Source organism: Neoarius graeffei, chromosome 21 (assembly GCF_027579695.1).
Source record: "Neoarius graeffei isolate fNeoGra1 chromosome 21, fNeoGra1.pri, whole genome shotgun sequence".
NCBI classification, from domain to species: domain Eukaryota; kingdom Metazoa; phylum Chordata; class Actinopteri; order Siluriformes; family Ariidae; genus Neoarius; species Neoarius graeffei.
Window position 1 is genome coordinate 25,537,322 of NC_083589.1, and position 60,948 is coordinate 25,598,269.

Below are 60,948 nucleotides of genomic sequence, written 5' to 3' on the forward strand. Positions count from 1 at the left end.
GCACAGGAGCGCAATGAAGACGGGTGGCGGGCCGGGAGTCGAGGCCCTCTCCCCTTTCGACCAGAGGGTGACCGCGGTCCTCGGTGACCATGCATTAGTCGGCGTGGGTCCGCCCGAAGAGGGGGACTCCGACTTGGCCCAGCAGGATCTCACAGGTGCTGTAATCATTTTCATACAGGGTGTCCCGAAAAATGTAGCCTATACTCTAAATCGCCATAAAGTATGTGTGAACTGAAATCCCTGCCTTTAGCACAGCGTAATAGAATTCACATACATCACTTAATTGTTCTGTCACCTCCAATTAAAGTGATGTTCAAAGTGTATGCTATGAGACATGCAACGGTCACTGATTGTATGCCACTGAATGTGAATGTAGCCTATACCAAGATAACGGTATGATTCGCATCGTCCGCAGTGCCTGCGCCACAATGAGTGTCTATTTGAGTTACATGGGTTTTGAAAACAAAAAAACACCTTTAGTGCTCTAATGTGTACATTTTTTCAGGGACACCCTGTATTTGAGGAAATGTCTTCCTCTCTTAGTAGGCCCAATATTCCTAGCCGCATGTAACCAGAAATAAAACATGTGCACATATTTTCCACCATAGGATTTTAATGACAAATGTATTCTAGCAGGGTGCCAGGGAACAACAGGAGGCCCCCAGTCCATCCCACCCGAGCAGGAAGAGGACCCCCAGCTGAGCGGATCCAGCGTCACTGTCACCTGCCCCCCTTCTCCACCGCCTGCCCCTGTCGCCGAGTCCACAGGCCGGGTGCTGACGCACGCGGTCCTTGAGTCGCAGGGGGAAATTTTAAAGGGGATAGAGGCGATTAACGACAACCTCGAGGGAATCCGCGAGGAATTGAAGGAACTGAATAACACATTAAAAGAATATCTTAAAAAATGAATGGTGTCCCATGTCCCGTCTGTCCTTACCTTTTCACATTGTGGCTATTAAGCACTGCCGGGTTTGTATGCCATGTCGCTGTGGCACCTCGTTGTGAGGCCCAGGGTCTGGGTCCTCCGGCAGGTCTCGCTCCATTATTGGCACGCCGTGCCACTGCGCCACATTGTGTAACACGCCACACACCGCGGTTGTGTCTGATTTGTACGCACTTGGAAATCGTTTCATATATTGATCTTGGTAATTATGTGATAAGGCTACCCCACGCAACATCAACTAATAATATTTCAGTCTGACACCTCGCAGCAAATGCGCGAGGAAGATCTATTAAGCTAGCTGCAATGCATGGTCCTGCATGTGCATTCTTTAAGTTAATTAATTAACCAATAGTCAATGGGAATAATATCGAAATGATATTGCTGGGGTTTCTCATTTCCTGTAATTACAATATGGAAGGGATGGTTGATGGATCTGTTGGCATTTACCCAACAGTCTCGCATTATGTGTCTCGACAATGTCGTATGACTGACATACATTTCAATTCACGCATCCTGATGTTCCGATGCATTTTGGATGCCTCTTATCGCCATGTCATGACTCTTGACCGAGTAGGCCTAAATGTAGTTGCGTTGCTCTGCCTCTAAGTGTCGCCAAGTACCAAGATGCACCAGAAATGTGTGTACGCCAGCCATGAGGTTTGCGTAGAGTACCGCACTTTTCCATGCCAAGTCAATCTTTGTACATACGAATGTTTGCGCAGAAAGTGACGTACGTAGCTTTTTTGTGCATACGCAAGCTTTGTACATGAGGCCCCAGGTGAGGCAAAAGCACATGAAAACAAAGGCTGTCAAAACAAACACAAAACACAGAAAACAGTGGCAGCCAAAAAATGTGATAAATCCATCCATCCATCCATCCATTATCTGTAGCCGCGTATCCTGTTCTACAGGGTCGCAGGCAAATTGGAGCGTATCCCAGCTGACTATGGGCGAAAGGTGGGATACACCCTGGACAAGTCACCAGGTCATCGCAGGGCTGACACAGAGACAAACAACCATTCACACTCACATTCACACCTACGGTCAATTTAGAGTCACCAGTTAACCTAACCTGCATGTCTTTGGACTGTGGGGGAAACCGGAGCACCCGGAGGAAACCCACGCGGACACGGGGAGAACATGCAAACTCCACACAGAAACCCAGAACCTTCTTGCTGTGAGGCAACAGTATTAACCGCTACACCATCATGTTGCCTGGAGCCAAACTCTTCATTTGTAATTTCCACAGTGGCATTTCTGTCTGTCTGTATTGGACACTTTGTGCTAATGCTCTGGTAAAGTCGTCTTTTGTTAGAACAATGGGAATTTTAATGACAATCGTTGCTTATTATAATTAAATATATGAGTACATCTGGAAAAGAACTGTGCAGAGAACACCTGGTGCTATGGGTCCGTTTGCATCTGCAATGATGTTCTTATAGATTGACAGTAAAATGCCCGTCAGCTGATTGGACACTCCATTGTCCTGCAGTGTTTTCAGTGAATGAGGCTCGTATAAATCATGGCATCTGCTGCATCCTATGCTGCTGTCACATACTGTATTCCTCTGATATAGTTTTCACAAACATGGACATTTTTACAGGTGTCTGCCTCAAGACAGTTCCCAAACTCACCACTGCCCTCATTATATGCCAAAAACACCTGTGTGCACAATTTGTCAGTGGAAATTAAAGTCAAATAGAACAAGTGCTTCAAGTAGAACAGCACTGTATCGGTACCTCAAAAGGAAAAGCCAGCCAAATATTACACACTGTATACATCTATACCCATACCTACAAGTAGATACAGTTGTGGTCAGAAGTTTACATACAGTGACATGAATGCCATCTTGGATATGAATGTCATGGCAATATTTGGGCTTTCAGTAATTTCTTTGAACTGTTTTTTTTCTGTGGCAGAATGATTGTACAGCACACATCTTTAATTTAAAAAAGACACTAGAATTTGGTGCACAAGTTTTAATTTTCTTTGGGTTTTCTGAAATCAACACAGGTCAAAATTATACATACAGAGTCAAAAATTTACATATGCTCACTTAGATTATTAATTCAGAGGTGCTGAAACTTCCAAAATGTCTCTTATCTTGCCAAGGCTGAGGTCTCTTAACTTCCTGTTAGTGATTATGATTGACTCCAGCTGGTAGCTTCTCTGTGCCTTCATAAAAAGGGTTTGTTTACAGCGCTCATTGGATTGACCAACACACAATACAATGGGAACATCCAAGGAGCTCAGTGCAGATCTGAGAAAGAGGATCGCAGATATACACAACTCTGGAATGTCTCTTGGAGCCATTTCTAAACAACTGCAAATTCCAAGATCAGTTCAAACAATTGTATCCAAGTTATTGTGAGGTGTAGTCACTTTGCCAAGCCACTTTGCTTCAGGAAAACCCAAACTGTCACCCTCAGCTGAAAGAAAATTGGTTTGGATGGCCAGGAACAACCTGGGAACCACCATGGCACAGCCCTGCCATGAACTGGAAGCTGCTGGATCACTGTCTAAAGTTCAGATCACCATGGCCTAAGAGACTGCTCTCCAAGAAATAACCCCCGCTCCAAAACTGACACCTTCGAGCCTAACTAAAGTTTGACGCTGACCACATGGACAAAGAAAAAAGCCTAGGAAAGCTGTATGGTTAGATGAGACAAAGATTGAGTTGTTTGGCCACAGTGACCACCATGTACAGAGGGACACTGTACCAGCTGGTGGTGGTGGCAGGATCATCATGCTCTGGGGCTGTTTTGCTGCCAGTGGAACTGGTTCATTGCACAAAGTGGATGGAATAATGAAGAAGGAGGACTACCTCAGAATTCTTCAGCATAAACCATCAGAAACTTGAACAAAACTTGGGAGTTACAACAGAACAATGAACCCAAACACGCATCAGAGCTGGTTGTGGAGGATAAAGCAGGCTAACATTAAGCTTAAAACAAGTCCTGACCCTATTGAAAATCTATGGACTGTGCTTATAAGTCGAGTCCATGCCAAGAAAACAAACAAACAAACAAACAAACAAAAAATTAATTGAACTCTACCAATTCTACCATGAAGAGTCATGAAATATCCAACCAGAATTCTGCCAGAAGCTTGTTCATGGTAAACAAAAATGTTTGGTCAAGGTGACTCTTGTGAAGAGACATTTTACCCAAATATTAGGTGTGCTGTATGTATATTTTTGACCCTGTGTTGATTTCAGAAAACCCAAAGAAAATTAAAACTTGTGCACCAAATTCTAGACTTTTTTTAATTAAAGATGTATGCTGTGCAATCATTCTGCCACAGAAAAAGAACAGTTCAAAGAAATTACTGAAAGCCCAAATATTGCCATGACATTCATATCCAAGATAACATTCATATCACTGTATGTAAACTTCTGACTGCAACTGTAGGTAATTACTCACTATAATATGAATACCTGCACGGCTGTTTATTCATTTACTTAAGAATGAATCTTGACTATGGTCTTTTTTCCAGTTGTTGACTGTCGAGTTTTGTTAAGATTGCACCCACAATAGCATCCTTATAGCTGACAGGAGTGGAACCTGATGTGCTGTTGTAGTAAATCCACCTCAGGATTTGATGTCTTGTGCATACTGAGATGCTTTTCTGCTCACCACGGTTGTTAAGAGTGACTATTTAAGTTACCATAGACTTCTGGACAGCTCAGACCAGTCTGACCATTCTCCTCTGATCTCTCTTATTAACAAAGTGTGACTATATAATATATGCAGTGTATGATTTCCTGTCTTTTATAGAGCAACACAGATTATCTTTCTCTGTAAATGTTAGCCATTCACCAGTATCTTATTTGACTCTCAGTATCAGGCCCTGTTATAAACACAGTGTACACAGTCTTTCTGACTAACAGGAAAATGAAATGTTCTGTAATCATGTTGAAAATGAATATAAAATAAATAAATGAAACAGTATATCCATTACTCGGTTATAACCATATGTATAAAACTGAAGGAGACCTGGAGGATAAAACTGATCAGGGCATTTTTCTGAAATTTGACTGTTGTTAATCATAAATGGAATTCGTTTTTCATGAAGGTCTGGAACTCTAATGAAAACTTAAATTCAAAGATTGTATGTATTCATAATACCATCTTTAATCATATATCCTATAATACCATATAATACTGATGGCAATATGACTGAAGCGTTTGGTTTTCTCTTGCTGTTTCTGAGGCTTACTGAAGGCAATAAGGTGGTGTCGTTTTGCAAAAGTGTAATGCGCAGCTCATTGAAGTCCAGTTCAAGCAGTCTGCATTGGCACAGCACACCAAAGTTGTGCTCTGAATCGAGGTCCTGGCTGAACTGGCACTTCTCTCTGTTCAGGAGAATACTGAATTGAAACATAAGTACTTAACATCGTTATTATTATTATTAGTAGTAGTAGTAGTCATAGATTCAGAAATACAGTGATGCTTGAAAGTTTGTTAACCCTTTAGAATTTTCTATATTTCTGCATAAACATGAACTAAAACATCAGATTTTCACACAAGTCCTAAAAGTAGATAAAGAGAACCCAGTTAAACAAATGAGACAAAAATATTATACTTGGTCATTTATTTATTGAGGAATATGATCTAATATAGCCCTGCGATGACCTGGCGACTTGTCCAGGGTGTACCCCGCCTTTCGCCCGTAGTCAGCTGGGATAGGCTCCAGCTTGCCTGCGACCCTGTAGAAGGATAAAGCGGCTAGAGATAATGAGATGAGATGAGATGATCTAATATAGCCCTGCGATGACCTGGCGACTTGTCCAGGGTGTACCCCGCCTTTCGCCTGTAGTCGGCTGGGATAGACTCCAGCTTGCCTGCGACCCTGTAGAAGGATAAAGCGGCTAAAGATAATGAGATGAGATGATCTAATATAGCCCTGCGATGACCCGGCGACTTGTCCAGGGTGTACCCCGCCTTTCGCCCGTAGTCAGCTGGGATAGGCTCCAGCTTGCCTGCGACCCTGTAGAACAGGATAAAGCGGCTAGAGATAATGAGATGATATGAGATGATCTAATATTACATATCTGTGAGTGGCAAAAGTATGTGAACCTTTGCTTTCAGTATCTGGTGTGACCCCCTTGTGCAGCAATAACTGCAACTAAACGTTTCCGGTAACTGTTGATCAGTCCTGCACACCGGCTTGGAGGAATTTTAGCCCATTCCTCCATACAGAACAGCTTCAACTCTGGGATGTTGGTGGGTTTCCTCACATGAACTGCTCGCTTCAGGTCCTTCCACAACATTTCGATTGGATTAAGATCAGGACTTTGACTTGGCCATTCCAAAACATTAACTTTATTCTTCTTTAACCATTCTTTGGTAGAACGACTTGTGTGCTTAGGGTCATTGTCTTGCTGCATGACCCACCTTCTCTTGAGATTCAGTTCATGGAGAGATGTCCTGACATTTTCCTTTAGAATTCACTGGTATAATTCAGAATTCATTGTTCCATCAATGATGGCAAGCCGTCCTGGCCCAGATGCAGCAAAACAGGCCCAAGCCATGATACTACCACCACCATGTTTCACAGATGGGATAAGGTTCTTATGCTGGAATGCAGTGTTTTCCTTTCTCCAAACATAATGCTTCTCATTTAAACCAAAAAGTTCTATTTTGGTCTCATCCATCCACAAAACATTTTTCCAATAGCCTTCTGGCTTGTCCATGTGATCTTTAGTAAACTGCAGACGAGCAGCAATGTTCTTTTTGGAGAGCAGTGGCTTTCTCCTTGCAATCCTGCCATGCACACCATTGTTGTTCAGTGTTCTCCTGATGGTGGACTCATGAACATTAACATTAGCCAATGTGAGAGAGGCCTTCAGTTGTTTAGAAGTTACCTTGGAGCCCTTTGTGACCTTGCTGACTATTACACGCCTTGCTCTTGGAATGATCTTTGTTGGTCGACCACTTCTGGGGAGGGAAACAATGGTCTTGAATTTCCTCCATTTGTACACAATCTGTCTGACTGTGGATTGGTGGAGTCCAAACTCTTTAGGGATGGTTTTGTAACCTTTTCCAGCCTGATGAGCATCAACAACACTTTTTCTGAGGTCCTCAGAAATCTCCTTTGTTCGTGCCATGATACATTTCCACAAACGTGTTGTGAAGATCAGACTTTGATAGATCCCTGTTCTTTAAATAAAACAGGGTGCCCACTCACACCTGATTGTCATCCCATTGACTGAAAACATCTGACACTAATTTCACCTTCAAATTAACTGCTAATCCTAGAGGTTCACATACTTTTTCCACTCACAGGTATGTAATATTGGATCATTTTCCTCAATAAATAAATGACCAAGTATAATATTTTTTTTCTCATTTATTTAACTGGGTTCTCTTTATCTACTTTTAGGACTTGTGTGAAAATCTGATGATGTTTTAGATCATGTTTATGCAGAAATATAGAAAATTCTAAAGGTTTAACAAACTTTCAAGCACCACTGTAAGAGTACAGGAGGAATCCATTTCTGTCCCCCAAGGTCCGATCTACCAGTATATTAATGTACCCCCGAGGGCTCATTATTGGACCTCAAGGTAACTATGTGTACAACCCCGATTCCAAAAAAGTTGGGACAAAGTACAAATTGTAAATAAAAACGGAATGCAATAATTTACAAATCTCAAAAACTGATATTGTATTCACAATAGAACATAGACAACATATCAAATGTCGAAAGTGAGATATTTTGAAATTTCATGCCAAATATTGGCTCATTTGAAATTTCATGACAGCAACACATCTCAAAAAAGTTGGGACGGGGAAATAAGAGGCTGGAAAAGTTAAAGGTACAAAAAAGGAACAGCTGGAGGACCAAATTGCAACTCATTAGGTCAATCGGCAATAGGTCATTAACATGACTGGGTATAAAAAGAACATCTCGGAGTGGCAGCGGCTCTCAGAAGTAAAGATGGGAAGAGGATCACCAATCCCCCTAATTCTGCGCCGACAAATAGTGGAGCAATATCAGAAAAGAGTTCGACAGTGTAAAATTGCAAAGAGTTTGAACATTATCATCATCTACAGTGCATAATATCATCAAAAGATTCAGAGAATCTGGAAGAATCTCTGTGCGTAAGGGTCAAGGCCCGAAAACCACACTGGGTGCCCGTGATCTTCAGGCCCTTAGACGGCACTGCATCACATACAGGCATGCTTCTGTATTGGAAATCACAAAATGGGCTCAGGAATATTTCCAGAGAACATTATCTGTGAACACAATTCACCGTGCCATCTGCCGTTCCCAGCTAAAACTCTATAGTTCAAAGAAGAAGACGTATCTAAACATGATCCAGAAGCGCACACGTCTTCTCTGGGCCAAGGCTCATTTAAAATGGACTGTGGCAAAGTGGAAAACTGTTCTGTGGTCAGACGAATCAAAATTTGAAGTTCTTTATGGAAATCAGGGACGCCATGTCATTCGGACTAAAGAGGAGAAGGACGACCCAAGTTGTTATCAGCGCTCAGTTCAGAAGCCTGCATCTCTGATGGTATGGGGTTGCATTACTAGTGCATCTCAAAAAATTAGAATACCATGAAAAAGTTCCTTTTTTTCATAATTTAATTCAAAAAGGTAAACTTTCATATATTCTATATTCATTACATGGAAAGTGAAATATTTAAAGCCTTTTTTTGTTTTAATTTTGATGATTATGGCTTATAGCTCATGAACATCAGAAATACAATATCTCAAATTATTAGAATATTCCCTAAGATCAATCAAAAAAAGGATTTACAATACAGAAATGTCCAATTTCTGAAAAGTATATTCATTTATACACTCAATACTTGGTTGGGGCTCCTTTACCATGAATTACTGTATCAATGCGGTGTGGCATGGAGGTGATCAGTCTGCGGCACTGCTGAGGTGTTATTGAAGCCCAGGTTGCTTTGATAGTGGCCTTCAGCGTATCTGTATTTTTGGGTCGGGTGTTTCTCATCTTCCTCTTGACAATACCCCATAGATTCTCTATGGGGTTCAGGTCAGGCAAGTTGGCTGGCCAATCAAACACAGTATGGTCAGCAAACCATTTGGTAGTAGTTTTGGCACTGTGGGTAGGTGCTAAGTCCTGCTGGAAAAGGAAATCAGCATCTCCAAAAAGCTTGTCAGCAGATGGAAGCATGAAGTGCTCTAAAAATGTCCTGGTAGATGGCTGTGTTGACTTTGGACTTGATAAAATACAGTGGACCAACACCAGCAGATGACATGGCACCCCAAATCATCACAGACTGTGGAAACTTCACACTGGGCTTCAAACACCTTGGATTCTGTGCCTCTCCACTCTTCCTCCAGACTCTAGAACCGTGATTTCCAAATTAAATGCAAAATGTACTTTCATCTGAAAAGAGGACTTTGGACCACTAAGCAACAGTCCATTTCTTTCTTTCCTTAGCCCAGATAAGACACTTCTGACATTGTTTCTGGCTCAGGACTAGCTTGATATTAGGAATGTGAAAGTTGTATCCCCTTTCTTGAAGATGTCTGTTCGTGATGGGTCTTGATACACTGACACCAGCCTCAGTCCACTCCTTATGAAGCTCTCCCAAGTTCTTGAATCAACTTTTCTTGACAATCCTCTCAAGACTGCGGCCATCCCTGTTGCTTGTGTACCTTTTCCAGCCACCCTTTTCAGCAATGACCTTTTGTGGCTTACCCTCTTTGTGGAGGGCATCAGTGATCATCTTCTGGGCAACAATCAAGTCAGCAGTCTTCCCCATGATTGTGGTTGTGTGTACTGAACTAGACCGAGAGATACAATGTGTTCATACTGTTTTACTCAAACTCGAAATGAAATATTCTAATATTTTGAGATTTTTTTTATGTTTTTGTACTGTATGCCATACTGATTAAAATTAAAATAGAAAAATGCTTGAAACATTTTAGTTTATGTGTAATGAGTCTATAATATACAACCCCTGGCAAAAAGTATGGAATCAGCAGTCTTGAATGAGCACTCATTCACACGTTTTATTCTGTAGAACAAACTCAGATCACAAACATGATACAATAATAAAGTCATTCCAAAGTGCACCTTCTTGGCCTTCAGAAACACTAAAAGAAATGAAGAAAAAGCATTGTGGAAGTCAGTAAATGTTACTTTTATAGACCAAGCACAGGGAAAAAAATATGGAATCACTCAATTCTGAGGAAAAAAATATGGAATCATGAAAAACAGACAAACAAAAGAACATTCAAAACACATCACTAGTACTTAGTTGCACCACCTCTGGCTTTTATAACGGCTTGCAGTCTCTTAGGCATGGACTTGATGAGTGACAAACAGTATTCTTCATCAATCTGGTGCCAACTCTCTTTGATTGCAGTTGCCAGATCAGCTTTGCAGGCCGGAGCCTTGTCGTGGACCATTTTTTTCAATTTCCACCACAAGTTTTCTATTGGGTTGAGATCTGGACTATTTGCAGGCCATGACATTGACTGGATGTGTCTTTCACCAAGGAATGCTTTCACAGTTTTTGCTCTATGGCACGATGCATTGTCATCTTGGAAAATTATTTCATCATCCCCAAACATCTTTTCAATTGAAGGGATAAGAAAACTGTCCAAAATGTCAATGTAAACCTGTGCATTTATTGAAGAAGTAACCACAGCCATCTCCCCAGTGCCTTTGCCTGACATGCAGCCCCATATCATCAAGGATTGTGGAAATTTGGATGTTTTCTTCAGGCAGTCCTCTTCATAAATCTCACTGGAATGGCACCAAACAAAAGTTCCAGCATCATCACCTTGTCCAATGCAAATTCGTGATTCATCACTGAAGATAACTTTCATCCAGTCATCCACAATCCATGATTGCTTCTCCTTAGCCCATTGTAGTCTTGTTCTTTTCTGTTTAGGTATCAATGATGGTTTTCTTTTAGCTTTCCTATATGAAAATCCCATTTCCTTTAGGCGATTTCTCACGGGGCGGCACAGTGGTGTAGTGGTTAGCGCTGTCGCCTCACAGCAAGAAGGTCCTGGGTTTGAGCCCCGGGGCCGGCGAGGGCCTTTCTGTGTGGAGTTTGCATGTTCTCCCCGTGTCCGCGTGGGTTTCCTCCGGGTGCTCCGGTTTCCCCCACAGTCCAAAGACATGCAGGTTAGGTTAACTGGTGACTCTAAATTGACCGTAGGTGTGAGTGTGAATGGTTGTCTGTGTCTATGTGTCAGCCCTGTGATGACCTGGCGACTTGTCCAGGGTGTACCCCGCCTTTCGCCCGTAGTCAGCTGGGATAGGCTCCAGCTTGCCTGCGACCCTGTAGAAGGATAAAGCGGCTAGAGATAATGAGATGAGATGAGATTTCTCACGGTTCGGTCACATACTTGTACATCGACTCCAGCTTCCTCCCATTTATGCTTCATTTGTTTTGTTGCACTTTTTCGGTTTTGAAGACATATGGCCTTAAGTTTTTTGTCTTGACGCTTTGATGTCTTCCTTGGTCTACGAGTACGCTTGGCTTTAAAAACCTTCCCATGCTGTTTGTACTTAGTCCATATCTTAGATACAGCTGACTGTGAACAGCCCACATCTTTGGCAACCATGCGTGAAGAGTTACCTTCTTTAATAAGTTTGACAATCCTCTCTTTTGTTTCAAGAGACATCTCTCTTGTTGGAGCCATGATTCTTGGCAATCCACTTGGTCCAGCAGCCCTCCAAGGTGTGATAACTGCGCTGTTTCTAACTGCAGACTAACGAGCAGATCTAATCTGAAGCAGGTGTCAATTTAGGGAAAGGAAATTGACTGGGTGAGTCCTTATTGTCTACCTGAAAATTGAGTGATTCCATATTTTTTTCCTCAGAATTGAGTGATTCCATATTTTTTTCCCTGTGCTTGGTCTATAAAAGTAACATTTGCTGACTATCACAATGTATTTTCTTCGTTTATTTTAGTGTTTCTGAAGGCCAAGAAGTTGCACTTTGGAATGACTTTATTATTGTATCATGTTTGTGATCTCAGTTTGTTCTACAGAATAAAACGTCTGAATGAGTGCTCATCCAAGACTGGTGATTCCATACTTTTTGCCAGGGGTTGTATAACATTTTCATTTTCTTAAATAATTGATGGAAAATATTGAACTTTTTCACAATATTCTAATTTTTTGAGATGCACTCGTAGTGCGTGTGGCATGGGCAGCTTACACATCTGGAAAGACACCATCAATGCTGAAAGGTATATCCAGGTTCTAGAGCAACATATGCTCCCATCCAGACGACGTCTCTTTCAGGGAAGACCTTGCATTTTCCAACATGACAATGCCAAACCACATACTGCATCAATTACAGCATCATGGCTGCGTAGAAGAAGGGTCCGGGTACTGAACTGGCCAGCCTGCAGTCCAGATCTTTCACCCATAGAAAACATTTGGCGCATCATAAAACGGAAGATACGACAAAAAAGACCTAAGACAGTTGAGCAACTAGAATCCTACATTAGACAAGAATGGGTTAACATTCCTATCCCTAAACTTGAGCAACTTGTCTCCTCAGTCCCCAGACGTTTACAGACTGTTGTAAAGAGAAAAGGGGATGTCTCACAGTGGGAAACATGGCCTTGTCCCAACTTTTTTGAGATGTGTTGTTGTCATGAAATTTAAAATCACCTAATTTTTCTCTTTAAATGATGCATTTTCTCAGTTTAAACATTTGATATGTCATCTATGTTCTATTCTGAATAAAATATGGAATTTTGAAACTTCCACATCATTGCATTCTGTTTTTATTTACAATTTGTACTTTGTCCCAACTTTTTTGGAATCGGGGTTGTACCTTTTTAGGGCCAAAAAGGTTCACACGTTCCCAAGTAGTGTATAAAGGTTACAAACAAGTATCTTAGAAGGTATTGTCCCAGTGACAAGCCATTGTACCCCTAAAGGTACAATAATGCACTTTATTTTCTGAGAGTGCACAGTATGGTAAATTAGCAAATGAGAAATTGTATTCATTTTTTACAGTTCTATAGAAAATCATACAGAAAAATCACAAGGCAATGCAAACACAAAAACAAGATATCAAAAAAGGAATAGAATCACATCTCAGAAAGGTATAATTTTTTAGTTGTTAAAAGGTGCAAGTTAAATGACCATTATTATTATTACAGCAGCTAAATATGTGGTTTTACCTTTCGTCATTGTATTGGCACTACCTTGCAGTATATATTTGTTTTTATATAAAAGTAACCACATAACTGTTTGCATATAAAATGTGAATTTACTGATTAAAGGGTTTTATAGGGGTTATATCATTGTAATCTTTCAAACGTATAAAATACTTTTTTCAGGATATTAAATGTCCTCTTGATGTTGAGGGACAGAAGGGTTTGTGTAGTTGTACTATGTGGATGTTGTGGAATTAGTTTCGTGGCTGGAACGTCACATCCTGTAATAAATACTGAAAGGCAGTCTGATGGTGTGATATGACAGTTTTCCCCATAATATTGCAAATGTTTATTTCCAGTAAGTAGAAGATGAAGAAAACATACAACACCGCAGTTGTTGAGCAATTAAAAGAACATAAAGTCTGTAGCTTCACTGCTGACTAAACTAATACACTTTGGTTTATTTGTACTGAAATTTGACAGGAGGATCTTTCCAGCATGAAGAAAAGACAGGCTTTCTTTCTTTCTTTCTTTCTTTCTGCATTCCTCCCTTGTTTCTTTGTTTCATTCCTTCCTTTCTTTCTACATTCCTCCCTTTTCTTTGTTTCCTTCCCTCCCTCCTTCCTCCCTTCTTTCTTTTTCTTTCTTTCATTCTTTCCCTCCTACCTTCTTTCTTTCCTTTCCCTTCCTTCCCACTTCTTTCTTTTGACATTCCTGCCTTCTTTTTCTTTCCTTTCCTCTTCTTTCCCATGCTTTCTTTCTTTCCCTTCCTACTTTCTTCCTTCCCGCTTCTTTCTTTCTTTCTTTCTTTCTTTCACAGAGACTGAGTTCAGCAAAACCCTTGTTTCTCTGGCCTGGTTCAAACCTGTAGTTAAAACTGCTGAATGTGTTAATGTTTCTTTTTGATATAATATACACAGGGCGAGAGTGCATACCATCCGTTCCACGCCGAGAGCACGGCCAATTTTTGCCCTTGCTTGGCTCCAGGCTACGGCTGGCTGTGTTGAGCCACTCAGAAGCCTAAAAGGCTATTTATTTATGTCTCTCCAGCAAAAGCTGCCAGGAAAAATCAGGTTTCACTGCAGCAAAAAGCTTTAGTAAAATAAAGGTATACAAATCATTGGAGAATTTCAATTGCTTGAACCATCAACTGCCCATGAGCAGTGTCCTATATGTGAAGATGCCATCCAATTACAACTCAGTCTTTTCAAACACAAGTCGTAAAGGCCAATTAACAAAAAAGAGCCTGCTGAATGGATGAAAAAGGTTGGAAAATGACCACATACCGGTATACAAATAAAGAACACAGAACCAAACAAATGTCCTGAGTGGACATCAGAGACAAGAACAGAAAGTTCAGGAATGTTCAGAAGAGTTAACTGAAATACATGGGTGGCATGGTGGTGTAGTGGTTAGCACTGTCACCTTACAGCAAGAAGGTTCTAGGTTTGAGCCCAGCAGCTGGCAGGGGCCTTTCTGTGTGGAGTTTGCATGTTCACCTTGTGTCATCGTGGGTTTCCCCCACAGTTCAAGTCCATGCAGTTAGGTTAACGTGGGGCGACTTTGGGCTGAAATGCCCTTGAGCAAGGTACTTAACCTCTGACTCAACCCCGGGTGCTGTAGTGTAGTGTGGCTGCCCACTGCTCTGGGTGTGCGTGTTCACTGCTTCAGATGGGTTAAATGCAGAGGATGAATCTCACTGTGTTTGAAGTGTGCATGTGACAAATAAAGGTTTCTTCTTCTTCTTAAAAGTGGCTGCCAACTTGTTTGGTTCTACAGAGAGCTTGATAAGAGGCTATTCATGTTTTCATACATTGCATTTATAAGACATATGGAACAGCAATTATGGTAGATTACATACGATGAATAGCACAGTCTGAAATCAATGTTTGTAGCCACTGCAACAAATTATCACTTCAATCAAATATTACAGTTGAACTATTCATTGAGTAATAAATACGGCACCCAAACACATTTTAACACAAGCAATTAAATTAAATCACTGCACCACACATCCTTTTTTCTGCACGCGCTGAGCTTCTAAGACGTTCTTCGTTACTTGATGTGATGCTTGTTGAGGGCTTGGGCTTTTTGGATGAGTTTGTGTGCTGAAGAGAGCAGAGGGCTGCATTTCATAAAAGGAAACTGAAGAATTTGACAAGGAGCCATCAGAGTGAGACTGCTTATCAGCTGAAGAGGAACTGGTTTTGTACATCACTGAGATTTTTTTTTCTATTGCCGAATGACTGCTGGCAGAAGAGGCTTCGGAGTTGGGATTTCTCACCCCGGCTGTAGAACTTGGTGTAGTCATAAGCGGATTTGAAAAGTTGGTCACCACTCCTTTGTGAGCTATAGGTTTTTGTGAGCCATGAGATGTTTGTGTCGTGATTAAGTCTGGGTCTGGTCTAAGCTTTGAGTTTGTACTTCTATCTATTAAGCTCGGCTTACCTGAGATCGGCAGCTGATTACCTGAATGGGAGGAAACTGGAATTTTCACAGATGTAAGCTGAGCTGAGGTTTTTGGCAACCCAGTGTAGCTCAGCGAAGTTAAACCCTGAGCTGGCTTTGAAGTAAGGACTTCCTCTCCTATTGAACCAGAAGTGATGTATGCCTTATGAGGTGAACTTGTACTAATTACGCTTGCTGTTTGGCTTACATTAAATGTGTCATCAAAGGCATCAACATTTTGACAAAATTTTTCAGAAGACCAAGACTCATCAAAGGAGACTAAGGATCTTGACAAGGAACCATCAGAGGGACACTGCTTATGAGCTGAAGAGCAAGCCGTTTTGGATGGCATTGAGGTTTTGCTGTCCATCTCCGAGGCATCAGATGAAGCATCAAAAATCTTGGCCTTGTCTGAAGAACATGAACATTCTGGTACAGAATTTTGTGACTCTTGCTCTGATCTCTGAGACCTTTCAGTAGCTAGGTTACAGCTTCCAGCTGTCAAAGTCTCTTGTTGATTTTTGACGATCCCAGACTGAATACTGTTATCTGTTCGGCTAGTTTGAGCAGCGATTAGCAGACTATCTGAACTGGAGAAAACTGGAGTTGCAGCAGATGTACTCAAGCCCTGAGCTGACTCTTTTAGCAACCTGCTGAGAGAAGTTAAACTCGGAGTTGGCTTTGAATGAATAGATAGCTCACTTTTTGGAGGTGCAATGATGACATTTAGGCTTTTTGTATCATCTGTCTGAGAGTCTGAAGAGACATCTATAGCTGGTGAATCCAAGGCAGCAAAACGAGGGTTTCCTATTGTAGGGAAACTCATAGTGGTTAATGTCGCTCCTGTATTAGTGGAATCAGAGACCGAGGTGATATTGTTTGCCTTGTGAGGTGAACTTGTGCTAATCCTGCTTGCTGTTTGGCTCACATCAAAAGCATCACCAAAAATAGCAGAATATTCGCTGGCATTTCTTGTGCGATGAGACTGAATAATGTTATCTTTAGGGAACCTGGTCTTCTCATATGTAATCAGAAATTCTGGGTAGACCTGAGACCGTTCAAACACCACATAAATGGTTGGCTCGCGTACATCATTTACACAACTGTCATAAAGATTTCCTGCTGTATCTCTGGCTGGACGCCTGCAGTAATGAGATTCTCCTTTAGTGTACTGGCCAACCAACACTCTGCATGCGAACATGGATCTTTCACCATCGTGATCTGTGTATTCATGGTAATACTTTGCATCCCTGGCAAAGTAACATCCTGTAAGATCAAATAAACAAAATCATCATGTTATTAAAACAAACAGACATTTTATAGCCATTTTGCACTTTGGCAGCGTGGTGGAGTATAGTACGGTCTGATCCAGTTCCAGGATTATTTGTACCCTGATTGAATATCAGTGTCCGTCAATAATCTCCGAAAACTTGTTCACAAATGACTGACTTTCCTGTCTTCCTGTTTTACTGGAGTATACCAAACAGTGTCTTTGTGCGATGCTTTACTGTCACTCAGAAACGACATCATAAAAATACATGTACATCATGATGCCAAAATGTACAACTGAGTATTATATTTAGCAATTTAACAAAACTTCCATAATTTTTTATGCCCGGATTCACACCACTATGGTCTTTAGACATATAGTGTGATATGCTGTTATGATTTTTCGTCTGAAAATATAACACCTATCCCCTAAATGAACATTCACATCAAAGGCGAAAGTTCATTTGTGAAAAAAAGTGACATTTAGTTTGATTTTTTTTTTTTAAAGATATTTTTGGGGGCTTTTTTCACCTTTATTGGATAGGACAGTGTAGAGACAGGAAATGAGCGGGAGAGAGAGACGGGGAGGGATCGGGAAATGACCTCGGGTCCCCGGATTTATGGTATGGCACCTTATCCACCTGAGCCATGACGCCCCCTAGTTTGATTTTTCTACTATTTTGTCCGAAAAAAGGAACACATTCAACCGATCAGGGTGCAGGTTGTGGAAACATCATCACACTGCTGCAGGCTTGGTGGAGTCTCTCATTCAGTCTGTGTCTCAAAACCCAGTACTGTTTAACAAGGGCAACAAAAATTATAAAAATAATGACTTTAAAGGCAATATTTGGAAAAAAAAAATAGGAGAGGAGCTCGGAATTGAAAATGGTGTGTGTACAGTTCATGGTCTTTGTGATGTAGTGAAGCTTGCTATCAGTCTCAGCGACTCCTGAACCAAGCAGTGAAACTCCCTACGTTCTTAGCACCTTCTCAGCCTTGTTTTTGTGGAAGTCACATAATCGCATCATGTTTAATGTCAATATTAATGTTGCGTCATTCGTCAATGGTATTTTGCACTTTAGCATTGTTTATTTATACCGTGTTGTACAGTGTCTTGTAAAAGTATTTATACATCCCCCTTGGTGTTTGTCCTGTATTGTTGCATTACAAGCTGGAATTAAAATGGATGTTTGGCGGGTTAGCACCATTTACACAACATGCCTACCACTTTAAAGGTGCAAATTGTTTTTTTCTTGTGACACAAGCAATAATTAAGATGAAAAAACAGAAATCTGGAGTGTGCATAGGTAGTCACCCCCAAGTCAATACTTTGTCGAGCCACCTTTTGCTACAATTGCAGCTACAAGTCTCTTGGGGTATGTCTCTATTAGCTTAGCACATGTAGCCACTGGGATTTTTGCCCATTCCTCAAAGCAAAACTGCTCCAACTCCTTCAAGTTAGATGGACTCTGTTGGTGTACAGCAAACTTAAAAAGTTATGCCACAGATTCTCAATTGGATTCCAGAATTGCCCTGTATTTCATGCCATCCATTTTTCCTTCAGTCCTAACCAATGTTCCTGTCCCTGCAGATGAAAAACATCCCCACAGCATGATACTGCCACCACTATGCTTCACTATAGGAATGGTGTTCACAAGGTGTTGGGTTTCCCATGATAGCCAAAAAGTTAAATTTTAGTTTCATCTGACCAGAGAATCTTCTTCGATGTGTTTGGGGAGTCTGCCACATGCTGTTAGGCAAACTCCAAACATGTTTTCTTCTTCTTATTTTTTTTTTCTGGCCACTCTTCCATAAAGCCCCGCTCTGTGCAGTGTATGGCTTAAAGTGGTCCTATGAATAGATACTCCCATCTCTGCTGTGGATCTTTGCAGCTCCCTCAGCATTATCGTTGGTGTCTTTGTTGCATCTCTGATTAATGCCCTCCTTGCCCGGTCTGTGAGTTTTGGTGGGCGGCCTTCTCTTGTCAGGTTTGTAGTGGTGCCATATTCTTTCCATTCTGCTATAATGGATTTAATGGTGCTCCGTGGGATATTCAAAGTTTGGGATATTTTTTATGACCCAACCCTGATCTATACTTCTCCACAACTTTGTCTCTGACCTGTTTGGAGGCTCCTTGCTTTTCATGTTGCTTGCTTAGTAGTGTTGCAGAGTCAGGGTCCTTCCAGAACAGGTTGATTTATACAGACATCATGTGACACTTTAATTGCACACAGGTGGATCTTAATCAACGAATTATGTGACTTATGAAGTGGACCAGCTCTTATTTAGGGGTTTCACACTAAAGGGGGGGTGAATACTTATGCACACTCCAGATTTCTGTTTTTTTCATCTTAATTATTGTTTGTGTCGTAATAAACAATTTTCACCTTTAAAGTGGTCGACATGTTGTGTAAATCAAATGGTGCTAACCCCCCAAAAATCCATTTTAATTCTAGTTTATAATGCGACAAAACAGGACAAACACCAAAGGGGATGAATACTTTTGCAAGACACTATATGTGTAAAGACTTTTAGTCTGATTTAATTTTAACCCAGTATCTGGAGGCAGATAAAGTAACCAGGCAAAAAGCACTGCTTTTTAAATGGTAAGCACTCCATCTCACTCCACACGTATAACAGGGTCTCTTGGTGGGCTTTTTTCTTCTTCCAGATTCTTCCCAAATGTCTCTTTATATTATGAAACCACGTGCCGGGGAAAATAAGAAGACCAGTGGTGTGTATTGGGGCCCAAAAATGTTTAATTTGACAGTAGCAGAAGTGAGCAGTTTGAAATGAAGCTCACAGGACTAAGAGGAAAACAGCACCTTTCCAATAACCTCAATAATAACCAATAATGTCACTTCCAAATAACAGTTGATTCACAGATGTGTTATCATACCATGCTGTACCACACAGTCTGGTGAAAAAGCCAAAGAATGAGCTTTCTTACCTTGCCCGTACACTGTTGCATTGGCTCCAGATAGACTCATGTCAAAGTTCTGGCGACAGATAGTATCAATATTCTTGGCATTGGTGCCGTGAAATAACAATCGCTCTGCCTCGCCGTATTTCTTGTGGCTGTTTGCTTTTTTCATTCGCTCTCTTTTCCTGGGAATAAAAGACAGCAAGAACAGTAAAGCTGCACAATGAAGTCAGGAAAAAATAAAAACAGAACCAAGGGTTGCTGCGATATCTGTCTGGTGTGTTTGGCCTTTAAAAAGCAGAATACACTACATCCATCCATCCATCCATCCATCCATCCATCCATCCATCCATCCATCCATTTTCTTCCGCTTATCTGAAGTCGGGTTGCGGTGGCAGCAGGCTAATCAGGGTATTCCAGGTATCCCTCTCCCCAGCAATGCTTTCCAGTTCCTCCTGGGGGATCCCAAGGTGTTCCCAGGCCAGATGAGATATATAATCTCTCCAGTGTGTTCTGGGTCTACCCCGAGGTCTCCTCCCAGTTGGACGTGCCCAGAAAACCTCCAAAGGAAGGCGCCCAGGAGGCATCCTGATCAGATGCCCGAACCACCTCAGCTGACTCCTTTCGACATGAAGGAGCAGCAGCTCGACTCCGAAATCCCTCAGGATGTCTGAGCTCTTCACCCCAAGGGTGAGCCTAGCCACCCTACGGAAAAAGCTCTTTTCAACCACTTGTATCCGTGATCTCATCCTTTTGGTCACTACCCAAAGCTCATGACCGTAGGTGAGGGTTGGAACATGAATACAGAACACACTATATCATACTTTTAAAAGATTTTTTTGGGGGGCTTTTTTCACCTCCATTGGATAGGACAGTGTAGGGACAGGAAACGAGCTGGAGAGAGAGACGGGGAGGGATCGGGAAATCACCTCGGGCCAGAATCGAACCCGGGTCCCCGGATTCATGGCACGGCGCCCCAGTTGACTGAGCCACGGCGCCCCCTATATCATACTTTTTAAAGAATATACACACACACACAGTACTGTAAGTGCAAAAGTCTTAGACACGTAAAGAAATGCTGTAGACCAAAAATTGCTTAAAAAGTAATGAAATGAAAGGGTTCAACACTAAAAAAAAATCCTATAAATAAGTAACCCATAATAAATGAAACAAAGTCAGTATTTGGTGTGAGACGACCCTTTGCTTTAAAAAAAAAAATAGTAGTCTCAGGTCCAATGAGTGCAGTTTTATGCGGAAATGAGCTGTAGGTTTTACTGAGCATCTTCCAGAACCAGCCACAGTTCTTCTGGACACTTTGACTGTCGCATTCGCTTCTTCATTTTGCACCAAAACCCAGCAGCCTTCATTATGTTTTCTTTTTTCATCTGGAAAGTGCTCTCTTATGGAATACGCTGCTCAGATACAACCTTTTTTTTGTATCATTTAATTTTGTGTTGGAAAACGAACGTTTGGACTCGAAAATGTTTTTGTACTGACTCAATAACGTAGAAGTCATAAAATAGAAATCTATAACAAAGTTTGGATGAAAAAAATAGGGTGCCTAAGACTTTTCCACAGTACTATGTATATATACACTGTATTACTGCTTGAGCGGTATCTATTTTATCTTACCTTCATACTATCCTGACATTTCACGAGAGTATACAGTGTATAATGATTTAAAAAGAAAAAAAAAAAGTGTGTGTGTCTTTGGCTCCATTGTCTATTCAATGGAATCAGCACTGGCCAGTATGCTAGTATGCTAGCATCTTCGCTCATGAAAACAGTGAGCTTAGGTGAAAGTGTGTTTTAACCTCTTTTGCATGGATTACATCAGAACAAAAAAGTAAGGAAAGCAAGAGTGAGGAAGAGAGCATGGGCTGTAAATGGGCTAAAATGTGAAAAAAATTTTTATATACGAGTCCATCCTGTGCCAGGACCTGATCTTCCCAGGCAGTCTCCCATCCCAGTACTAACCAGGCACTTCGTGCATTGGGCGGCACCAATCTCTGTTTCAGTAGCCCTCAGCCTCTCACCTATAGACCCCTTGCGCATGACGTCATTCATCACGTGATAATTACACCTGGGGGTCAAACAGACACCGTCTTTTGTGTAAGCAAGGCTTAATCTGTCTTCAGTATGGTTCATTTTTGCGCTGTTTTTGGTTGTTCAAATCGAAAAAGAGATAAAAGGTATTACCGTCTTCCCACTATCAAGAAAAATGTTAAAGAGAAGCAAATGCTTCAAGAACAACGAAAAAATGAGTGGTTAAAGAGAATACGACGAAGGAGCTAAGCCTGAAAACTCCAGAGAAATTAATGATTGTATTTAAATTTTTTTTAAAAGAAAGTCAGAAGTGAGTATGGAAGAGTTTACTTAAGAATCTCATTTTATTTTTTCTACTCGCATTCGAGTTAGCATCATGAAAGTGTTTGATTTTCTTACAGGTGAAGTAGCTTCATTATTCGACACATGGAAAACCCAGATTGGTTTCAAACAACGCGAACATAACTCAGTAAAAAAACAAAAAAACAAAAAACACACAACAAGAAGCGACATGCACGATATATCCTGAAAGAACAGAAAAGATTAAGAGCAGAGAGAGCTGGAGCTTTGCTTCTGCTATCAGAGGAACCCAGTCGTGCAAAATATCACCATGGAGTCAGAGTGTAGTAATGAACCTACAGTTTGAGAGAGTTCTACACAAACACACTGAACTTTATAACAGCTGCATGCATGTGAAATGAAAATAAATTGACTAAGGCAGGAAAAACCATTTTGGGTAAAACTGTTATTGTCCATTCCATGCTTATCAACCTGTGTGACTCAGCTGTGCCTTTTGAACAGAGAATAAATGAAGAGGGAACTGAACATTAACCATTTATTGAAACTCTTATTACAAGGATGATTATAGTTACTATATGACTATAGCTACAACTGGAATGTGCTGATTCTGTTAGCGTTTGTAATTATTGTACCATCTATTATTAGATAAAGTTCAAATAAAATAAAATCTTACAACATTGTTTGACCCCTCCTAGAACTGCCAACTTATTGTGGTGGAGGGGTTTGTGTGCTTGAATGATCCTAGGAGCTATGTTGTCGGGGCATTACACCCCTGTTAGGGTCTCCCAAGGCAAACAGGTCCTAGGTGACAGGCCAGACCAAGAGCAGTTTACCAAACCCCTTATGGAAATTAACAAAACAAGGACCGTGATGCTGCCCAGTATGACGCAGCCGGGGCCCCACCCTGGAGCCAGGCCCGGGGTTGGGGCTTGTATGCGAGCGCCTGGTGGCCGGGCCTTTGCCCATGGGGCCCGGCCGGGCTCAGCCCGAAGCGGTGACGTGGGTCTGACCTCCTGTGGGTTCACCACCCACAGAGGTAGTACTAGGGGGCTGGTGCAGTATGGATTGGGCGGCAGTCAAAGGCAGGGGCCTCAACGACCTGATCCCCGAACACAGCGGCTAGCTGTTGGGACATGGAATGAGCTTGTGCAGGAGGTTGAGAGGTACTGGCTAGAGATAGTCGGGCTCACCTCCATGCACAGCTTGGGCTCCGGAACCCAGCTCCTCGAGAGGGGCTGGACTCTCCACTTCTCTGGAGTCACCCACGGTGAGTGGCAGCGGGCTGGTGTGGGCTTGCTTATAGCTCCACAGCTCAGCTGCCAAGTGTTGGAGTTTACACCAGTGAACGAGAGGGTCGCCTCTCTGTGCCTTCGGGTCGGGGAGAGGGCTTTTGCTGTTGTTTGTGCCTACGGGCCGAATAGCAGTATAGAGTATTTGGCCTTCTTGGAGTCCCTGGGAGAGGTACTGAGAGGTGCTCAGACTGGGGACTCCATTGTTCTACTGGGGGACTTCAACGCTCACGTGGGCGATGACAGTGACACCTGGAGGGGCGTGGTGTTTTGTTATTGGACTTCTGTGCTGGTCACAGTTTGTCCATAACGAACACCATGTTCGAGCATAGGGGTGTCCATAAGTGCACGTGGCACCAGGACACCTTAGGTCGGAGATTGATGATTGACTTTGTTGTCGTTTAATCTGATCTCCGGCCCTATGTCTTGGACACTCAGGTGAAGAGAGGGGCTGAGCTGTCAACTGATCACCACCTGGTGTTGAGTTGGATCCGCTGGCAGAGGAGGAAGCCTGACAGACCTGGCAGGCCCAAATATATGGTGAGGGTCTGCTGGGAACATCTGGCTGAGCACTCTGTCGGGGAGGTCTTTAACTCCCAGCTCCGGGAGAGCTTCTCCCAGCTCCCGAGGGAGGCGGGGGACATTGAGTCTGAGTGGACCATGTTCTCTGCCTCCATTGTTGACACGGCTGTTCGGAGCTGTGGCCGCAAGGTCTCCGGTGCCTGTCGTGGCGGCAATCCCCGAACCCGGTGGTGGACACCGGAAGTAAGGGATGCTGTCAAGGTGAAGGAGTCCTATCGGGCCATGTTGGCCTCCAGGAATCCTGAGGCAGCTGACGGGTATCGGCAGGCCAGGCGTGCCGCAGCTCGGGCAGTTGCGGAGGCAAAAACTTGGAACTGGGAGGAGTTCGGTGAGGCCATGGAGGAGGACTATCGGTCAGCCTCAAAGAAATTCTGGCAAACCGTCCGGCGCCTCAGGAGGGGGAAGCAGTACTCTGCCAACACTGTTTACAGTGCGGGTGGGGAGCTGTTGACCTCGACTGAGGATATTGTCGGGCAGTGGAAGGAATACTTCAAGGATCTCCTCAATCCCACTGTCAGGTCTTCCATTGAGGAAGCGGAGGCTGATGACTCAGAGGTGGACTCGTCCATTACCCAAGCTGAAGTCACTGAGGTGGTTTGCAAGCTCCTCGGTGGCAAGGCACCGGGGGTGGATGAGATCCGCCCTGAGTATCTCAAGTCTCTGGATGTTGTGGGGCTGTCTTGGCTGACACGCCTCTGCAACATCGCATGGCAGTTGGGGACAGTGCCTCTGGAGTGGCAGACCGGGGTGGTGGTCCCTTTTTTCAAGAAAGGGGACTGGAGAGTGTGCACCAATTATAGGGGAATCACACTTCTCAGCCTCCCCGGGAAGGTTTACTCCAGGGTACTGGAGAGGAGAATTCGGCCAATAGTCGAACCTCAGATCCAGGAGGAACAATGCGGTTTTTGTCCTGGTCGTGGAACACTGGACCAGCTCTATACCCTTCACAGGGTGATCAAGGGTTCATGGGAGTTTGCCCAACCAGTCCATGTGCTTTGTGGATCTGGAGAAGGCATTCGACCATGTCCCTCGTGGTATTCTGTCGGGGGGTGCTTCGGGAGTATGGGGTTCGGGGCTCTTTGCTAAGGGCTGTCCAGTCCCTGTACGAACGGAGGAGGAGTCTGGTTTGCATTGCCGGCAGTAAGTCAGACCTGTTCCCAGTGCATGTTGGACTCTGGCAGGGCTGCCCTTTGTCACCGGTTCTGTTCATAATTTTTATGGACAGAATTTCTAGGTGCAGCCAGGGGCCCGAGGGTGTCCTGTTTGGGAACCAAAGGATTTCATCTCTCCTTTTTGCGGATGATGTTGTCCTGTTGGCTTCTTCAAACCAGGACCTTCAGCATGCACCGGGGCGGTTTGCAGTCGAGTGTGAAGTGGCTGGGATGAGAATCAGCACCTCCAAGTCTGAGGCCATGGTTCTCGACCGGAAAAGGGTAGCTTGCCCTCTCCAGGTTGGTGGAGAAGTCCTGCCTCAAGTGGAGGATTTTAAGTATCTCGGGATCTTGTTCAAGAGTGAGGGAAGGATGGCACGTGAGATTGATAGGCGGATCGGTGCAGCCTCCGCAGTGATGCGGTCGCTTTACCAGTCTGTCGTGGTGAAGGAGCTGAGCCAAAAGGCGAAGCTCTCGATTTACCAGTCGATCTACGTTCCGACTTTCACCTATGGTCATGAGCTTTGGGTAATGACCGAAAGAACAAGATCGCAGATACAAGCGGCCAAAATGGAGTTTCCTTCGCAGGGTGGCTGGGCACTCCCTTAGAGATAGGGTGAGAAGCACAATCACTCGGGAGGAACTCGTAGTAGAGCCGCTGCTCCTCCACATCGAGAGGCATCAACTGAGGTGGTTTGGGCATCTCTTTCGGATGCCTCCTGGACACCTCCGTGGGGAGTTGTTCCAGGCATGATCCCCCGGGAGGAGGCCCCGGGGAAGACCCAGGATACGCTGGAGGGACTATGTCTCTTGGCTGGCCTGGGAACGCCTCGGTGTTCTTCCCGAGGAGCTGGCCGAGGTCTCTGGGGAGAGGGAAGTTTGGGCTTCCATGCTCAGACTGCTGCCTCCGCGACCCAGCTCCGGATAAGCAGATGAAGATGAGATGAGATGAACATTGAAAGTCTAGAGCAAGATATTTTGTTATTTTACAAATAATAATACTTCAGATATTGTTTTAATAATAATAATAATAATAATAATAATAAGTATCACTGTATAAATGATAGTGTAAATAGCTCTGTAACTAGCTAGATGTCCTTGGGGTTGTTGAGACATGGAGGGCCAGGAATACCATCTAGCCCACAGTTTAGGTTGGAGTCCTTTGAGAGTAAATATCGGGTTCCCAAAAGCTGATGTCAGGAAAAATTCTTTCCACAAAGTAGGTTTTCTTGCTTTTGTAGTTAGTTTTTTAATGGTTCTTCTGTGTCAGGACTCTTCGGGAAAAAGAAGGTACAGGTAGTCGTCGACTTATGACCTATGCAACTTATGACCGATCGACTTTACGACTGTCTGGTTATGACTGGCAAGTGTTTCCCAGCTGAGCTAGCTGAACGTATGACAGTTTCCGTCCCAGCTCCCGGCAGCACCTCTTGCTGCGTACAACAGTTTCCGCCCCAGCTCCAGGCGCACGCGCAATCTCTCTCGCGCTCCCTCGCGCACTCCGTCATACAGTTTCCGCCCCAGCTCCTGGTTTATGAAACGAGCAAATCCTCCCGCCAGCTCGAGCACTGCAACAGCTGATGATGACGTAGACGACCCACAGCCAAGCACCAGTGATGCCAGCGGTCACTAAGTTTTGTATTTTGCTATGTTTTACATTTGTATTTTGGTGTATTTCAAACTAAAATGTTTTCTATTTTTCACACCTGTATTTCGTATTTTTTGTTTTGCACATATTAAACGAATTGTACTGTACGCAGTGTAGTATGCAGTGTTTGACTTAAACCAAATAATGAGCCATGGTAATGAAATAAGAAAATGTTGATAAAATAAAGACTTTAAGATCATTACATATCACAATATACTTACGTTCATTTAACGTAGGCCGACTTACGACCAGATCGGTTTACGACCGGTCAGTCGTAACCAAACGCAGTCGTAAGTCGACGACTACCTGTATATTCCAACACGTAGCGAACACTAACACTAGGCCACAAATCTGCACCATCACTCCAGATGTTTTGAGGAATTTTGTATGGATTATAACCGCTAATAAACTCTAATTTCCATGTATATCTATCCTTCGCTTCTTTCTGACTAAGACTTAGTAAAGCTTTTTTAGCTGTAGTTTTCTTTGGATAACAGCAACAGACGCCGGACATCTTCGCTTGGCGAGAGTATGTCAACAAAGTTTGCTTGTCCCCCAGGTATACAGTAGCAATGGTTGCTAACATAAATGTGACATCAGTGCAAGGGGTCTATTAAATAGCGAGGGTGACAGTGGGGGGCTGGTCTTCTGGTAAAGTTGACTCCCTGCTCACATCTGTATTGTGGCCTCACCAGATGGAACTAGGTACCATTTTTATGATGGTCTTTCGTGTGACCTGAGGACAAGTAGAACTCGCAATCTCATGGTCGAGAGGCGGACACACTAACCACTTGGCCAGCTCGCGGTCAATTTATAATAGTAGATCTAACTAATTTAAAAAAAAAAAAGTATGAAGGAAAGTATATTAAAGATTATAGTACCTTCATAAGAGTAGCCCATAAGACGACCCCCCATGTCATCCCCCATCACGATGTTTTACTGTAGACAGTTCACATTGCCCAACCCTAGCATTAACCATCATACTCTGTAAATTCTGTAATCATTCGAGAATAAACACGGTCACCAGTGTGGAAGTCGAGCACTAAGGAAATGTGGAAACAATTCCTTGTTGCGAAGTTAAAAAGATCACTCTTCGTTTATTTATTTCAACACCACCACTCCACTTCCATGCTGTCACAGAACACACAACACAATTAGCTCCTTCTCACCAGTAGAGTGACCTCTGGTGGCCTGTACTGTTCACTACAGTACATCACCTCAATACAGCATGTCTGTATCAGTTTTACAGAAAAAGGAGCATCTGCATTTTTGACGGTATTGAAAATCGTACCATCAGGATTTCTAAATAACCCGGTAAACTCTTTAAAAAGTAAAACACAGTGTATTCTGGATTTTAAAAGCCAAAGGCGTGTACAACATAAATAATGTCAGCAGATAGATAGATGATAGATAGATCGATACTTTAATGACCCAAAAGGAAATTTAGACATCCCATAGTTCTTAAGACACATACTTATGCTGTACATTCAACACACACAAGGACAAAGAAAAACACAACACCAATGGAATGGACAGTCATGGTGAATGCATATTCCACATTCAGTCACTGAGAGTGCACCAATAGGGGGATAGTGCAAAGGATGGGTCAAAGTGTCCATTAGTTTATAGGGATGAGGCATAAAAATCACAGTCTGTATTTATAGTGCAAAAAAAAAAAAAAGTCAGAACAGGAAAGTACTGATTACTGCACTGGCTGAACATAAGGAATATTTGCTTAAATTCAGGCATAAAAACAGGTGAATTCCCAAAAAAACGGAACTCAAACCCAGTAGTCCATTTTTCCCTACCCCTTCAGGGAAGAGTTAAAAAATTGAATGGCCCGGGGAACAAAAGATTTTCTCAGCCTGTCTGTTAAGCATGACAGAGAGAGCAGTCTGCCATTGAAGAGGCTTTTCTGCCTGTTCAATGTGCTGTATAGGGGATGGTGCTCATTGTCCATAATTAGCAGGAGTTTGCTGAGGGTCCTTCTCTCAACTATCGATGCTATGGGCTCTAGCTCAGCGCCAATCACAGAGCCAGCTTTTCTCACCAGTCTGTCTATATGTCCAGAGTCCCTCCTCTTGGCACTGCCGCCCCAGCATACCACAGCATAGAAGAGAACGCTGGCGATGACAGACTGGTAAAACATCAGCAGGAGTTTACTGCAGATGTTAAAAGACCACAGCCTTCTCAGGAAATAGAGTTGACTCTGCCCCTTCTTGTAAAGTGCATCTGTGTTAGCTGTCCAGTCCAGTTTATTATCCAGGTGCAGCCCCAGGTACTTGTAGGACTTAATTACTTCCACATTGACCTCCTCAGTGGAGACTGGGAGTGGAGGGGAGCTGGACCTCCTATAATCCACCACCATCTCCTTGGTCTTGGAGGTATTCAGCATCAGATGGTTTGCCCTGCACCATTCCACAAAGTCCTTCACCAGGTTCCTGTACTCCCTTTCTTGTCCATCCCTGATACATGCCACAATAGCTGTGTTGTCAGAGAACTTCTGCATATGGCATAGCTCAGAGTTGCAACTAAAATCTGACGTGTAGAGGGTGAACAAAATAGGAGAGAGGACAGTTCCTTGTGGGGCACCCGTACTACTGATCACAGTCCCAGAGACACAGTCCTTCAGCCTCACAAACTGTGGTCTCATGGTAAGGTAGTCTGTTATCCAGGAGACTAGGTGTGGGCCTACCCTCATCTGCAGTAGCTTATCTCTCAACAGGGGGGCTGAATGGTGTTAAAGGCACTGGAGAAGTCGAAAAACATGATTCTCACAGCACCATTTCCTCTGTCTAGATGAGAGTAAGCTCTGTGCAGCAGGCAGATGATGGCATCATCCACTCCTACTTTATCCTGGTATCCGAACTGTATCTGATCGAGTGCATGACTGACTTGGGGTCTGAGGAGGTGCAGTAGTAGCTGCTCCATTGTCTTCATTATGTGGGAGGTTAAGGCAACAGGCCTAAAATCATTCAGTTCACTGGGATGTGGCTTTTTAGGAACTGGGATGAGGCATGATGTCTTCCACAATGTTGACACCCTCCCAAGATGTAGGCTGAGGTTGAAGACACATTGTAAAGGCTCATCTAGTTCAGCCGCACATACTTTCAGGAGTCTGGGGCACACTCTGTCTGGTCCAGCGGCCTTCCTAGGCTGCAGTTTCCTGAGCTTACGCGTCACCATCTCTGATGTTATGGAGACAGCAGGGGGAGGAAGCTTCCGGTGAACAGGCTGGAGGTTGTTGATTGGTGTGCATGGAACACTGAGTGAGGTAGCTGCCGGGGAGGGGGAGGGGGGCATCAATGGTAGAGGAAAGCAGTGAGGGGTGAGTGTGGGGTGATGTACGGGTAGCCCCAGCCAATGGAGGAGGTTGGGGGGTGGTGCTGGGGCAGACAGCTGCATCAAAACGATTATAAAAATGATTGAGCTGATTTGCCCTCTCCACATTACCCTGCACTACACTGCTGGTCTTTTTGCAGCCTGTGATGGCTCTCAACCCATTCCAAACCTCCCTCATGCTGTTATTCTGCAACTTTTCCTCCACCTTTCTGCTATATTTCTCCTTTGCCTCTCTCAGCCTGACCTTGAGCTCCCTTTGCATGCACCTCAGCTCTATCTGGTCACAATCCTTGAACGCCCTCTTCTTATTATTAAGGAGGTCCTTGAGGTCACTGGTTATCCAAGGCTTATTGTTGGGAAAGCAGCGTACAGTTCTGATGGGAACAACAATGTCCATACAAAAGTTCAGATAATCAGTTATGCAGTAAGTAGCCCCCTCAATATCCTCCCCATGTGATTCCTGCAGCACCCTCTAGTCAGTGCACTCAAAACAGTCCTTCAGAGCATCCTCTACCTCAGGGGACCATACCCTGAATGAACATGTGGTGATTGGCTGTCTGCGCACACATGGAATGTACTGTGGCTGCAGAAAAAACAAGTTATGGTCTGATTTACCCAGCGGAGGCAGTGGAACGTCCTTGTAAGCTTCCCTCACATTGGCATACATGAGGTCAATTGTACGATTTTTCGTGCAATTGACCCCATGCAGATGTACTAACAATGTAAAGCACCACAAGATTTTTAACTTCCAGTGAAAAATGAAGCAGACTATATAATTTTGTCAATTATGTCACAGTGATGTATCAAATGTACAACCATTTCTTTACTTTTCACCTAAAAGGTGTTAAGGTTCATGTCAGGGGTGTGTGCTCATTTAGGACGCAGCCCACTGAAAGACACAAGGGTGTTATAGTTCACATCAAGCGGGCGTGTGCTTATTTAGGACGCAGCCCATTTAAGGAAGCGAGGGCGTTACAGTTCACACCAAGCGGGTGTGTGCTCATTTAGGACGCAGCCCATTTAAGGAAGCGAGGGCGTTATGGTTCACGCCAAGGGTGTGTGTGCTCATTTAGGATGCAGCCCATTCAAGGAAGCGAGGGCGTTATGGTTCATACCAAGGGGGGTGTGCTCATTTTGGATGCAGCCCATTTAAGGAAGCGAGGGCGTTATGGTTCACACCAAGGGGGGTGTGCTCATTTAGGATGCAGCCCATTTAAGGAAGCGAGGGCGTTATGGTTCAAGCCAAGGGGTGTGTGCTCATTTAGGATGCAGCCCATTCAAGGAAGCGAGGGCGTTATGGTTCATACCAAGGGGTGTGTGCTCATTTAGGATGCAGCCCATTCAAGGAAGCGAGGGCGTTATGGTTCACACCAAGGGGGGTGTGCTCATTTAGGATGCAGCCCATTTAAGGAAGCGAGGGCGTTATGGTTCAAGCCAAGGGGTGTGTGCTCATTTAGGATGCAGCCCATTCAAGGAAGCAAGGGCATTATGGTTCACACCAAGGGGTGTGTGTGCTCATTTAGGGTACAGCCCATTTAAGGAAGCGAGGGCGTTACGGTTCACACCAAGCGGGCATGTGTTCATTTAGGACAGCCCATTTAAGGACGCGAGGGCGTTACGGTTCACACCGGGGGTGGGGTGGGGGGGTGCTCATTTAGGACGCAGCCCATTTAAGGAAGCGAGGGTGTTACGGTTCACACCAAGCGGGCGTGTGTTCATTTAGGACACAGCCCATTTAAGGACGCGAGGGCGTTACGGTTCACACCGGGGGTGGGGTGGGGGGGTGCTCATTTAGGACGCAGCCCATTTAAGGAAGCGAGGGCGTTACGGTTCACACCAAGGGGTGTGTGCTCATTTAGGACGCAGCCCATTTAAGGAAGCGAGGGCGTTACGGTTCACACCAAGGGGTGTGTGCTCATTTAGGACGCAGCCCATTTAAGGAAGCAAGGATGTTGTGGTTCACACCAAGGGGGTGTGTGCTCATTTAGGACGCAACCCATTTAAGGAAGTGAGGGCATTAATCTTTTAGGTTTTTGTTTTTGAATTCTAGCCCATAAGCCCCTCCTTCTCCCCTTCTGTATTTTCACATTTTTAATTATTTATCAGTCATGTATCTTTTAATGATATAGTGTTCTATTTAAGCTTTTCTTGTAATAAATGCTATACCCTTTGCCATTTATAATTGTACACTTTTACTATTTTATACGGTTGCCATTTTTTAAAGCACTTTGAACTGCTTTTTGTATGAAAGGTACCCTATAAATATAGATATTTATAATAAGTGTTTACTCTATAATAAAATCATTTTCAGGCTGAGATATTTTGTACAATGTTCTGCAGTATTTATTTGCCTCCCTGAACTAAAGGACTAATGAAGTGGAATGAACCGGAAATTAACGACAACCTGAATTCTTACTCACGTCTGAAAATCCTCCCATAATTCCTTGTTCTGGACTCGTTCGATGGTCAGGATGCTAAAGTCCTTCATAGTTTTGTTGAAAAGTTCTTGTACCTTGACATGGTCCTTGTGAGATGCGTTAATTAAGACGCGCTGTAATTAAATGAGGCGAAGAAATAGATCAAATACAGGCTGAAGAAACGAATATTTTAAAACATTAACAGGACATGAGATTGTACCTGAAATCCAGATTCAGGAATTGCAGATTTATCCCAAAAACCTGGGACACCTTTATGAGAGCTGGAGGTTGGACCTCTTCTGTTAAAAAGAATAAAAGAGGCATCACCTATTGGAATATGTGAAAAGGTTTTGTGCAGCCATTGACTATTGAGGTATTTCACCTGACGTCACAGGGTCACGTGACGCCCCGGTGTCCACCATTTTGGACGGCAAGCTAGCTAATGTCAACAACAGTAGCTAGTATGTTACTGTAGCAATATTTACGTTCAGTCATTTGGATGACTGTTAAAACCTTTCAGTCTCAAGTTTTTCCTTTACTGGATTTACTAGTTTACTGAGCTAGCGCGCGATGGCTCCCGGCCCGGCCGGAGAGCGCGCGATGGCTCCCGGCCCGGCCGGAGAGCGCGCGATGGCTCCCGGCCCGGCCGGAGAGCGCGCGATGGCTCCCGGCCCGGCCGGAGAGCGCGCGATGGCTCCCGGCCCGGCCGGAGAGCGCGCGATGGCTCCCGGCCCGGCCGGAGAGCGCGCGATGGCTCCCGGCCCGGCCGGAGAGCGCGCGATGGCTCCCGGCCCGGCCGGAGAGCGCGCGATGGCTCCCGGCTTGGCCGGAGAGCGCGCGATGGCTCCCGGCTTGGCCGGAGAGCGCGCGATGGCTCCCGGCTTGGCCGGAGAGCGCGCGATGGCTCCCGGCCCGGCCGGAGAGCGCGCGATGGCTCCCGGCTTGGCCGGAGAGCGCGCGATGGCTCCCGGCCTGGCCGGAGAGCGCGCGATGGCTCCCGGCTTGGCCGGAGAGCGTGCGATGGCTCCCGGTTTGGCCGAGCGCGCTAGCTCAATAAACTAGTAAATCCAGTAAAGGAAAAACTTGAGACTGAAAGGTTTTAACAGTCATCCAAATGACTGAACGTAAATATTGCTACAGTAACATACCAGCTACGATGTTGTTGACATTAGCTACTGCTAACAGCTAGCTGCTAGTACACTGCTACAACACAGACACCGACCCTAATAATACAGTTCTTGGTCATTGCCTGGTAACAGCAAATTTATAACGGGCCATGTCTCAACAGACTAAGAAGTTATTTCAATGACATTTAATAACATTTTGTTTATCCTGAGGACCGAAAGTAAATGAAAATGTGAACAAACCTTAGCTGTAATCAGATGGCGACCACCGGCTCCAGGGACGACCCGCTGATGTAGGCATGTTACCCAGCCTGACACAAAATATTTGTAGGCATCCAAACTCTTATACGCTTTCAGATCAATACCTGTGTATGGCGATGGGTTTTTAACGACATAGGTATACAGATCCTGTGGGCCGAAGTCAGGTAAAGACGAGGGCTTCGTGTACTTCCGTACGTCAGTGAACAATCCTGGTGGAAGCAGGTAAACATCGTTCTCTAAGCCTGCTAACCTCAATTTTTGCAAATACCTCTCCCTCTGCTCACCCTGTAAATGCCCTACATCACTGGATAGTGAAGGTGTTTTCTGCATCTCGCTCCTTTTTCTTTTATGTTTTTCGTTTGTCGCCTTCCTCGCATTCAAACTGATTCGAGCCGTGCCGTCCAAAATGGCAGCATCACATGACTTGGTCACGTGAGTGAAATACCTCAATAGAAAAACATGAAAGGTTGAACTGTTTTACGTTTCCTTAATTATAAACAGAAGTATTTATACGTGTGCTATACTGTATGTGCATGGTATTATGTGAATCGTTTTTTGTCAAATTTCTTACCTGGTTCTAGCAGTCCGGATATCATAAGGAGAAACAAAGAACGGCCGCCGTCTAACTTCTCTCTCTGTGTTACTCACTTCATTCCTCTGCTTCATATCTTTATTAAAAAAAAAACAAAAAGCCCCCACATATACAGTATATTATACAGTATATCCACATACACAGTATATGGGTCCGTCTCAGAAACTGGTCTCTCATTTGGGACATTATGGTCAAAAAATAAATTTTCTAATTTTACTATTTTTTTGCATTTACCGAACACTCAATGTTTCTTTTGTCATGTTTAATAAGAAAAAAAGATAGCATCTTCCTTTATCTGGCCTCCACTGTGGAAAATTTTTCTGATTACAGTTCAAATGCTTTTGTAAAATTGATTTACATATAAAATAACTCCATCATGAAGAATTAAAGCCCCTCCTTCACAAATGAGTGAAAATATTGAATAAATGTCCTCTTTTTGGTTATTTGGGTTAAAAATGCCAAATTATGATGACTGAATTGATTATTCACTTAAATATGAATAATATGATACATTTTGGGTATTTGATATGGTGAAATAGGACACAATGGAAAAATCAAGAACACACTGGAAAGATGAGAATAACGGCGGTGGTAAAAGAACAGCGACTGTACCGGCTGAAGGTCGCGCGGGTCTCTGCTGCGGCGCACGAGCAACGGGACATCACTACCGCACTGGATGGAGCGTGAGGCAGGGGCGGGGCAAAATGACTGGCCGTAGATTCTATCAAAAGTTCGATCTAAATTGACCATGGTTGCAAAATATTGGCCAAAAATACGCAAACACTACGAAATATGAAAGTAAGATGAAAAAGAAACATTCTATTGCCTTATACTGCAAGACTAAAACAAAATAAAACTGTCAAAACTCACCTTTTCAGTGATAACGTCCGAACAGATCACCCGCGTAACAGAAAGACCGCAAATGGAAGCACGATCAACTTCTAACTGCTGGAGAGGAAAATTCCATTCTATACATGCAAATTGTTACTGTGTGTCCTTCCCCGCACACAAATAATACGCTACGGTAAAAAATAGACCAGAACCTCATTTTATAGCTCAGAAATTCATACAAGACCAGCTACCATCGTAACATATTCTGTAAGAAACATATTCTATACCTAACTTTCAGCTTTCATTTTAAAAATCAAAATCGTAGACTTATAAGTACATTTTTATATGGCGTAGTGATTTTAAGTTCCTACTTTTGGTGAGGTAGTGACCTTGACCCTGAGGCTTTCTGTTTAGATCAAAACACACGATCGTATTGGTTTTGGGTCTGCGGGAAATGGAGTTAGAACGGTGATCAACTATTTTGCATGATGTTTTATTACGGTTATGATTATTCTGTGAGCGCAACAATCCTTAGGTGGATAAAGTTACAACTTAAAATACAATTAGTGATACATGTAGACTTTTTAGTGGACTACAACTTTTTTAAGGGAACGCGATGTAGTCAACCATTTATCATGTCCCAGATCAAGCCGCCATTTTTCCACAAATTTGCAGAATTTTTGCCAAATTCTGAATAGAGTATTCACATCAAAGATTTAGTTTTATCTGTATTATTTCTTTCATCATTTTATTTCAAATTAAAACCAACATCACCATTCAAAACCGTATAGTTTATTGACTGAGTACATTTAGTGGGGTACCCCCACAGTACCCAGTTTCTGAGACAGACCCATATATATTCGAATCTTGCATTTTAATAAAATGTATTGCATGACCATACCTCTAAAATTCAGCTCATAAAACTCTTTACCAGCAGTAAATTTAAACACATCATGGGTGTTGTCCTCCAGGAAACGGAGGTATTTTTCCTCCACTTCATCACTGGTGATGGAGGACATTCGATGCATCTCCTTCTGTAATTTCAGAAGAAAAAAATGAAATGTTAATCTAAAGCAGAAAAAACTCCAAGGCATAGAATGTTGCCCAGTCATCTATACAGTAAGTAAAAAATGTAAATAGTTTTTAGGGCTGTCAAACAATTAAAAAAATTAATCGCGATTAATCTCAGAATTTCATATAGTTAATCGCGATTAATCGCATTTTTTAAAATCTATGTAAATGAATAAGGCTTTTAAAGTGAAATGTTACAATTAAAATGGTGAACACATTTTATGCTAAAAGTACTTGTTAAAAACTGCTGGGACAAGAGAAAATGGTAAGGGAGTTTATTCACTCACACACTAGGCAGTACTGAACATACAAAACACAAAATTGGATTTTGTGATGGATTAGGGAGCTGTAGTCTCAAATATAAAACATGTAGTCACATACTACTGTGTCTCAGTTCAGACATGTGTGACAAAAGAAAATAAAAATGAAATAAAACTTCAGTTGTGCTGGAGTTGTATTCAGTCACAGCCTATAGGACTTTACAGTACTGTGCAAACAAAAATAAATTGCAGTTGGACTTCAATAAAGACATTTAGTGTCCTATCACAGTGCTACAGCATACTGACATCTCACTTTGCAAAAGTATAAGTGCATACCAAAACCAACTCAATCACCATAGACATATAAACATAGACGCCGCATTGAGCTGGTGGCCCCGTTGCTGGGATACGTCAGAGTGTCCGCCATATTGGATGTGGCAAATCTTCCCCGTAAACCAATGCAAGTAAATGGACTGAACTTCATAAAGCCCCTTTCTACAATAATATTTAACTCGATGCGTTTTATTCACCCATTAACACACGCGTATATATTTGGGAAACAAACAGGCATCAAAACAACACATATAACTTTTAATGTGATGGTTATAAACATACACGTCAACCTTTGGTCAATCAAACCTGTATAACCAACCTCCAAAATCCGTATTTCCCTTATAAAATCCGTATAAGATGCAAATTAAAATAATTTACCTAAAATTTGAATGATAATTAACAATGATGTATCCCAGTTACTTTTTATTCAATATTAATAACAATAAACCTTCAGAATGAATACAAAGCTCCAATGTTTGACAAAAACACAAACTGTTATCAGCGTAGTTACGAAGGAAATGCTTCGTTGTTTGGAGACAGGTTTCACCGAGCGGCTATTATGCGCGAGACTTCATATTAGCCACAAAGTCAGGAAAATCTGTTCGTAAAATTACGTTATAATGACCAAATACAATGAAAAGTATTTTTCCAGTCTCACCTGTGAAAGGTAATCCCATGTGATCTCGTTTGGACGGTAAACCTGTTGGTACAGTTAAACGCAGCACATGAATGAGGCATCTTTATTCTCTGCTACTGTCTAGACGCTATACGGTTGAAGAATCTCCACTTTGCCACATCCAATATGGCGGCGAGGATGACGTATGATTCTACGCAGAAGGCGGCGTCTATGTTTATATGTCTATGCTCAATCACACTCTACTTTTGAAATGAAACTTCCCGTTTAACAGACCTTTCTCCATCACTCACACTTACTCTTATTGAAGCAGCGCGCGACAAGCCTCAACAGGAACTGCGGGTGACTCGCAGGGCCAAATTAGAATTTGCGTTAACGGCACTATTTTTTTTAATCGCGATAAATTGAGATTGCGTTAACTTCGACAGCCCTAATAGTTTTATAACCGCTATAAAGAAAGTGGTACAGAAAAACAAATAAGCTTTTAACTTACAATTGATCCATACTGGATCCAGTTCTTATACTCATCCTCCCAGTACCAGATCCACTTCGTAGTGTGGCTGAAGGTGGGTTCAGTCACTGAAGACACTGTAGAGAGACGCCGCACCCTGTGAACTCCGTGCATCATTGAGTCAAAACACACAGGCTCACTGCCCACACTACCAGGAAAGACAGACAAAGAAAAGAGAGAATTTCTATAGCCTCAGTACATTTTGTTTGTAAAGTAAACAACCTTAAATGTGACTAGAAAGATGAATAAATGCTGAACTTTCTTTAGTCAGTATTATGTAAATGCATTGTCATGTCTGCACCTGTTCACGCTTAAGACTCCGTTTCCCAAAGTTCGCAGCAACCTTGAAACATGGCCACCACAGACTAAAACAACCATACTTAGTCTCCGGAGTACTAATAATCACTCCTACCTGTTCTGAATCACAGCCTCATTACCACTGTATATAAAAGCCTGTATATCAAAGGACTCTCAGTTCACACAAACATTGCGAACACCCAGTCTTCCCTTATCTGACTTTACCAAGCATTATTAGCAGAGTCCCATATGTACGTACAATGAACGGTGAATGTGTACACCACATGGAACCCGACCGTAAGTGCAAAGCAACAAATCTCAAAGACTTACGAAATTTGTGTCTTTATTTACGTGACATTACATTACAGGCATTTAGCAGACGCTCTTATTATCCAGAGTGACGTACGATGTACCCGGAGCAGTTGGGGGTCAGGTGCCTTGCTCAAGGGCACTTCAACCATTCCTGCTGGTGAATCGAATCTGATTCCTGCAGGGAATCAAACTGGTGACCTCCTGGTCCCAAAGCTGTTTCTCTAACCATTAGGCCATGGTGTCCCCATGAGATAGATGGGTTTGAGAGAGAGAGAGAGAGAGAGAGAGAGAGAGAGAGAGAGAGAGAGAGAGAGAGATAGATAGATAGATAGATAGATAGATAGATAGATAGATAGATAGATAGATAGATAGATAGATAGATAGATAGATAGATAGATAGATAGATAGATATCGGTTTTTATCCAGCGCTCATTTTTAATTTGTTTTAAAAAAAATAACATGGGATTATTTACTAACACATTTTATAGAAAGTATTCACAACAGTTTCATATGACAAGAGTGCTCTGAGAGCACAATCTCCCCCGCTGGCAACTCTGCCATAACTGTGGTAAAATGCAACTGAATTGAACAAAATTGCAATATGCGTATTGCCAACATATAACAGAATCCTGTCAAGTTTTGTGAAATTCCTCCAAAAATTGTGAGAGGAGCTGATTTCAGAAGGTGAGCACCCTTCCCGGGATGGACAGATGGACATCGCCACGACATAATCCCCCTTCAGGCCTTTCGGCCAGCGGGGGATAAAAACTTTTTGCCAAATTACATGAAATTCCTCCAAAAATTGTGAGGGAAGTTGATTTCAGAAAGCAAGCACACCTTGATGAAACTGCCAAAGTACAAGTTTGTTAATAATCAACGGTCAAAGTGTCATATAACAAGGCCTTTTGCCAAGCTTTGAGAAATTAGTTCAAAAATTGTGAGAGGAGTTGATTTCAGAAGGAAAACACACTCTCATGAAATTGGAAAATTATAATTGTGTTAATCAAGGGCCATAACTCTGGTAAAATACGACTGAATTGAACGAAATTACAATATGCGTATTACTGACATATAACAAAGAATCCCGCCAGGTTTTGTGAAATTCCTCCAAAAATTGGGAGAGGAGTTGATTTCAGAAGGTGAGCACCCTTTCCGGGACGGATGGATGGATGGATGGATGGATGGATGGATGGAAATCGCCATGACATAATATCCCTTCGGCATTACCCTTGTGCTCTTGGTTGTGCCCTCTCAATTACGCCCTCTTTACCCAGTCAGTGATTTTTTTTTCGTCTTCTAGTCAGAGTCGCCTTTGTGCTGTATTATTTCCATTTTTTTTTTAAATAATGGATTTAAAAGGTGCTGTGTCAGAAAACAGAATCCAGGGACACATGTCGCCCCGGGGGCATTTTGAGTTATTGACAGATTCAGAAAGTACAGTTTCTAAGCTTTCCAATGATGCCTTCCATGTGGAGATCTGACAATATTTGAAGAATGTGTGGCCTTTTGAAAGTGTATACTTCTTAAAACAGACAAGGGAGAAAATCGCCCTCAAAGTTTTCCATCTCAGCTACTCTGGGTGCAGGGCGGGCACATAATGCTGCTCATCTGCATGACATTAAGAAAAGCCCTACCCCCTACGAGCTAGCACGATACTACTTTCATGTAAACAAAGATCACCACGTCAATTTTCCTTCCATGCAAAGTATGCCCAACACAATTATGAAGTACAAAAATAAGTCCTAAAGTATACTTTAACATTTTGTGGTTGAAAAATTACTCACACCGAAAGAAAGATAGCACAATGATGGCACAACTAACACAACACTAGTTTCATGTAAAGCCTCGGTCACAACCGGCCGTACAGTACGTGCTCCTATGGCCGGTCTACATGCAAAAAACGCAAGAAACGCACGGAGGGCGCGCATGAAACGCACGAGAGCGCGCGTGATGTGCTGATTTTCGAGCCGCAGACCGGCCGCAGAGGTTCTTTGTCATGTCAAACAAACTCTACGGGCGCTTACGTTTTTTTCAGGTTGCAAGACAAACTTACGGCCAACGCGCATCTTTCTCCGTGAACAAAAAAAAAAAAACGCAGCGATTTGGGAAACACCAAAAATCACACGGCCAAAAAATCGTACGTCCGGTTGTGACCTAGGCTTAACCAAACCACAACACTCTCCGTTACATGCAAAAATAACCACACAGCCTTAGATTAATAAACTTAACCCATCAGAAAGAGAAACGGCACCTTGCACACACCAGTGCCTCCGATGGAATGTAATCCTAGAACGGTCCGTGTATCATCCGATCATTCAAGTATTCCATTCAATCTGGAAAACGAGGTTGCGGGTTTTTTTTGCTAGAAATGGTGATCTCCGATGTAAATACCGTGCGTCTGTTTGCTTCGCGGTGTTTCAGCTCCTCTGCGCTCTGTTTAGCTTCCTCATTCCATAGTGAAATCACACGCCTGTATGCAGTTAAGTAGCCATGCGCTCAACTCGCATCATACAGCTGATTCGCGAAAAAAAACAACAAAAGACTTAAATCATCATGTGAATGGCCCATATGGTAATTTACCCACACCCCCCAGCAGGCTACAGTCCTGACAAAAACAAGACAATTTGCAACAAAAACTGTATGCTTTTCCAACAAAACAATCTATTATCTGAAATACTGATTGCATTCTTCAAGATCTCAACTTGCACATGATGGAAAAAAACAAAAATCACAAATTTCGAAAAAAAATGCTTCTTTTGCGATTATCTCGGATTCATTTCGGCCGACATGTGTCCCTGGATTCGGTGAGGGGTCACGGTATGTTTAAAGTTTAGGATTTTTTAAAATATCCAAACTATGATAAAAATATGTTCCAGAAATTTGTCCCAGATATGTTTTAATAGCTCCTTGGTCTTTATGACCAAACAGTTTAACTAAGGCAGGCATTTTATGACTTTCACACCTGTGGCTCTTGGTCGGATTGCAGTAATCTCTTTCTATCACTCCGTTGTCAGGTAAGTCGATCCAAACGTCATCCACCTCCACCTCCCACTTATATGGAAGGCTAAAATGGACTCTCCAGCATTTATCTGCAATTAACACAAGTATCAAATTGGAGTCAAGATTCTTTTCCATGAAAATAGGTCTCCAGTTAGTCAATAAACTACTCAGTACTGGAAGGTCTAAATTGTAAACCTTTCCTAATGTTATCTGTTAAAGCCTTAGTCCAAAATAATGTGTACATGATTGTAATGCAAATATTACGGAAGCTGCGAGAGGCCCTTCATATAATCTTTTTTTATTCACCTTGTTATCCCGAGATAACGACATAATTAATTCAGGATGTCGAGAAAACAACACAACTAATTCGAGATCTCGAGAAAACAAAACAATTATTCCGTGATCTCGAGAAAACAAGACAATTATTCCGTAATCTCGAAAAAACAAAACAATTATTTCATAATCTCGAGAAAACAGCTGAGATTTCTAGCAGAGCTGCGCCCCCTGTGGGTCAGACAACGAAGACTTAGAAATTGGCGGACATGTAACAGAGCAGAAATGGCTTTTTACGATGCCTTGAGAGAGAGGGCCAGTCTTCTGCGGAGGTGCCGCGGACTAATTTTGAAATTATCCCTTACTAAAAGACTTAATGCAATCTCTCCCTGTGTCAACCCCTGATCAAAATATTGCCTTATTAGGTGATCGATTATTCCAGACATTCTAATGACCAAAGTTGCGTCTATACAGAATGAGAAATAGCCCCAAAGTCAGCATATCACAAGTCTCTTGGCGGACCTGAATGAACCATTTCTCAGCTGTTTACTCGAGATCATGAAATAATTGTTTTGTTTTCTTGAGATCTCGAAATAACGGTTTTGTTTTCTCGAGATCTCGAATTAGTTGTGTTGTTTTCTCAAGATCCTGAATTAATTATGTCGTTATCTCGGGATAACAAGGTGAATAAAAAAAAAAAAAGGATTATATGAAGGGCCTCTCTCGGCTTCCGTAAAATATAAATATCTTCTGTACATCTCAAATTTATGGCTTTAGTTTGCAATTTTTGTGAATTTTAGGTAATACAGTGTTTAGTTTTTGATGATTATTTTTCATTGTAACATGCTGGGTGTAAGTAAAATCATGTGACATCATGGATGTGATGTTTGTTAGGTTTTACGCAATGTCCCACATCATAAAACACAGTAGACGAGAGATAAAATGAGACCGAATTTTTCATGCATTCTGTGACAGTTCTGTATCCTCTTCAAATGAAGAAAAGATGAATTTTTAAGGACTTTCAGTTCATTGGTTAGAATGTTGATCATTAAATCTAAATATTAATTAAATGATATAAAGTCAATTAAAAGTACACACAGCTGCTGCTGTCCGCTTGATGCAAAAGAAACCTGATCTCCTGTGTTTGCCTGTGGAGGTTTTCCTGCTTTCTGGTTTGCTGATATCAGCATCAGAAATGAAAGATGCTGGTTGAAGCAATACATGTTAATTTCTGAGAAAATCAGTACACAACAGTGTTGTATTTGGGTGTGATTTTAGCTGGTTGTAGTGTGTCTGTTCATATGGAACATCATCCACCAACTCCCCATGACCCCTCTGTTCTACAACTCCAAATTAGGAAAAGTTGGGACGGTATGTTGAAATTGAAATTAAAACTGAGAACAATGATTTGTAAATAATCTTTGACCTGTATTGCACTGAAAACAATACAACAGCACATTATTTGACGTTTTACCTCATGAATTTTACTGTTGTTGTTTTTTTTTTTTCAAAATAAACACATTTCAATTTTGATTCTTGTGACACATTTCAAAAAAAGTTGGGACAGTAAAGCATTTACTACTTTAAAATGTTGCCATTCCTTCTCACAACACTTAAGAGATGTCTAGGAACTGAAGACACCAAGTGATGAAGTGTTTCAGGTGTTATTTTGTCCCATTCTTCCTGCAAAAAGGTCTTAAGGTGTGCAGCAGTATGGGGTTGTCATTGTCATATTTTTCATTTCAAAATTCACCACACATTTTCTATTGAGGGGCGGCATGGTGGTGTAGTGGTTAGCGCTGTCGCCTCACAGCAAGAAGGTCCGGGTTCGAGCCCCGTGGCCGGCGAGGGCCTTTCTGTGCGGAGTTTGCATGTTCTCCCCGTGTCCGCGTGGGTTTCCTCCGGGTGCTCCGGTTTCCCCCACAGTCCAAAGACATGCAGGTTAGGTTAACTGGTGACTCTAAATCAGGGGTCGGCAACCTTTGAGACATCGAGTGCCAGTTTCAAATTTTCTAGTCAATGAGTGTGCCACTATCAACAATAATGGTAAAATGACACAAACTACAGGAAAATTTCCAACAAATGGAATTTTGGAATTTTATTATACATAGGCATGCATATGAGTATTCCTTACAGATAAATAGATTGTTGTGCTCAGACACAATTTCACATTTTGCTTGTAGGCCTATAATCTGCTCCAAAATCAAAGTAAAAAAACAACAACAACGACAACAAAAAAAAAGTTAACAGCAAAAAATACATCTACCAAAGACTATGATAACCAGATGATTGTATAACCCAAAATAGAACTGATAGTTGGATTTGTATTTTGTATTTTTTTTTCTCTGAATGTTTCAACTTCTCTGTCTCTGTTTTCTCCTCTGTGATGCTGAGGAGGACCCTCATGCACCCGTGTGTGTGTGTGTGTGAGTGTGTGTGTGTGTGTGTGTGATTATACATAGAATCTTACTGTATTAATCTTCTTATAAAATTCTTCTTCTTATAAACACCTTATAAACATCTTATAAACATCTTATGACTCAACAATTAAAGAAACCTCTCATAACTCATTTTAACAAAGGCCAGTGACGCATAAAAATGCATCACAAACGAAATGGCCACAACATTTTATATAAGCAAACAGCAACGTATTTAACTAATCGGTGTGGGCTGAGGCTAAAATGAATCATATCAATTAATTAATTAATATATCTTGCCTACCAGTCAGTGTGATCCCTGTCCTTGCTTTTCTTGGCTGAGCTTTTTTATCTGGGGTTCGTAGTTTGTCACTTTTAATTGTAAACATGCCTCAGAATGGTCCGTCATCAAACGGCTGCGGGTGGGGCTGAGCACGCTTTTCATGTGCGAAAATACCTGCTCACACAGGTATGTTGAGCCGAACACTGACAAGAGGGCCAATGCAATGTTCTTGAGACAGCCGAACTTCTCTGGTGCACGTTTGATTGATTCGGCTCTATTGGCAGGGTCTTTATATGTCTTCTCATGGTTTGTCTCGAAATGCCGCTTAACGCTGGAAGTTCGGCACACAACGTTTTCACAGCACAAGGTACATACAGCACGATCTTTGACGAAAACAAAACCATATTCTTCCGTCCAGGAGGGCTGAAATGCCCTAGCTTTAGTTTTTTTAGCCGGAGGCTCTGTCATCTCTGCACTTGTAACGCTATCAGGTAACTTTGATTTTGATGCACGCTAGGCTAATTGTACACATGGGTCTCTGGGAAAGTAGGCGGGAGCTGGGTGGAGAGCGCTGTGGAGTGAATGCGGTTGGAAGATCATGCTGTCACTCAGAGATTTTTTTTTTTGCTGATACTGGTCCAGTGTTGTGCGTGCCAGTGATTATGCCGCCGCGTGCCAGCAGTGGCACGCGTGCCATAGGTTGCCGACCCCTGCTCTAAATTGACCGTAGGTGTGAATGTGAGTGTGAATGGTTGTCTGTGTCTATGTGTCAGCCCTGTGATGACCTGGCGACTTGTCCAGGGTGTACCCCGCCTTTCGCCCGTAGTCAGCTGGGTTAGGCTCCAGCTTGCCTGCGACCCTGTAGAACAGGATAAAGCGGCTACAGATAATGAGAGATGAGATGAGATTTTCTATTGAGGACAGAGGGGGCAGGCACCCTCTTCTTCCACAGCCATGCCTTTGTAATGTGAGCAGAATGTACCGGTAGTTTTGCATTATCTTGTTGATATCTCCCTGGAAAAGATGTCTTGAAGGTAGAATATTTTGCTCCAAAATCCCAGTGTACTTTTTTGCATTAATGCTCCATTGCAGATGTGTAAGTTACCTTAACCAAGGGCACTGACGCAACCCCATTCTATGACAGACCCTGGCTTTTGGACTTGTTGCTGGTAACAGTCTTGATGGTCCTTTACATTTTTGGTCTGGAGCACATGGCATCCATTTCTTACAAAAAAGACCTGTAATACTGATTTGTCTGACCACAATACACATTTCCACTGCTATGGATGAATGATGTGCTGTTTGAGGGATCAGAGGGATCAGATGTGCAGTGCCGTCTGAGGGATCGAAGATCACAAGTGTTCAGATTAGGTTTGCACCCTTGTGCTTTATGTACTGAAATTCCTCCAGATTACTTGAATAATATTATGCACCACAGAGAGTGAAACAAGAAGACAGAGTCATCTATATCCTCTGCCCTGCCAGTAGGTTTGTTGGGAGTTTCTATCCATTGGCTTTATCCAGCCGAGAAACCACTCCATTATATGGTAAAACTCGTCATCATGCAAACAGTTATGCTTACATTTTCAAATTAGTGTTAATTCAGTCATAGCCGGAGTTCATAAATTCATTCCAATGCAAGGAAATTGGTTCATTTCTGTTAAGCATTAAAGGTCCCATGGCATGAAATTTTCACTTTCTGAGGTTTTTTAACGTTAAAATGAGTTCCTCTGACCTTCTTAAGTCACCCCAGTGGCTAGAAATTTCATAATGTGTAAACCAAACTATGCCCAATATTTGAGAATGGCGCGTCAAAACGGCGCGTTGAGAAGCTCTTCCCTTGCCGACGTCAGCAAGGGAGATGATCCCCACGCCCCCCCCTCTGGATTCCCACCCACTGTATGGATTGCCCGCCCAGCTCAAAAGTTACCACCAAACATGGAAATTGCGCTGTACATGGATGTGACAACACAGAAAAGAGTCTGTTTTTACTGCCGACGGGAGAGCCCCTGAAGACGCAGTGGCTTAATTTTATTTACTCCAATAATACGCCGTTGAGTCTACCTAAGACGGTGTATGTTTGTCGGAAGCATTTTCCTGATGAATGTTTCCACAACTTGGGACAGTACAGGGCAGGTTTTGCACATCAACTGTCACTGAAGCCTGGGTCCGTACCAAGCATCCCTGCCGCATCAGCCACAAACAGCGAACAAATAAGTGTATAACTGTTAAGTCGTTTTGCCGTGTTTTAAAATCGGTGCCACGTTAGCCTTGCAATGGCTACATTAGCTGTGCAGCTAACCGCTTCCTGCAGTTAGCCAGGTACTCTGCGCTACAAAACCAAAAAGCATGCAGCATGCTCTGTTATAATAGCCAATCAAAACAGTTTTTACAAAGACACCCACATTCTTTTTTTTAAGTCACTTGTTCATTTTATTTGTTTGTTCAGTAAAAACCCAAACATTTGTTGAATTTATTTTATTTCCTCGCGTCGCACCTTAATGACGTCAGCGTGCGGTATTTTTCCCTTCGCGGTTTGTTCCTTCTCTCTCGCCATAGTAAGACACCCACATCCGCTTGTTCTGACCCACTGGAGGTAGCGTCACAGTGCTGTTAGCCAATCAGAGGTAACACGTTTACATGTCATGAATATTAATGATAAGACCCGCCCCCACCCTCTACCCTTCCCCGCCTCCTGCTTCTCATTAGCAAAACGACGCACTGGGAAAAGCGCTGAAATGGGGCTTTCTCCCAGGACGCTATATCTACGTGCCGAGGGTTCATTTCGAGAAAGGCTGCGGATATAACATCCGGAAACCTCCACGAGCCCGTTTAAAGCATCAACAAACCACCATGCCATGGGACCTTTAAAGATGTTTTACTTGTGTAACTACCATATTGGTTTCAGTACACATGGAAATACTGTATTGGATATAATATGCGTCCTGCTCCAATAAGCTACCACGCAACAAAAACCTGTATAACTGCAACAAGTGCAGACGCCAATCTAAATGTTTTCCTTTTTTTTAAAAAATTCTAATTAGAATAAAAAAAACAGGGATTTATTACATCCAATACAGTATATGCCAAACTTCGTTTGGGCGGGGGATAATATCCAAATCCCTTCCTATCTTTCTTTGAGGAACATTGTTTTTAAACATTTCAATAATTTTCTCACAAATTTGTTAACAAGCTGGAGATCCTCAGCTCATCTTTGCTCCTCAAACGCTAGGCCTTTCCTGGATACTGATTTTGTGCCAGATCATGGTTACAATCACCTGTTGACATCACCTGTTTCAAACTGCATCATTATTTAATTGTTTTACCTCATTACTAGTTGTAAATTGGCCATATCACAAGTTTTTTGGAATATGCTGAAGGCCTGAAACGCAGGAATGAATGTACACCGCCCTGCCAAAAAAAAAAAAAAGTTGTGCACTCTAATATTTAGTTGGACCGCCTTGAGCTTTGATTACAGCATGCATTCACCATGGCATTGCTTCAATAAACTTATGCAATGTCACAACATTTATTTCAGTCCAGCGTTGTATTAATTTTTCACAGAAAGCTTGTGTTGATGACGGGAGAGTTGAACCTCTGCGTAAAGTCTTCTCCAGCATCCCAAAGATTCTCAATGGGGTTAAGGTCGGGACTCTGTGGTGGCTAATTCATGTGTGAAAATGATTCCTCGTGCTTCCTGAACCACTCTTTCACAATCTGAGCCTTAATTTTATGTCTGTGCTATCAGGAAAGAAAAAAATCCATTGATGTGGTGATAACCTGGTTATCCAGTACATTCAGATCATCAGCTGACTTCATTTTATTGCCCCATAACGTTGCTGAGCCTCAATGTGACCAACTGAAGCAACCTCAGATCATCACACTGCCTCCAGAGGTTTCTACAGTGGACACTATGTATGATGGGTGCATCACTTCCTGTGCTTCCCTTCTTACCCTGACACGCCCATCACTCAGGAATAGGGTCAATCTGGACTTATCAAACCAAAGAACCTTTTTCCATTGCTCCAGGGTCCAATCTTTATGCTTCCTAGTAAATTGAAGCCTTTTCTCCTGATAAGCCTCACTAACAAGTGGTTTTCTTATGGACACACAGCTGTTTAGTCCCAATCCTGTGAGTTCTCATCACATTTTGTGTGTGGAAATGCTCTTAACTTCACTATTAAACATAGCCAGGAGTAGTTCTTCTTTCGGCTGCTCCCGTTAGGGGTCAGCACAGTGGATCTGTTATGCATATGTGATCTGGCATAGGTTTTACACCGAATGCCCTTCCTGACGCAACCCTCCCTAATCTATCCAGGCTTGGGACCAACACCAAGGGCACACTGGATTGTGCAACTAATCTGCAAGTCTTTGAACTGTGGAGGAAACTGGAACACCCGGAAGAAACCCATGCAGACATGAGGAGAACATGCAAACTTCACACAGAAAGGCCCCCGCTGGCCATGAGGTTCAAACCCAGAACCTTCCTTCTGTGAGATGACAGTGCTAACCACTACATCACTGTGCTGCCCATAACCGTGAGTTATACTCATAGCCATGAGTTCTACTGGTGGGTTTGGTTTTTTTTTTGACCAGGCAGTGTATATCCATCCATCCATTATCTGTAGCCGCTTATCCTGTACAGGGTCACAGGCAAGCTAGACACTATCCCAGCTGACTATGGGCGAGAGACCTGGACAAGTCACCAGGTCATCGCAGGGCTGATACATAGAGACAAACAACCATTCACACTAACATTCACACCTACGGTCAATTTAGAGCCATCAATTAACCAAACCTGCATGTCTTTGGACTGTGGGGGAAACCGGAGCACCCGGAGGAAACCCACACAGACACGGGGAGAACATGCAAACTCCACACAGAAAGGCCCCCGTCGGCCGTTGGGCTCGAACCCAGAACCTTCTTGCTATGAGGGGACAGTGCTAACCACTACACCACCGTGCCGCCTAGCAGTGTATATTAACAAATGAAATGAAGTTGATCAGACAAAACATGGAATATCTTGGGTTCATACTGCCTGCAATGAAATATAAGTCAAAGTCAATTTAGAAATCACTGCTTTCTTTTTTTTTTATTTACATTTTCCATACCGTCCCAACTTTTTCTGACTTGGGGTTGTATAATTTAATTCACACCATAATCAGCAACCCATGAAGCATTTGTTTGGGGAAAACAACCAAGAAAATGGCCATTTTGGACATGCTAGAACTGAGATGACAGTAGGCATACATCATGAAACGTTCAAAGTCACAAAGGTTACTGATTTGGCTTAACTAAGCACTCATTCAGTACATTTACACGCACACTAATATTCCACCATTATTCAGAACATGACAATATCAGAATTTGATCCAGGCCACATCAACAGCGTATTCTGTTTGGATATTCTGAATTTGGCCTTATTCTGAATTGAGCATTTTCCGATTAGATGCCGACATTATTCAGGTTTTTGGAGCCATCTTTGGACATATACACAGCATATTCGGAATATGTGCCTCTATTGGGGTTTTTATGGCAATTTACAACACACGGCATCTTACCTGTTCACAGTCAGCTCTGTGTGTTGGACACAAACCAACGAGTATGCATGGCTGCATGCAAGTGGGAATATTAATAGAATATTTTCTTTTTCGGAATAAGGGCAAAAACTGGAATATTTTATGGATGTAAACATAATGAATGATGCTATAAACACTAGTTTGCCTGACTTGTACGATGCAAAACAGTCATGTTGTGTACAAAATATTCTTTGTGCAATGCCAAGAATATGTTTAAAAAAAAAAAAAAAGCAACTTACATAGGTTTCTAGCAAAAACTTTTTTTTTTTTTAGTTCATAATACAAAAGACCAGGAATGAAGAATTAAAAGAATACAATACATGCAGTATGATATTTAGAGAGTGAGGATTTCCTGGACCTATTTATTAATAATAATAATAATAATAATAATAATAAGTACCTCCATATTTGCAGGTTCCTCTGATAAACGAGAAGCAAATCACATTTTCTGGAACAAATGGACAGAAAAAGCAGATGTGATATACACACACCATAGGTGTACATACAGTGATGCTTGAAAGTTTGTGAATCCTTTAGAATTTTCTATATTTCTGCATAAATATGATCTAAAACATCAGATTTTCACACAAGTCCTAAAAGTGGATAAAGAGAACCCAGTTAAACAAATGAGACAAAAATATTATACTTGGTCATTTATTTATTGAGGAAAATGATCCAATATTACATATCTGTGAGTGGCAAAAGTATGTGAACCTTTGCTTTCAGTATCTGGTGTGACCCCCTTGTGCAGCAATAACTGCAACTAAATGTTTCCGGTAACTGTTGATCAGTCCTGCACACCGGCTTGGAGGAATTTTAGCCCATTCCTCCGTACAGAACAGCTTCAACTCTGGGATGTTGGTGGGTTTCCTCACATCAACTGCTGGCTTCAGGTCCTTCCACAACATTTCCATTGGATTAAGGTCAGGACTTTGACTTGGCCATTCCAAAACATTAACTTTATTCTTCTTTAACCATTCTTTGGTAGAACGACTTGTGTGCTTAGGGTCGTTGTCTTGCTGCATGACCCACCTTCTCTTGAGATTCAGTTCATGGACAGATGTCCTGACATTTTCCTTTAGAATTCACTGGTATAATTCAGAATTCATTGTTCCATCAATGATGACAAGCCATCCTGGCCCAGATGCAGCAAAACAGGCTCAAACCATGATACTACCATCACCATGTTTCACAGATGGGATAAGGTTCTTATGCTGGAATGCAGTGTTTTCCTTTCTCCAAACATAACGCTTCTCATTTAAACCAAAAAGTTCTATTTTGGTCTCATCCGTCCACAAAACATTTTTCCAATAGCCTTCTGGCTTGTCCACATGATCTTTACTAAACTTCAGATGAGCAGCAATGTTCTTTTTGGAGACCAGTGGCTTTCTCCTTGCAACCCTGCCATGCACACCGTTGTTGTTCAGTGTTCTCCTGATGGTGGACTCATGAACATTAACATTAGCCAATGTGAGAGAGGCCTTCAGTTGCTTAGAAGTTACCCTGGGGTCCTTTGTGACCTTGCTGACTATTACACGCCTTGCTCTTGGAGTGATCTTTGTTGGTCAACCACTCCTGGGGAGGGTAACAATGGTCTTGAATTTCCTCCATTTGTACACAATCTGTCTGACTGTGGATTGATGGAGTCTAAACTCTTTAGAGATGGTTTTGTAACCTTTTCCAGCCTGATGAGCATCAACAATGCTTTTTCTGAGGTCCTCAGAAATCTCCTTTGTTCGTGCCATGATACACTTCCCCAAACATGTGTTGTGAAGATCAGACTTTGACAGATCCCTGTTCTTTAAATAAAACAGGGTGCCCACTCACACCTGATTGTCATCCCATTGATTGAAAACACCTGACTCTAATTTCACCTTCAAATTAACTGCTAATCCTAGAGGTTCACATACTTTTGCCACTCACAGATATGTAATATTGGATCATTTTCCTCAATAAATAAATGACCAAGTATAATATTTTTGTCTCATTTGTTTAACTGGGCTTTCTTTATCTACTTTTAGGACTTGTGTGAAAATCTGATGATGTTTTCGGTCATATTTATGCAGAATTATAGAAAATTCTAAAGGGTTCACAAACTTTCAAGCACCACTGTATGATTAATTAAGTCTGATTATTTTTTTAATGATTCAATGTTGTAATAATGCAATTGTATATGAAATCAACACATCAACAATAAGAACAGTATGTTAGTCTTCACCTGTGTTCCTCTGTAAGGACTTGGGTACTTTGGGTCTGCTGCTGGATTTAGGGTTCTCCTTGCTTCTGGCTCCAGGTTTATCCCGAGCATTTCTGTGGTCCTTTAGTGTCAGAATATTCCGATAGATCAGCAGAAGAGATCCTATCAGCTGACTGGCTACTCCTTTGGCCTGCAGTGTTTTCATTGGATGAGGTTCATAGAAATCATGGCATCTGTTGCAGTCGCTGCTGCCGTCACACAGTCCTCTGATGTACTTCCCACAGACGTGGAGACGAGTACAGGCTTCCTCATCAGGACAGTTCCCAAATTTACCACTGCCTTTGTTGTATGAGACACAGACCTGAGGTCAGACATTAAAGGAAATCTTCAGTCAGAAATGATCATGCTCTGTGAGATTTTGTCCTGGAAAAGCCTGTTGTGATTCACTATGACAGGCACATAAAACATCACATGATCATGATGACCTGAGCTGGATTTAGTGGCCTTCAACATTATAAGCAGAAAAAAAACAACAACACCAAGTCTCATACAAACTATGTTCCACCATTCGAAAGTAAACCACCAACTAACGATATGCAAACAGCATAATGATTAGTAGCTACTAGCATTCATGTTAGGCTACGTTTACACTAGACCGTATCTGTCTCGTTTTCTTCGCGGATGCACTGTCCGTTTACATTAACCCCCCTGAAAAAGCGGGGAAACGGGAATCCGCCAGCGTCCACGTATTCAATCTAGATCGTATCAGCTCCGGTGCTGTGTAAACATTGAGAATACGCGAATACGCTGTGCTGAGCTCTAGCTGGCGTCTCATTGGACAACGTCACTGTGACATCCACCTTCCTGATTCGCTGGCGTTGGTCATGTGACGCGACTGCTGAAAAACGGCGCAGACTTCCGCCTTGTATCACCTTTCATTAAAGAGTATAAAAGTATGAAAATACTGCAAATACTGATGCAAATACTGCCCATTGTGTAGTTATGATTGTCTTTAGGCTTGCCATCCTTCCACTTGCAAGTAATAAGTGATATGCGCTGGGATCTCACACACAGCGGCTCAGTCCCGAATCGTGGCTTGTTCACTTCACTCGCGCGCTCTGTGAGCTGCGCAGGGCCGGAGTGCACACCCTCCAGAGGGCACTCGCTGTTCAGGGCGGAGTGATTTGGAGCGCAGGATGCCTGCGGAGCCGAGCGTATCCGCGTATTGGTGTTGCTGTGTGCACGGCTAACGGTTTTAGTGTAAACGCGAATCGTTTTAAGAACGTTAATCTGATGATCCGCTGATTCGACATAATGTAAACGTAGCCTTAGACTTACACTTGTTAATGAATGGATGATATTAACTTAGTCTCCCTTCATTTATTGAGAACTAAACTTAATCTGTTGTTACAATTTACGATTAAAATGACCTGTTTTACTAAGGATTAGATGCACAAACTCATTTTAATGCTTGCGTGGAAAATTAGTGTTATTTAGACCAGAAAAGAACATAAAGGTGAAGAATCATCACCATCTCTTCCCAATAAATAGTTAGCCAAACTACAACGTGTACAGTATGCTTGCGAAATAAATGATCTAAAAATGCATTTCACCACATGACTCAACTCATGAGAGTATTTGGCTTACGTTGGGCAACAGGGAGCTGTCACTCTGTAGCAACAGCACACGAAGTTGATCTTTGCTCAAATCATGTAAGCCGTGCTCACGTAAAACTCTGGAATTGTGCTCCGACTCCAGACTGTGGCTGTAGTTACACCTTTGTCTGTCGAAGAAAAGTATATAAATGAAAGAATGCAATGAATATTGGAATTGAGACTGGGACTTCAGACTGGGAAATGATCCCAAGTGTACCACATTATATAGCCTACTGTGTAGTAATACTGGGTGGCTGGGTGTGAGTGTGAGTGATAAAAAAATGAATCAGAGCTTTGGCTTTTGTCATCGGCAGGATTTGTTTACAATACAACAGATTACTGGAGTACAGCTGGACTACTTTGTATTATACAACACACCCATACACTATAGATATCCATCCATTATCTCTAGCCGGTTTATCCTGTTCTACAGGGTCGCAGGCAAGCTGGAGCCTATCCTAGCTGACTATGGGCGAGAGGCGGGGTACACCCTGGACAAGTCACCAGGTTATCGCAGGGCTGACACAGAAACAACCAACCATTCACACGCACATTCACACCTACGGTCAATTTAGAGCCAACAATTAGCCTAACCTGCATGTCTTTGGACTGTGGGGGAAACCGGAGCACCTGCAGGAAACCCACGCAGACACGGGGAGAACATGCAAACTCCACACAGAAAGGCCCTCGCCGGCCACGGGGCTCGAACCCGGACCTCCTTGCTGTGAGGTGACAGTGCTAACCACTACACCACCATGCTGCCGATATACAGTACACACACACACTGCTCTCCACAATTATTGGAACCCCTTATAAAGATTAGTTAAAGGTGGTGGTGGTTAGAAAAAAAAAATTCACCTTTTGGCTTCATCTCACACTGAAAAAAGAGAAAAATCCAACCTTTAATTGAAATAAATGTATTCAGAGAAAAAACAAATCCTTCATCAAGAAATAATTATTTTCAGCAAAAACACATGTGCCACAATTATTGGAACCCCTGAATGTAATACTTTCTATAACCTCCCATTACCAGTAAAACAGCACCGAGTCTCTCTCATAACATTCTATAAGGTTGGAGATACAGAGCAGGGCGTCTGAGCCCATTCCTCTTTACACAATCTCTCCAGATCATCCAGGGTCCTCGGGCCTCTCCTGTGCCCTCTCCTCTTCAGCTCATCCCACAGTGTTTCACTGGGGTTCAGGTCAGGGCAGAAGCTTGATTCTGTTCTCAGTGAACCACTTTTGTGTTGGTTGTGTTGATATTCTTCGGATCATTGTCCTGCTGGAAGATCCAATGACGACCCAGTTTTAGTTTACTGACAGAGGAGCCAGATTTTGATTTAAAATGTCCTGGGATTTCATGGGGTCCATGATGCCGTGGACCCTAACAAGGTTTCAGGGCCTTTGGAGGAAAAACAGCCCCAAAACATCACAGAACCTCCACCATATTTTACAGTAGGGATCGGGTTATTTTCATTATAGCCATCCTTCTTTTCACACCAAACCCACATCATGATCTTCTCCCTTTTCCAGCACTGTTGCCAGGTTGGGGTCCATGTGGACCCTATTGATCCGCATGTCATATTAATTGGAGCATAATTTTACGCTGAATGCCCTTCCTGCCACAACCCTCCCATTTCTGGGCTTGGGAAACAACCATCCACTACGGACAATTTGGAGTAGCCAGTTAGCCTAACTGCATGCCTTTGGACTGTGGGGGAAACTGGAGCACCTGGAGGAAACCCATGCAGACACGGGGAGAACATGCAAACTCCACACAAGAAGGCCTCTGTTGGCCACTGGGCCCGAACCCAGAACATTCTTGCTGTGAGGCGACAATGCTAACCACTATACCACTGTGCTGCCCTTACACCAAACTCACCTTGAGTGTTTATTGCCAAAAAGCTCCATTTTTTGTTCCCTCAGACCAGAGAACACAGTTCCAGTCAACGTCGTAGTAGCATTTCACAAACCTTAGGTGCTTACGTTTGTGGTTAACTGACAGAAAAGGCTTTTTTTTTCTTGGTAGATCTTCCAAATAATCTGTTGGCATGGAGGTGGAGTCTGATGGTGGTTTTGGGGTTTTGGAGACTTGGAAACCCCAGGATTTTAATTTTTCTTGTTATTCGCCAACAACGAGCCTTGTTTTTTTTTTTTTTCCTCTCTTACCCTCCTCACAAAATCAACTTGGGTCCTCTACCAGGCAAGCTTCTAACAGTTCCAGTTGATTAGATTAGATTAGATTAGATAGAACTTTATTGATCCCTTTGGGCGGGTTCTATCAGGGAAATTAAACATCCTTGGTGTCCCCTTTTGTATTATTATTATTATTGCCCTAACAGTAGAAATGGACATTTTAAGATGAGTAGCTATTTTTTATAACCATTCCCTGACTTACAGTGGTGCTTGAAAATTTGTGAACCCTTTAGAATTTTCTATATTTCTGCATAAATATGACCTAAAACATCATCAGATTTTCACACAAGTCCTAAAAGTAGATAAAGAGAACCCAGTTAAACAAATGAGACAAAAATATTATACTTGGTCATTTATTTATTGAGGAAAATGATCCAATATTATATTTCTGTGAGTGGCAAAAGTATGTGAACCTCTAGGATTAGCAGTTAATTTGAAGGTGAAATTAGAGTCAGGTGTTTTCAATCAATGGGATGACAATCAGGTGTGAGTGGGCACCCTGTTTTATTTAAAGAACAGGGATCTATCAAAGTCTGATCTTCACAACACATTTGTGGAAGTGTATCATGGCACGAACAAAGGAGATTTCTGAGGACCTCAGAAAAAGCGTTGTTGATGCTCATCAGGCTGGAAAAGGTTACAAAACCATCTCTAAAGGGTTTAGACTCCACCAGTACACAATTTGTCTGACTGTGGATAAATGGAGGAAATTCAAGACCATTGTTACCCTCTCCAGGAGTGGTCGACCAACTCCAAGAGCAAGGCGTGTAATAGTCGGCGAGGTCACAAAGGACCCCAGGGTAACTTCTAAGCAACTGAAGGCCTCTCTCACATTGGCTAATATTAATGTTCATGAGTCCACCATCAGGAGAACACTGAACAACAAAGGGTTGCAAGGAGAAAGCCACTGCTCTCCAAAAAGAACACTGCTGCTCATCTGCAGTTTGCTAAAGATCACGTGGACAAGCCAGAAGGCTATTGGAAAAATGTTTTGTGGACGGATGAGACCAAAATAGAACTTTTTGGTTTAAATGAGAAGCGTTATGTTTGGAGAAAGGAAAACACTGCATTCCAGCATAAGAACCTTATCCCATCTGTGAAACATGGTGGTGGTAGTATCATGGTTTGGGCCTGTTTTGCTGCATCTGGGCCAGAACGGCTTGCCATCATTGATGGAACAATGAATTCTGAATTATACCAGCGAATTCTAAAGGAAAATGTCAGGACATCTGTCCATGAACTGAATCTCAAGAGAAGGTGGGTCATGCAGCAAGACAACGACCCTAAGCACACAAGTCGTTCTACCAAAGAATGGTTAAAGAAGAATAAAGTTAATGTTTTGGAATGGCCAAGTCAAAGTCCTGACCTTAATCCAATCGAAATGTTGTGGAAGGACCTGAAGCGAGCAGTTCATGTGAGGAAACCCACCAACATCCCAGAGTTGAAGCTGTTCTGTACGGAGGAATGGGCTAAAATTCCTCCAAGCCGGTGTGCAGGACTGATCAACAGTTACGGGAAACGTTTAGTTGCAGTTATTTCTGCACAAGGGGGTCACACCAGATACTGAAAGCAAAGCTTCACATACTTTTGCCACTCACAGATATGTAATATTGGATCGTTTTCCTCAATAAATAAATAACCAAGTATAATATTTTGTTTAACTGGGTTCTCTTTATCTACTTTTAGGGCTTGTGTGAAAATCTGATGATGTTTTGGGTCATTTATGCAGAAATATAGAAAATTCTAAAGGGTTCACAAACTTTCAAGCACCACTGCAACACACCTCTCTCTCATTTGGTTCGTGTGTCTCTGATCTTTCCCATGCTGATGGATGACTAAGGGAATGAGGCCTCTGTGTCACCTCATATTTGTTCCCCAGTGAATCAGGAAGTCATGGATTACAGCTTGAACGTTCCTACACACACTAGTCAATTTAAAAATATAAAAATTTAAATGGAAAACATGCTTCAGTTACACTGTGTTCACTATAATATAATTTGTAATTGTGGAGGGCTTCTCTAAGTGTATAAACAGATTTACATACAGTATTTATAGAACTATATGCTTTATCATCGCAAGTGTCGGCTGAGGGATACAGAACATACCTGCCAGATGTATCATCTGAAGTTACTAAGTCATCGTGTCATTACATAGGACAGATTTTATCATTCTGAACTTACCTAATGCATTGTCCCAAAAGCTCAAATTTACAAAGATGTAGGTCTGTACAGCTCTCCTGACACTCAATTGTCGTGCAGCGCCTGATCTTTGTCGTGACCAGGATTTTTTTGCTCTTGTTTTGTTGTATAACAGTGAAAATGTCACTGTTCTTGATGGCATTTTCTAAATCTTCCACTGCTACCATGTGCAGAAGGTCATCATATTCCAAACATCCTAGATGATCACAGATTATTGTAATAAGACTTGCTTCCTGCGACATTATTAAATAACTGAGTGATGGAACAAAGCAACAAAAACACTCGGATCTTCTGAGGAGTCGTTCACCAGAGTCGACTCTTTGGATTCGCCTCTTTTAGGTGAAAACTGATTCGGATAAACAACAACAACAACAACAACATACAGCAGCGTTATAATATAAATAAAACTAATAATAATCAGTATTTATTATTATTATTATTATTATTATTATTATTATTATTAAGTATTAAAATATTAATACATGAATACTCTGAAAGAACAGTGGCTATTACTTTTGTACATTTATTTAAATAGATTGAACACAATGCTAACTATAAGATTTTAATATATTAAGATTTTTTTGTTGAATCGTTTAAGTGATAGACTGGCGATGATTTATTCAAAACTTTTGGGGTAAAGATGGCGCTGAGCTAAAAGAGTCGACTCTTACTGGCGAGCTGAACCGAACAGTGAAAAGAATCTAAGAGGCTTTTAACATTAAACGAAACTAATAAGAGCTAAATCCGGTTGCCAAATCCTCCTTATTCACCTCTCTCATTTATTTTTAAACCTTTATTCGTCACATGCACACTTCAAGCACAGTGAAATTCATCCTCTGCATTTAACCCATCTGAAGCAGTGAACACACGCACACACTCAGAGCAGTGGGAAGCCATACCAGAGCGCCCGGGGAGCAGTCAGGGGTTCGGTACCTTGCTCAAGGGCACCTCAGCCCAAGGCTGCCCCATGTCAATCTAACTGCATGTCTTTGGATTGTGGGGAAAACCAGAGCACCCAGAGGAAACCCATGCAGACACAGAGAACATGCAAACTCCACACAGAAAGGCCTTCACCGGCCCCTGGGTTCGAACCCGGAACCTTCTTGCTATGAGGCGACCGTGCTAACCACTACACCACTGATTTAATTTTTATTCCCAGTCTGTATAGACATGTATGCAGAAACCCGGTAAAGCCCAAAGAGTTACAAGCCCATCTCCCTGCTATGCCACATGTACAAGCTTTTTGAAAGACTCATACTGAATCGCATTGCCCCACTTGAAGTGTACTTGCCAACTTTTCAAAATTCTCATGGGGGAGAAAAGTGCATGAATGACCTTTTCAATTGGACGAGGGTATGATGCATGGTTGAAACGATAAAAACAGTGGATCCCAATTAATTGCAAACCATTTGAAATTTATGCAATTAAAGAGTTTTTGAATTGTTGATATTGTTCTATCAGTTACTATAGGTTATGGGATTCATGTATCAGGCATGAGAGAGCTCAGAGTGAAAAATCTGAAATAATACTCTTGTATTGAATTTTAATATAATAACAATGAAAGGGAAGTCTTAAATCAGATTTTTAGATGAAAAATCTCATGCCTGAATATTGTACACATCCAGAGACCCACAGAAAATAACACAAGTGATGCTTTAGAAGAATGTTTATCATTTCTTAAAATAGTCACAGTGAATGAGAGTATTATTGGATTGCATCAAATGTGTTTTCCTTCTGTAAGCGCATGTAAAAATACAGAGAACTATAATATCATATATAAATTAAATAAAATTTTAATAAGATTTAACCAAAATAGTAACAGCTCAATTAAGTAGTCTTAGTACTACTAAAATGCATCTCTCTCACTAAACACTTTCCAACAGAATTTTTAAAAAGCACTAGAAATACTATCAAAATCCTATCGGAATGCATCAAAGGAATTTGCTCATTTGCAAACTTTGACTGAAAGTTTTAAAACAAAATTTAAAAACGGCACTATAAATACTACCATACTATCAAAATATACTCCACAAAGAAATTCACTCGAATGCAAAATTTTAGTACTACCAAAATACACTCACTAGTAATCTTTCACTTAAAACCTCAAAACTCGATCAAAATCAATCACTTTCCAGATAATTCACTTATAAACTTTTACTTAAAACTTTCAAACATAAGTTCAAAATAGCACTAAGACATGACCACACTATTCAAATATGCTCACCAAACAAATTCTCTGTCATGCAAAATTTCACTAAACACTTTAGAAGTTGTACAGTTTGTTTCTAAAATGGTATGGAAGACTAGTTTAATTTCACACTCAAATATCCATTATACTCTGATTGAAGGTATCTTTACCTTAAAATGCATAACTGGCTGGTCGAAAATTTGCTTATCCATGGAAATTCATTCTCCCATGCAACCTGGTATTTGCATTCATATTTTT

General features: G+C 42.2%; 1 protein-coding gene across 1 annotated transcript; it reads right to left on the bottom strand.

The window, feature by feature from the left end:
* Nucleotides 1-12,429: 12,429 nt before the first annotated feature.
* On the bottom strand, nt 12,430-58,795 carry LOC132869607 (protein mono-ADP-ribosyltransferase PARP12-like). The gene is made up of 12 exons (XM_060902883.1): nt 58,485-58,795; nt 54,101-54,236; nt 52,475-52,814; nt 50,657-50,704; nt 41,667-41,793; nt 38,078-38,243; nt 36,188-36,320; nt 34,435-34,531; nt 32,699-32,777; nt 32,482-32,612; nt 19,731-19,888; nt 12,430-16,777 (listed from the first exon to the last, which is right to left on the bottom strand). Exons 1-12 carry the CDS (start codon nt 58,742-58,744, stop codon nt 15,063-15,065), a joined length of 3,390 nt encoding a protein of 1,129 aa, XP_060758866.1. The 5' UTR covers nt 58,745-58,795; the 3' UTR covers nt 12,430-15,062.
* Nucleotides 58,796-60,948: the final 2,153 nt, after the last annotated feature.

Bases quoted from the DNA above. Each gene is read 5' to 3' on its own strand.
- LOC132869607 (XM_060902883.1), bottom strand. From the start codon at position 58,744: ATGTCGCAGGAAGCAAGTCTTATTACAATAATCTGTGATCATCTAGGA. The intron at 32,613-32,698 runs GTACAATCTCAT...ATTTAATTACAG, and splicing joins TTCCTGAATCTGGATTTCAG to CGCGTCTTAATTAACGCATC. The intron at 16,778-19,730 runs GTAAGAAAGCTC...TTGATCTTACAG, and splicing joins TGCAACAGTGTACGGGCAAG to GATGTTACTTTGCCAGGGAT.